Source organism: Passer montanus, unplaced genomic scaffold (assembly GCF_014805655.1).
Source record: "Passer montanus isolate IOZ18808 unplaced genomic scaffold, ASM1480565v1 scaffold156, whole genome shotgun sequence".
NCBI classification, from domain to species: domain Eukaryota; kingdom Metazoa; phylum Chordata; class Aves; order Passeriformes; family Passeridae; genus Passer; species Passer montanus.
Genome location: NW_024362716.1, coordinates 478,595 through 545,081, shown reverse-complemented (window position 1 = coordinate 545,081; position 66,487 = coordinate 478,595). Strand labels below are relative to the sequence as shown.

The following is a 66,487-nucleotide window of genomic DNA, read 5'->3' as shown; positions in this document are numbered from 1 at the left end:
ATTCCCATGACCCTGAGGATGTCAATGAGGGTTCCCCAGCCCAGGGCTGACCCCGAGGATGCAGATCAGGAATTCCCATGACCCCAGGGATGTCAATCAGGGTTCCCCAGCCCAGGGCTGACCCTGAGGATGGAGATCAGGATTTCCCAGCCCAGGGCTGACCCCAGGGATGCAGATCAGGAATTCCCATGACCCTGAGGATGTCAATGAGGGTTCCCCAGCCCAGGGCTGACCCCGAGGATGCAGATCAGGAATTCCCATGACCCCAGGGATGTCAATCAGGGTTCCCCAGCCCAGGGCTGACGTGGCTGCCGTGTCCTTGCAGGGTGGGGACAAGCTGCAGGACGCCTTCTACACGTTCCAGGAGCTGGCAGACAGGTACTGCCCGTCCCTGCTGCTGCTCAACGGGCAGGCTGCTGCTGCCATGGCCCAGGGCCGCTGGGACGAGGCCGAGGGGCTGCTCCAGGAGGCTCTGGACAAGGTACGGGGACGGGGACAGGGACAGGGGCAGGGGGACAGGGACAGGGGCAGGGGCAGGGACAGTCTGGGGGGACAGGGACAGCCCCAATTCACACGGGGACAGGGACAGCCCAGAGTCCCGACAGCCCAGGGGGACAGGGACAGGGACAGCCTGGGGGGACGGGGGCAGGGGCAGGGGGACAGGGACAAGGACAGCCCCAATTCCACAGGGACAGGGACAGCCCCAAATTCCCAGAGTTCTGCTCAAATCCACAGCAATTCATGGATCCAGCTCGCTGTGCTTGGGCTGGCAGAGTAGTTTGTTTTGGTTTATTTTATTTTATTTTGTTTTACTTAATAACATTTCATTTCAATTCAGTATTTGATCATGTTTTATATTTTCTTTCATCTTGAGTTGTATTTAATTTTATATTTTATTTATTGTAGTGTATTGTATTTTATTAAATTTTATTGGTTCTGTTTTATTGGTTATTTTATTTTACTTTGTTATTTTTTAATTTAATTTTTATTTTATTTTATAATATTTTATTTTATAATATTTCATTTTAGTATTTGATCTTATTTTATATTTTATTTCATCTTGAGTTGTATTTAATTTTATGTTTTATTTATTGTATTGTATTTTATTAAATTTTATTGGTTGTGTTTTATTGGTTATTATTTATTTATTTATTTTCTATTTTATCATTTATTTCCTCATGCCATGCCACCTCCCCAGCCCAGGTGGCTCCAGGCCAGCCTGGGGCAGGGAGGATTCCTGTGGGAATTCCCTCCCAGGTCCCAAACCCTGTCTGGGGTTTCTTTCCCCTTTCTGCCCCCCTTGCAGGACAGTGGGCACCCCGAGACCCTGCTGAACCTGGTGGTGCTGTCCCAGCACCTGGGCAAGGCCCCCGAGGTGAGGGGGCTGGGCCAGGGGGGATGGGGTCCTTTTGGGGTCATTTTGGGGTAAATGGGGTCATTGTGGGATGAATGGGGTCATTGTGGGGGAAATGGGGTCCTTTTGGGGATAAATGGGGTCATTGTGGGGGAAATGGGGTCCTTTTGGGGGAATGGGGTCATTTTGGGGATAAATGGGGTCCTTTTGGGGGAAATGGGGTCATTGTGGGATGAATGGGGTCATTGTGGGGGAAATGGGATCCTTTTGGGGATAAATGGGGTCATTTTGGGGATAAATGGGGTCATTGTGGGGGAAATGGGGTCCTTTTGGGGGAATGGGGTCATTTTGGGGATAAATGGGGTCCTTTTGGGGGAAATGGGGTCATTGTGGGATGAATGGGGTCATTGTGGGGGAAATGGGATCCTTTTGGGGATAAATGGGGTCATTTTGGGGATAAATGGGGTCATTGTGGGGGAAATGGGGTCCTTTTGGGGGAATGGGGTCATTTTGGGGATAAATGGGGTCCTTTTGGGGGAAATGGGGTCATTGTGGGATGAATGGGGTCATTGTGGGGGAAATGGGATCCTTTTGGGGATAAATGGGGTCATTTTGGGGATAAATGGGGTCATTGTGGGGGAAATGGGGTCCTTTTGGGGGAATGGGGTCATTTTGGGGATAAATGGGGTCCTTTTGGGGGAAATGGGGTCATTGTGGGATGAATGGGGTCATTGTGGGGGAAATGGGATCCTTTTGGGGATAAATGGGGTCATTTTGGGGATAAATGGGGTCATTGTGGGGGAAATGGGGTCCTTTTGGGGGAATGGGGTCATTTTGGGGATAAATGGGGTCCTTTTGGGGGAAATGGGGTCATTGTGGGATGAATGGGGTCATTTTGGGATCATTTGGGGGTAAATGGGGTCAGTGTGGAACTATTTTGGGGGTAATGGGGGAATTTTGAGACAATTTGGAGAATAAATGGGCTCGTTTTGGGGATAAATGGGCTCATTTTGGGACCATTTTGGGGTAAATGGGTAATTTTGGGATAAATTGTACCAGTGCCAGCAGGATTTGGGGTAAAGGGGTTCATTTTGGGGTAAAGGGGTTCATTTTGGGGTAAATGGGTTCCTTTTGGGGGTAAATGGGTTCATTTTGGGGGTAAATGGGGTCATTTTGGGGGTAAATGGGTTCATTTTGGGGGTAAATGGGGTCATTTTGGGGTAAAGGGGTTCATTTTGGGGGTAAATGGGGTCATTTTGGGACCATTTTGGGGACGGGGAGCTCACAGCCCCAGGGATCTGTTTGGGATTTGGGGGATTGGATTTTTCCCATGGAAGTCGTTGATCCTCGAGGTCCCTTCCAACCCAAACCATTCCAGAATTCAGATTATTGAGAAAAGAAAAACCCTGGGCAGAAAAAACCTTTGGAGTTCCAAGTTCAGCTCTTCCTGATTTTATTTTTTTGCTTGGAACCCCCTGGAAAGTTGATTTTGAAGAGTTTTATTTTTTATTTCAAGCGTGTGCATGGCTCCTACTGGGCTGAACTGGGGCAGTGAGAAAATCAGGATTTTAGGTGTAAAAACCCCACATTTAGGTGGGATTTGTTGCACTCTGCCATCTCAAAAGTGAATTTTTTTTGTTCCTCCAGGTCACCAATCGTTACCTGTCCCAGCTTAAGGATGCTCACAAAAACCATCCCTTCATCAAGGAGTACCAGGCCAAGGTAGGGAACGGCAGAAAACAGAAATGAGAATAGAAAGAAATGAAATAAATTGGATTTTCCCCCATCAGGGGGTTCTTTCCAAACAAATCCCAAGGGGGCAGCTCCATCTCGTTGAGTTTTTCCTTTTGGGAATCACAAGCCTGGAAGAAAAAAATGCAGATTTTTAATCCAGGTGGAAATTTTGTGCTCAAAATGGGAAAAAAATGGGAGAGGGGAAGGGAAAAGCAGCAAATGATAAAAATAATTAAAAAAAGGATAAATGGGATTTGCTGCTGGAATTAATTTAGTTTCAGGGAGCTGATTGTGGTGTGTTCAGGTAGAGGAGGGTGGTAAATGTAAATTGGAGGATGATTGATTGGTAATAATTAATTAATGATCAATTTAATCCATTTGTTTTTGGCTGTGGTTGCAGGAGAACGACTTTGACCGCCTGGCCCTGCAATATGCACCCAGTGCCTGAGCCTGGAAAATCCCTTTGGGGCCCAAAAAATCCCTTTGGGACCCCAAAAAATCCCTTTGGGACCCAAAAAATCCCTTTGGGGCTCAAAAAAATCCCTTTGGGGCCCAAAAAACCCCTTTGGGACCCCAAAAAATCCCTTTGGGACCCAAAAATGCCCTCTGGGATAGGGAAAATCCCCCCTGGAACCCAGGAAATGCCCTCTGCACCCCAGCTCCTGCGGGAGCCCCCAAATTTGGGGTGAAATTTTGGGTTTTGAGCCCCAGCTGAGCCCCGAACTCTGCTCCAAGGAGACCCCCAGAGCCCCTGAGCCTTTCCCAAGAAATGGAATTTATTCCTGGGTCTCTGTCCCTGGAATTTCTGGGGGGGGGGAGTGGGAAGGGGAAATTCCAAAATCCCCACGGATCCATCCCAAATCCTGCATCATCCTCCAGCCCTTCTGACAATTCCCTTGGGGATAAAAATCCCTGGGCTGGCTGCTGGCGAGAGGGAAAACCCCAAAATAATAAAGAAATTAATACAAATAAAATTAAAAATAATTCTCTGTAATAGGCTGAGTCTGATGTCTCTCCTGCTGTGTCCTTGTCACCAATCCCTGATGGGTCCAACCTGGAATTTTTAGGGATTATTGTGGCAGAAATCCCCCTGGAATTTCCCCAATCCCAGCCAGATCCAACCTGGATTTTTTAGGAATTCTGACCCCCCCCACTCCCCACGGAATTTCCTCAATCCCTGCTGGGTCCAACCTGATTTTTTTAGGAATTATTGTGGCAGAAATCCCCCTGGAATTTCCCCAGATCCAAACAGGATTTTTAGGAATTCTGACCCCCCCTCCCCACGGAATTTCCTCAATCCCTGCTGGGTCCAACCTGATTTTTTTAGGAATTATTGTGGCACAGATCCCCCTGGGAATTTCCCTGGATTTTTAGGAATTCTGGCCCCCTCCCCTTGGCGTTTCCCCCGAGGTTTGGGATTCTCCCTGGTGGCACTGAAAGGTCCCTTTGTGCCCGCCTGGCTCGGGCACGGCGTCCCCTCAATGTCCCCTCAATGTCCCTTTGTCCCTTTGTGCCGCTCTGAAAGGGCCCAGTGTGCTCAGGGGGGACACGGGGGGGACACGGGCGCTTAAAATGAGCTTAAAACTGTCTTTTATTGAGGTTTTTATTTCATGTTTGTATTGGGTTTATTTTATATCGGGTTTATTTTATGTTTATATTGTTTATATTGGCACCTGAGACCCCCAAATTTGCACTCAAATGCCCTCAACTGGCACCTAAAAGCCCAAAATTGGCACCTGAGACCCCAAAATTGACACTTGAGACCTCCAAAGTGGCATCTGAGACCCCAAAGTGGCACCAGAATCCCCCAAATTCGCACTTGAATCCCCTCAATTGGCACCTGAGACCCCCAAACTGGTACCCAGGACTCCCAAAGTGGCACCCGAGACCCCAAATTCGCACTCAAATCCCTTCAATTGGCACCTAAACCACCAAAACTGGCACCGGAGACCCCCCAGATCGGCATCTGACACCCCAAAATTGGCACTTGAGACCCCAAAATTGGCATCTAAGACCCTCCAACTGGCATCTGAGACCTCAAAATTGGCCCTCAAGACCCCAAAGCGGCCCCCGAGTCCCCGTAGCGGCGGCTCCGCGCTGTGCCATGGCCGTGCCATCACCGTGCCATCTCCGTGCCATGGCCGTGCCATCTCCGTGCCATGGCCGTGCTATCACTGTGCCATCTCCGTGCCATCTCCGTGCCATGGCCGTGCCCCTCCCAGCCGCCCCCCGCGCTTCCCCGGCTGCGCACAGCGCTCCCCCCTCTCCCAGCACCCCCGGTACCGAAATTCGGGATTTTTTCCCCCTCCCGCGGCGCCTCCATCGCGCTCCCCCCGCGCTCCTTGCCCTGGGCTGCCCGCGCCCCCTCCGGGAGCCCCGGCCGGGCCGAGGGGGCCGGGCCGTGCCAGGGGGCGGCCCCNGGGGGGACGGGGGGAGAACGCGGGGGAACGGGGGAAGAACGCGGGGAGAGCGCGGGGGAACGCGGGGGGAAGGCGTGGGGCAGCGGGCGCCCCCGCTGCGGGGTTGGGGATGCAGGGAAATGCGTTTGTGGGGCGAGGGATGCGCCCCAGTTCTGCCGCCGGAGCCGCATCCCCGAGCACCGAGCATCCCCGGGGAGCGGGAGAGCCCCCCCGCCGCCTTCCGCCGCCTCCCCCCGCCGCCTTCCCGGCGCTGCAGCCCCGCAAGGCTGAGCGGATTTTCTTCCAGGTTACTGGCAGGTTGTTCCGTGCCTCCCTGCGCCGCTGCATCCCTGAGGATGGAGCATCCCGGTGCGCCGGGAGAGCCCCCCCGCTCCGATTCCCCGTGCCCCTTCCCCCCGGATCCATCCCCCATCCCCTCAAGGCTGGGGTTATTTCTTCCCGGTTATTCCCGTGTTGTTCCGTGCCTTTTACCGGGAGCTGCATCCTGTAGGATCTGAGCATCCCTGAGCACCGGCAGGGCCCCCCTGCTCATCTTCCCCCTTATTCCCCCCACGTTTCCATCCCCACAAGGTTGAAGGTTATTTCTCCCCGGTTATTCCCGGATTTTTTGTGCCTTTCCCGGGGCCGCTTCCCGAAGGATTTGAGTCCCCCCTGCTCCTCCCCCGCTCCGTTCCCATCCCCGCATCCTCAGAAGGTCACGGATCTTTTCCTTCCCGTTCGCTCCCAGCTCTTCCCTTGCCCGGGGGGGGAAGAAGGGTGACACAGAGGTGACATGGAGGGGACACGGAGGGGACACGGAGGGGACACGGAGGGGACACGGAGGGGACACATTCCTGCGGGTTTGGAGCAGATCTCCGTGCCCGGCTCGCTGCTGCAGCGCGGGGATGCAGCGCTGCCGCCGGGCCCCGCAGCCGCGGAGCGCTGTCCCCACACTGTCCCCACACTGTCCCCTGCTGTCCCCCGCTGTCCCCACACTGTCCCCACCGCTGTCCCCCCACATCGAAGGGGCTGTGGGTGAGGAAATTGCTGGGAATTTGTGCCAGGATGGATTTCCCCCAGTCCCCGTCAGGTTCTGAGGGGTCAAAGAAGCTGTGGGTGAGCTGTGAGCGGAATTTACACCAGGCCTGATTTCCCCCATTCCCTGTCTGTCCATGAGGGGTTGAGGGGGCTGTGGGTGAGGAATCTGCTGGGAAATTTTGCCAGGATGGATTTCCCTCATCCCCTGTCTGGCTCTGAGGCATTGAAGGGGCTGTGGGTGAGGAAAGTGCTGGGATTTTGTGCCAGACTGAATTTCCCTCCTTCCTTGTCAGGTTCTGAGGGGTCAAAGGGGCTGTGGGTCAGGAAAGTGCTGGGAATTTGTGCCAGGCCTGATTCCCTCATCCCCTGTCTGTCCATGAGGGGTTGAAGGGACTGTGGGTGAGAACTGTGAGGGGAATTTGTGCCAGACTGAATGTCCCCCACGCCCTGTCTGGCTCTGAGGGGTCAAAGGGGCTGTGGGTGAAGTTTGTGAGGGGAATTTTTGCCAGGCTGGATTTTCCCTCATTCCCTGTCAGTTTCTGAGGGCTCAAAGGGTCTTTGGGTGAGAACTGTGGGGGGAATTTGTGCCAGACTGAATGTCCCTCACGCCCTGTCTGGCTCTGAGGGGTCAAAGAGGCTGGAGGTGAAGTTTGTGAGGGGGATTTGTGCCAGGCCTGATTTCCCCCATTCCCAGTCTGTCCATGAGGGCTTGAAGGGGCTGTGGGTGAAGTTTGTGAGGGGAATTTGTGCCAGGCTGGATTTTCTCCATCCCCTGTCAGGGGTTTAAGGGGCTGTGGGTGAGGAAAGTGCTGGGATTTTGTGCCAGACTGAATTTCCCTCCTTCCTTGTCAGGTTCTGAGGGGTCAAAGGGGCTGTGGGTCAGGAAAGTGCTGGGAATTTGTGCCAGGCCTGATTCCCCCCATTCCCATTCTGCCTCTGAGGGGTTGAAGGGGCTGGGGGTGAGGAAAGTGCTGGGAATTTGTGCCAGGCTGGATTTCCCTGGCAGCTCCTGGCAGGTCCTGGCAGCCCCGAGGTGCCGTTCCTGGGGAAATGGGTCACTGCTGTAACTGCAGAAGGGCCAGGGGGGCTGAGGGGTTCCTGTGGCTCCAGCTGCCCGTGCTGATGCTGATGAGATGCTGAGCAGGGCTCTGGTGGCATCAGCTTTCCCCCGGGAGGGAGGGACAGCTCCGTCTCCAGGGCTGTATTTTAAAAAGATTGGAACATTTCCTGGCTGGAATTGCTGTGGGCAGGGATGGGAGCTGTGGATTTTCTGGAAAAGCTGCCAGGTTTGGGTCTCAGAGCCCCTGGGAGGGCAGGGCTGGGTCAGGATGGTTCAAGGGGGGAAAAAAGTTGTTTGAGCCCGGGACCTTCTGCCCTGCTCAGGATTTTGCTTCTCGGGGCATCCTTCCTCACTTGGAGGCTGAAATGCGTCCTGAGAGCCTCCCTGCCTGCTCAGGAGCCAGGATTCTGGAAAAACAGGATGCTAGAAAGTCATGATTCTGGAAATTCAGGATGCTGGAAATTCAGGATCCTGGAAACTGAGGATTCTGGGAATTTAGAATTCTGGAAAATCAGGATACTGGAAATTCAGGTTTCTGGAAATTCAGGATCCAGGAATCCAGGATTCTGGGAATTCAGAATTCTGGAAAATCAGGCTTCTGGAAAAAGAGGATACTGGAAATGCACGATTCTGGAAATTCAGGATCCTGGAAAATCAGGATCCTGGGAATTCAGAATTCTGGAAATTTAGGATCCTGGAAATTCAGGATCCTGGGAATTGAGGATCCTGGGAATTCAGGATTCCTGGTGCCCTTGAAGCAGCTGTCCCCCCTGCAGCACTGCCAGGGTTTCGCTCCCAGTCCCAGCCTGGTGTGGGGGTGTCCCCGCAGTGTCCCCAGCCCCGTGTGGGAGCCGAGGACACCGAGCTGGGGCAGCTCTGCCTTCCCTGCTGCGGGCACCGGGCCGGAGCTGCAGGGGAGAGAAGCCACAAAGGGCCCTTTGTGCCCTCTGCTGTGCCAGCGCCGGGACAGCGACAGCGCTCCTGCTGCTGCCCGCGGGGAGGGGATCCGGGGCACCAAACCATGGCTTCTGCTCGGTGTCGGGGGGAACCGGCTTTGGGGGGGAACCGCCTTTTGGGGAGGGAAAATTGCCTTTTTTGGGGGGAAATTGCCTTTTTTGGGTGGAAAATTGCCTTTTGCCACTGGTGGAGCTGGGAAATGTTGGCCAGAGCTTGGCACAGTGTGGGGAAACTGAGGCACGGAGCTGCTGTGGGGACGGGGAGAGGGGAGTGGGGTGGGTGACAGTCACTGCCCCGGTGTCCCCGGGCTCCTCTGACCTCACAGATCAGGGATTTTTCCTGGATTTTCCTTTTTCAGGCTGTCAGGGCAGCGCTGGGTGGGATTTTGGGGAGGAATTGTTCCACTTGGGGCGGAATTCCCAAAGAAGCTGCAGCTGCCCTGTCCCTGGCAGTGCCCCAGGATGGGGGACAGAGGGGACAGGGGGACAGGGGGCACCGAGCCCCCTGGGCACCCCCGGCCCTGGGCAGGGGCAGGAGCCCCGGGCCGGGCCCGGGAGCTGTCCTGGCTCATCCCTCCCCGCTGGCACTGCCAGTTCCCGGGGATGCTCCGTGCCAGCCGCTCCTTTGTGTCCCTGGGGAACGTTCTGTGCCCGCGGCCAGCCCTGGCACCAGCCCTGGCACCGCCGGGCTCCTTCCAGCCCTGGCACCAGCCCTGGGGCATCCGGCTCCTCCGGACTGCCCTTCCCCCTGCCCGGCTCTGCTGGGCTCTGCTGATGGGGCTGGGGTGGGATTCAGGGGTTCCTGGAGCTGGGGGTGGATTTAGGGATGCAGGGATGGATTTAGCAATCCCCACTGAGGATTTAGGGGTCCCAGAGATGCATTTAGGGATCCCTGGCTGAGGATTTAGGGGTCCCTGGGATGGATTTAGGGATCCCTGGGGGTGGATTTAGGGATCCAGGGATGGATTTAGGGATCCCCAGGGATGGATTTAGGGATCCCCGGGGGTGGATTTAGGGATCTCCAGGGATGCATTTAGGGATCCCAGGGATGGGTTTAGGGGTCCTGGCTGTGCTGGAGGCTGGCAAAGGGAGCAGCTGCCTTCTCTCCTCTCCTGACCCCGGGGCAGCCCCAGCTCCTCGGGGCTCCTGTGCCAGCCCCTTCCCCCCGAGGAGGAGGAGGAAGGGGAGGGGGAGGAGGAGGGGAGGCAGGGGGACGCTGCCCTTCAAGCAGGGCCCCGTGGCTCACAGCCAGCAGCCCTGGCTCCTCCAGCCCAGCCGGATCCCGGCTCCTGGCGCGGCTCCGTCGCCCGTAGCAACAGGCATCTCTGCGCCGTCACCATGGCAACGGCAGCCGGGTGATGGGAGGACATCCCCCGCCCCCCTCCCCCCCCGGGGCAGAGCGGGCAGCCCCAGGGACACCCCGTGTCCCCCTGTCCCCCCTGTCCCCCTCTGGGGCCACCTCCCCTTCCTGGAGCCCCGGGATGGGGGGGGGCTGGGGCTCCCCAAACCTCCTGGGGTGAGCAGGGATTTGAGGCTGAGCTCGGATCCCAAATCCACCCTGGGACAGGGGAAGGGACCCCACAGATCCCTGAGGGCCCTCCCTCTCCAAACCTCCTGGGGTGAGCAGGGATTTGAGGCTCAGCATCCCAAATCCAGCCTGGGACAGGGGAAGGGATCCCACGGATCTTTGTGATCTCCCCCACCCCAAGCCCTTATGGGATGAGCGGGGATTTGAGGCCAAGCTCAGGTGCCAAATCCACGCTGGGATAGGGCAAGGACTGGAACTGGATGATCCCTGTGGTCCCTCTCCCCTCAGACCCTTGTGGGGTGAGCAGGGCTTTGAGGATCCCAAATCCCCTGGGCTGTCCCCGTGTCCCTGCCGTGTGGACACCCCAGGAACCGAAGCTCTCTGTGCATTATTGATCCCGCTCTGAGCCTGCTCCTCTTTTCCCCTGGAGAAGGCCTTGGGAGCAGCTCCCAGCGTGGGACGTGCCCAGAAACCCCAGAGCTTTTGGGATTGGAGCCCAGAAACCCCAGAGCTTTTGGGATTGGAGCCCAGAAACCCCAGAGCTTTTGGGATTGGAGTCCAGAAACCCCAGAGCTTTTGGGATTGGAGTCCAGAAACCCCAGAGCTTTTGGGATCGGAGCCCCTGGAGAAGGGGCCAAGCACCGGGGACAGCTGGGGCCTTAATTTAGGAGCAGAAAGTGCTGACCCAGGCAGGGTCCTGTTACTCTGCAGAGTTTTGTTTTCTCCTGGGGCTCATCCGGAGCTCCAGGGGCGGTTCTGGGGGGATTTGGGATTTCTCAGGGACCCCGGTGCTGGCACTGCCCTGATGGGAGGCAGGAATGGGGTCTGGAATGGCTCAGCTGCCAGCGGGGGCTGGAAACCCTCCCTGGGGCACCGGGGAGGGCAGAACCCCTGCTCCCTTTATTCCCAAAAACCTGGGGCTGTGCCTTGCTGGGTCAGTTTATTCCCCAAAAAATGAGGCTGGGTCCATTTATTCCCCCTAAAAAAATGAGGCTGTACCATGCTGGGTCAGTTTATTCCCAAAAACCCAGGGATGTGCCAGGCTGGATCAATTTATTCCCCCCAAAAATGAGGCTGGATACATTTATTCCCCCCAAAAAACGAGTCTGTGCCATGCTGGGTCAGTTTATTCCCAAAAACCCAGGGATGTGCCAGGCTGGATCCATTTATTCCTAAAAAAACGAGTCTGTGCCATGCCGGCTGCATTTATTCCCAAAAAAACGAGTCTGGGTGAGTTTATTCCCCCAAAACACGAGGCTGGATCCATTTATTCCCCCAAACCCGAGGCTGTTGCACGTTTCCCTGTGACTCCCAGCCTGTCCCTGTCCCCCCGGGGATCCAGGACGAGGAATTTCAGGAATTTCGTTGATGATCCCGCAGCAGAGCTGCCCGTCCTCCCTGCCCTGGTTTGGGGCAGCTTTGGGGAGGTTTGGTCTCTGAAATGCCGGCGGGATCGGGGCGGGAGTGCGGGGAGGGGCGGCACAGCACCGGCGCTGCTGGCACCTGCTGGCACCTGCTGGCAGTGCCCGGGCTGTGCCCAGCCTTTCCCTGCGCCTCCATTTCCCTTCGTCCCGGGATTCGCCGGCTCCGCCCGCCCGGATGATGCCCTTAGGGCTTCCTCTCGGGGCTTTCCTGCGCTTTAGTTGGATTTTCAGGGTTCCGGCCCCACCCTGCCCGCGCCAGCCGTGCCCGGGGTGCCCCGGGGAGGGGCAGGATGCTCCGGAGAGGGGCAGGATGCTCCGGGCTCCCCTTGCTCAGCCCCCGGAGGGTCTCCACCCCCCGATCTCCCCCTCCCCAGCCTCCCTCGGGCCCCGAGCGAGGCTGCACCGCCCTGGGGTGCAGTCCCGCTGCTGAATTCCCTGCCGCCCGCAGCCCTTCGGGGAGTGGTGCCAGCTGCAGCCCAAGGATGCTGCCAAGATGCCCGAGAGTGCCTGGAAGTTGCTTTTCTACTCCGTGTCGTGGTCCTACGGCGCCTACCTGCTCTTCTGCACCGACTACCCCTTCTTCCACGACCCCCCCTCCGTCTTCTACGGTGAGCCGGCACAGCCAGCCCCAAATCCCCTTTTTGTCCTGCTCGGGGTGCAAAAGGGCTCCGGGGGGTGAACGAGCCTTTCCTTCAGTCCCTCGGTGGCTGCTGGAGGGGTGAGTGAATCAGGAAACAATGAAATCGTGGATAATTAAATCACGGGCAATTAAATCATGGAATGGGCTGGGCTGGGAAGGATCTTGGAGATCAGCTCATGGCCATGGGCAGGGCAGCAAGTCAGGCTGAGAAACCTGCTCCTTCCAACCCTGCAGAAATCATGATTTAAAAATCTGCTCATTCCAACCCTGCACAAATCATGATTTAAAAACCTGCTCCTTCCAACCCTGCAGAAATCATGATTTAAAAATCTGCTCCTTCCAACCCTGCAGAAATCATGATTTAAAAACCTGCTCCTTCCAACCCTGCACTAAATCATGATTTAAAAATCTGCTCATTCCAACCCTGCACAAGTCAGGCTGAGAAACCTGCTCCTTCCAACCCTGCAGAAATCATAATTTAAAAATCTGCTCATTCCAACCCTGCACTAAATCATGATTTAAAAATCTGCTCATTCCAACCCTGCAGAAATCATAATTTAAAAACCTCCTCATTCCAACCCTGCACAAATCATAATTTAAAAATCTCCTCATTCCAACCCTGCACAAATCATAATTTAAAATCTCCTCATTCCCCCCAGTGCTGTGGACAGGGACACAAACCCAAACCCACACATGTATATCATATATAAAACCCAAACCCACATATATATATCATATATAAACCCATTGTGATTGATAACAACTGGCAAAAACTAATCTGTAATAACATTATTATTTAATAATAATCATCTATAATAATATAGGTTCTTCTTTTCTAATAATCTATAATAATATAGATGGGTTTAATTTTCCTGTAATAATGTAGACGATGATGATGATGATAGTTATTATTCTCATCATTATTATTATTATTACTACAAACATAAACCAACCCGGAGTGGTTCCTGCTCCCCCCAGCCTGGCAGCAGGGCATTATTATTATTATTACAATGATGAGGATGATGATGATTATTATTATTTAGAGTATTTTTATTTTTCTATAATAATATAGATGATGATGGGTATTATTATTGATATTAAATAATACATAATTGTAAAAGAAACAATAAATAAATAATAATAACAACAATAACTGCAATAATATGTTTTAATTTTAAATTTAATTTTAATTTCTATATTATTTCTATTTTTTATTTTTATTTTTATTTTTATTTTTATTTTTATTTTTTATTTTCATTTCTATTTCTATTATTTCAATTTTTATTTTTATTTATATTTTTTATTTCCATTTCCATTTCCATTTCTATTTCTATTTTCTATTTCTATTTTTATTTCTATTTCTATTTTAATTTAATTTTTTAATTTTTATTTCAATTTTTATTTTTATTTCTATTTTTTATTTCTATTTCTATTCCCACTCCCATTCCCATCCCCGTTCCCACCGTCCCCGTCCCCCAGGCTGGCAGCGGGGCATGCCGGTGCCCGGGGACATCGCGGTGGCGTACCTGCTGCAGGGCAGCTTCTACGGGCACTCGCTCTACGCCACGGCCTACATGGACACGTGGCGCAAGGACTCGCTGGTGATGCTGCTGCACCACCTGGTCACCCTCACCCTGCTGGCCTCGTCCTACGCCTTCAGGTGAGCCCGACCCTGCCTCCCCCCAGGTGAGCCCGACCCTCCCTCCTGCCTCCTCCTGCCCCCCAGGTGAGCCCGACCCTCCCTCCCTTCAGGCAATCCTGACCCTCCCTCCTGGCCTCTTCCTATGCCTTCGTTTCCCCCCCTTTTCCCCATTTCCCCATTTTTCCCCATTTCATTTTCCCATTTTTCCCTATTTCCCCGTGGTTTTCCCCGTTTCATTTCCCTGTTTTTCCCCATTGGTTTCCCCCATTGCCCTGTGGCTTTTCCCCATGGTTTTCCCCATTTCCCCTTGGTTTTCCCCATGTTTTTTCCCACTTCCCCATGGTTTTCCCAATTTCCCTGCAGTTTTTCCCCATTTCCCTGTGGTTTTCCCCCATTTTTCCCCATTTCCCTGTGGTTTTTCCCCATTTCCCCCATTTCCCCGCTGTTCCCCGCAGGTACCACAACGTGGGCGTGCTGGTGCTGTTCCTGCACGATGTCAACGACGTGCAGCTGGAGTTCACCAAGCTCAACGTGTACTTCAAGCACCGCGGCGGGGTCTACCACCGCCTCAACGACGTCGTCTCCAACATCGGCTGCCTGGCCTTCAGCGTCAGCTGGTGCGTCTGCCTGGGCCCTGACCCCGATCCTGACCTTCCTTCCTGCTGGGTCTGGGCCCTGATCCCAATCCTGACCTTCCCTGGTGCGTCTGCCTGGGCCCTGACCCCGATCCTGACCTTCCTTCCTGCTGGGTCTGGGCCCTGATCCCAATCCTGACCTTCCCTGGTGCGTCTGCCTGGGCCCTGACCCCGATCCTGACCTTCCTTCCTGCAGGATTTGTGACCCTGATCCCAATCCCGACCTTCCTTTCTGCAGGATTTGTGACCCTGACCCCAATCCCGGCCCTCCTTTCTGCAGGATTTGGGACCCTGATCCCAATCCCGACCTTCCTTTCTGCAGGATTTGTGACCCTGACCCCAATCCCGGCCCTCCTTTCTGCAGGATTTGGGACCCTGATCCCAATCCCGACCTTCCTTTCTGCAGGATTTGTGACCCTGATCCCAATCCCGACCTTCCCTGGTGCGTCTGCCCGGGCCCTGATCCCAATCCTGACCTTCCCTGGTGCGTCTGCCTGGGCCCTGACCCCAACCCCGGCCCTCCTTTCTGCAGGATTTGTGACCCTGATCCCAATCCCGGCCCTCCTTTCTGCAGGATTTGTGACCCTGATCCCAATCCCGACCTTCCTTTCTGCAGGATTTGTGACCCTGATCCCAATCCTGACCTTCCTCCCTGCAGGATTTGTGACCCTGATCCCAATCCCGACCCTCCTTTCTGCAGGATTTGTGACCCTGATCCCAATCCCGGCCCTCCTCCCTTCTGGATTTGTCCCTGATCCTAGTCCTGTCCCTCCCTGGCGGATTTTTCTCCCCCTGCTCCCAGTCCCCTCTCTCCTCCCGGTTTTTGGGACCCCCCACCATCTCCTGGGGGATTTTGGCTGGGAAGGGCCCGAGCTCCTGCTGGGCTCGGAATCCCTCTGGAATCCCTCTGTAGTGCCGGGTCTGGCACCAGCGAGTGCCTGTGAAATTCCTGTGGCAGCGCTGCGACAAACGGGCAGGGGGGAGGAGGAGGAGGAGGAGGAGGAGGAGGAGGAGGAATTTCCCGGCAGCAAGGAGTGCTCTTCCCGGCAGGAAAAGGGAGGCAGGGCTGTCCCAAAATCCAGCTAATCCTGGAAAACAAAGAGGTGGAGGATGGATGGATGGATGGATGGATGGATGGATGGATGGATGGATGGATGGATGGATGGATCAATGAATGGATGGACACAGGATGGATGATGGATGGATGATGGATAGGGATGGACACAGGATGGATGATGGATGGATGGACAGGCTGTGCTGGCTCTGTCCCTTTCCCAGGAGCAGGAATTGGGTCCCGGGGCCAGCAGGCTGTGCTGGCTCTGTCCTCTGCCGGGGGACCCTGACCCAGCTGTCCCCATCCCTGCAGGTTCTGGTTCCGTCTCTACTGGTTCCCCCTCAAGGTGCTCTACGCCACCTGCCACTCCAGCCTGCAGTCCGTCCCCAACATCCCCTTCTACTTCTTCTTCAACGCCCTGCTGCTCGTGCTCACCCTGATGAACATCTACTGGTTCCTGGTGGGTGACCCGGGAGCTGCCCTGCCCAGACTGGGCTGGGGACAGCAGGGACCTGTCCCCTCACCTCGGGACAGCACGGACCTGTCCCCTCACCTCGGGACAGCACGGACCTGTCCCCTCTCCTTGGGACAGCAGGGACCTGTCCCCTCTCCTTGGGACAGCACGGACCTGTCCCCTCTCCTTGGGACAGCAGGGACCTCTCCCCTCCCCTCGGGGACAGCAGGGACCTGTCCCCTCCCCTCGGGGACAGCAGGGACCTGTCCCCTCTCCTCGGGGACAGCAGGGACCTGTCCCCTCCCCTTGGGACAGCAGGGACATGTCCCCTCCCCTCGGGGACAGCAGGGACCTGACCCCTCCCCTTGGGACAGCAGGGACCTGTCCCCTCACCTCGGGGACAGCAGGGACCTGTCCCCTCACCTCGGGGACAGCAGGGACATGTCCCCTCTCCTTGGGACAGCAGGGACCTGTCCCCTCTCCTCGGGGACAGCCCTGTCCTCGCTGCTGCTGGCGTGGCAGCGATGGAGGAGGTTTGGGGGGTCAGGGGAGGGGGAGGGCTGGGGGGAATTCAGAGTGTCTGACACCCCGCGGGGAGTGATAACAGCAGGGAGAGGTGTGAACGCGCTGGGAATGCTCCTGCCCCAAAAAAAGGGGATTGGGGAGAGGTGTGAACGCGCTGGGAATGCTCCTGCCCCAAAAAAAGGGGATTGGGGAGAGGTGTGAACGCTCTGGGAATGCTCCTGCGTGCCCCAGGCTGCGGGAGGGCTGGAGAGGGGAGATCCGTGCTGATTCCCTCATCCCTGGGGTGAAAGCAGGAATTCTCCCAGAAGTTCTGCTCCCAGTCACAAACCCCATCCCGGGGCTGTGGCCGTCCCGGGGGGAGCTGCCCTGCCCGAAATGGGGAGGGGGCAGCAGGGAAAGGTCCCCCCGTGCCTGAGGGTCCCTGTCCCTGTGCCCCCAGTACATCGTGCTGTTCGTGGCCAAGGTGCTGCTGGGGCAGATGCAGGAGGTGAACGATGTCCGTGAGTACGACGTGGAGGAGAGCAGGAAACCCGGGAAGGAGGCTGGGATCCAGCTGCCCCGGGCTCTGAAGGAAGGGTACGTGCAATTCCAGACTGGTTTGGGTCAGAAAACCCTCAAGCACATCCAGCACACCTCCCATGGCCCCAGGGTCTGGCCTTGGCACTGCCAGGGATCCAGGGGCAGCCACAGCCGCTCTGGGAATTCCATCCCATTCCCTGCCCACCCTCCCAGCCAGGAATCCCTTCCCAGTATCCCACCCCAATCTCCCTTTTCCCAGTTTAAATCCACTCCCCGTGTCCTGTCCCTCCATCCTTGTCCCAGTCCCTCTCCAGCTCTCCTGGAGCCCCTCCAGGCCCTGCCAGGGCTCTGAGCTCTCCCTGGAGCTGCTCCCTCGTGCTGGGTCCATCAAAGTGCACAGCCCCGGGGACAGGAGTGTCCCCAGCCGGGCAGGGAGGGTTTGCTGTGGGCACGGGGCTGACCCGGGCTCTGCTCTTCCCCAGGCTGCACCTCAAGAACGGCCTCGTGAAGGACAAGAGGTTGTGAGGGCGGCGTGGCCACGGCTGCCAGGGCCTGGCACTGCCAGGACCCTGCTGGGGACCCTGCCAAGGACAGCCCCACGGAGAACTTCACCCCTGCCCCTGCCAGCCCTGCCCGCAGCCGGGAGGACACGCCACTGCCAGGACAGGGCCCCTGGGGGCTGGGCAGTGCCCTGTGCCCGGGCCGGGGGCTCCCTGTGGCCCCGGTGGGCTGTGCTGGCCCGGGGGGGGCTGGGGCTGCCTTTGTGTCCCTGGTGTTGCTCCACGTTCTCAGCCCCGCTGTGACACCCCCTGGACCCTCCCTCCGAGCCCCCTCAGCTGCTCCAGCTCCAGCCTGGGCAGGGAGCTCCTGTCCTGCCTGGGCAGGGGGCCCCGAGGCCAGCTGTGCTCCAGCTGTGCTCCAGCTGTGCTCCAGCTGCCACCCAGGGACTGCAGAGGTGGCCTTGGAGGAGTCACTGGCACCTGCAGCTCCCAGTGCAGGAAATCCAGCTCAGGAGCTGCAGCCCAGCCCTCTGGAGGAGGCCCAGGAGCTTCAGTTTCCTTGGGAAAAACCCGTGCAGGTTTTGGAGTGGCCTAAAAAGGGTCCTGCAGGTCCCTGCTGGGGGATTCCCCCCAGGGCTGTCCCCTCGCTGAAGGAAGAACAGAGAGTTCCTGCTCCTGGGATGGATTTCAAAAAAAACCCAGAGAATTCCTTCTCCCAGGGTTGGGATTTGGGGAAGAACAGACAATTCCTGCTCCTGGGCTGGGATTTTGGGAAGAACAGACAGTTCCTGCTCCTGGGCTGGGTTTTTGGGCAGCTCCAGCCCTGCAGGCTCCAGGTCCCTGCCCTGGGCAGCTCGGTGGGTTCGGGTCCCTCGCTGTCCCCTCGCTGTCCCCAGGCCAGGACCCTCAGCTCCCTCCCCCAGCAGCCAGAGGAGATCCAGGGTGTCAGTTCCAGGTGGGAATTTGTGGGATTTTTCCATGTTTGGTCTCTCACGGTGATTCCCCTCCAGGCTTGTTGTGTCTGAGCCTGAGTGGGGCTGGTGGGAATGTCCCCAAGCTGTGGCAGGACCTTGTCCCTCCCTGTGACTTCTGGGGTGTCAGAGGAGCACCCCATGCTGGAATTCCTTGGTTTTCCGTGGGATTTGTGGGGCAGGAAGGGCCCTGATCCCCCAGCATGGGCCGGAGCAGAGCAGGGGTGACCTGGGGGGATAAAATGAATTTTCCAGTGCTGGCACTGAGCTGGGTGGCTCCAGCTGGCCTTGGGGCTGTGACATCGAGGGGTGACTGGTGGCATCTCTGCTGTGATGGCCAGGAAGGGGCTGGGGGACCTGGGGGTGCCTGGCTGGGGCAGGACCGGCACTGGCGGGGGCCGCTGGTTTTGGGGCCGCTGGTTTTGGGGCCGCTGGTTTTTGGGGCCCTGTGGAGCAGGACTTTGATGGTTTGATGTGCCGGAGGCTGATGGCTTTAAGAGAGAAGCGTTGGACGCCGTGATTGAGTTTAAAAAGGGATTTTTGGGAGGAAGAAGAGCTGGCTCCGGGTCTGCCCCAGCTCCGGGCAGCGCCTTTGGGAGCAGCGCTGGATTCCCATCCCCACGCCGGAGCCCCGGCCCGTGCTGGAGCCCGAGCGGGCGCTCCGGAGATGCGGGACAGACGGCGGAGGCCCTGAAAGGGTTAAGGGGTGCCGGGGCTGCAGGATCCCACCCAGCCGGGAGTGCCGCGGTGCTGATTGAGCTCGGGGCCCATCAAAGGCGGCGATCAGGGCCCCAGCCCCGGGCCGGCTGCTCTCTGTCTGGGCGAGCGCAGCGGGATGTGGCTCCTCCGCAGCCTGGCCTGGGCGCTGCTGAGCGCCGTGCTGGGCTCCGGGCTGGGCTCCGGGCTGGGCTCCGGGCTGAGCCCCGGGCTGAGCCCCAGGCCGGGCCCCGGGCTGAGCCCGCCGGAGCGCTCCCTGCTGCGGGCGCTGGGGCTCAGCGCCCGGCCCAGCCCCAAGCGCCCCGCGCCGGTGCCGCCCGTGCTCTGGAGGATCTTCCACAAGAGCAGGGCGCTGCCCTGGCCCGGCGAGCCGGACTCCTGCCGGGTGGAGGAGTTCAATGTCCCCGGGAACATCGTCCGAGTCTTCGCCGACCAAGGTACAGCCTCTGGGCATCCCGGGCTCCAGCCCTGGCTCCGCTCCTTCCGTCCTTCCCCGTGTCCCGAGGCGGCAGCTGGATCCCAGGAGAAATCCCCGCGGGCTGGAGTCCCTGTGGATGCTGCCGGTGATGGTTTTTGGGTTTGGAACCCCGAGGAGGGGCGTGAGCGGGGCAGCTGTGCCAGGCTCTGTCCTGGAGCCCCTAAATCCCTCCCGAGGTGCTGGCTTGATCCCAGCCCCGATCCCAACCCTGATCCAGCCCCGATCCCAACCCTGATCCAGCCCCGATCCCAGCCCCGATCCAGCCCCGATCCCAACCCTGATTCAGCCCTGATCCCAGCCCCGATCCCAACCCTGATCCCAGCCCCGATCCCAGCCCTGATCCAGCCCCGATCCCAACCTTGATCCAGCCCCGATCCCAACCCTGATCCAGCTCTGATCCCAGCCCCGATCCCAGGTTTTGGGGTGCCCGGTGCTGGAGGTGAGCGGGATGTGGCTGCAGGAACGGGATCAGCAGCAGCTCGGGCAGGGATGGGATGCTCGACCCCCCCCCCCATTGTCCCAGGGCCTCTGGCTGACCCCAGGGCACATCTGGCTGACCCCAGGGCACATCTGGCTGCTCCGAGCCGTTCTCAGTCCCCTGGGGACTGTTTGATTGGTGCCCCTGAGGTCTGAAGGCACCCCAGAGCTCTTTTCTCTCCTGGTTCCAGTTTGGCTCGGGCTGGCTGAACCAGGCTCCCCAAATTCGCTGCTTTTTGCCCTCTTTTCCCCGATCCCCCTCACCCCCAGCCCATCCCATGAGCCGATCCTGCTCACGCAGGGATTCCCCATCCCGGGAGCCGATCCTGCCCAGCCCCAGGGATTCCCCATCCCGGGAGCCGATCCTGCCCAGCCCCAGGGATTCCCCATCCCGGGAGCCGATCCTGCCCAGCCCCAGGGATTCCCCAGCCCTGGAGCCGATCCTGCCCAGCCCCAGGGATTCCCCATCCCGGGAGCCGATCCTGCTCACCCCGGGGTTCCCCCAGCCCATCCCGGGAGCCGGCCCTGCCCAGCCCCGCGTTCAGCCACCCCCAGCCCGGTTTCTCCTTTGCCAGGCCGCTTCCTGCCCGCGGGGCAGCCCCAGGGCTGGCTGTGCCTGCGGAAGCTCCTGTTCTTCAACCTCTCGGCGCTGCAGGAGGGCGAGCGCCTGACCATGGCCCAGCTGGAGCTGCAGTTCCAGCACAACTCCTACCAGGGCCCGAGCCCGGGGCAGGTTCTGGAGCTGCGGCTGTACGCGGGGTCCCCCCGGGGGCAGCCCCGGCGCGGCCGGCGGCCGCTGCTGGAGCGCTCGCTGCTGCAGCTGCGCAAGTCCCTGGTGTTCGACCTGAGCGCGGCGCTGCGGGACGGGCGGCTGCCGGCGCGGGGTTTGTCCTTCGTGCTGGAGATGTCGCTGAGCGGCCCCGCCGGGAGCCCGCGGAGCGCCTGCGGCAGCGCCGCCGCCTTCGCGGCCACCTCGCTGCTGCTGGTGACGCTGGGCCCGCAGTGCGGGGCTGCCCGCCGCAGGAGGAGCGCCCCCGGGCCCGCGCTGACCCCCAGCCCCCTGTGCAAGCCCCGCCGGCTCTTCATCAGCTTCAGCGACGTGGGCTGGGAGAACTGGATCATCGCCCCGCAGGGCTACCTGGCCAACTACTGCCGCGGGGACTGCCCCTTCCCGCTGGCCGCCGAGCTGAACAGCACCAACCACGCCGTGCTGCAGACCATGGTGCACTCGCTGGACCCGCGCGGCACGCCGCAGCCCTGCTGCGTGCCCGTCAGGCTCTCCCCCATCTCCATCCTCTACTACGACAACAGCGACAACGTGGTGCTGCGGCACTACGAGGACATGGTGGTGGACGAGTGCGGCTGCAGGTAGCGGGAGGGAGCGACGGACAGAGGGAACGACGGACAGAGGGGGGAATGATGGATAAAGGGGGGAATGATGGATAAAGGGGGGAATTATGGATAACGGGGGAACGACGGACAGAGGGGGGAATAATGGACAGAGGGGGAATGATGGACAAAGAGGGGAACGATGGACAAAGAGGGGAATGATGGATAAAGGGGGGAATGATGGACAGAGGGGGGACCAAACCCCGCTGGGAAAGCCCCGCTGTGCTCAGGGCTGCCCTCTGGCACTAAGGGGTGCTGCTGGTTCAGGATTAGCTGCGAGGGGGCTGTGGGGTTATGACCAAGCCTGGCGCTGGCCCCTCCTCGGCAGGGGGTGCTGGCACCGCGCTGTGAATCCCACGTTCCCAACTTGCAGCTTTTTGGGGTTTTTGGCTGAACTCTGCAGATTTCTCAGGGCATAAATGACTTTTCTGGGTGGATCGGGGCTGGGGGTTGCCTGGGGTGGGGTCCAGCTGCAGGGACAGGGCTGGAGCGAGCAAATCCCTTGGCAGGGGAGGCAGAGGCAGGCAGGAGCTCTCTCTGTGCTGTTTGCAGGGTGTGGGTGGTGATGGGGTGGTTTGGGGACGGGGCTTCAGTTGGGTGCCCAAATGCAGTGGAGGTTTTGCCTAAAAAATTGTTTTCCCTAAAAAAATGGTGAATTAAAAAAAAAAGGAGATTTTATCTAAGAAATCCTCTGGGAGCTGCATCCAGGGGCAGGACCCTGCAGGGAACATGGCTGAGGGAACCCAGGCTGTGCTGGGTCAGTGGCTCTCCCCTCCCAGCCTGCTGTGAGTCAGTATTAATTTATTAATTTACCTCATTTGCAAACAGATGAGCCCAGGCTGTCCCCGAGTGTCCCAGGGCAGGAGCCAGCCGAGCCTGGGGCAAGGGCAGAGCTCAGAGCTCTGCACATTTTGCTTTTCCAGGCTGTTTTGGGTGCATTTGTTGGGTTTTGTGGCAGCTGGCAGCCCCGGGCCCTTTGTGGTGTCACTGAGGGGCAGCAGGGACCCGAATTTGGGCCTTTTCCCATCCCCGAGCTCTGCTCTGCCCTTCACTGCAGGGGCTGAGCCGAGCCCAGCTGAGCTGGACCCGAGTGTGGAACCACCAGAGCCAGGCTTTGGGATTTTCTGGAACCACCAGAGCCAGGCTTTGGGGATTTTGGGGACACCGAAAAGGAATCCCAGTTAGACTTGAATTTTTTTTCTCTTTATTTCTGAACTGTGAAGCCGTGGTGCAGCTTTGGGTTTTTTGCTGTTTCCTCCTTGGGCTCTGATGTTTTCTCACCTCCTCCCCCCAGGGGAAGCTCCGAGGGTTTCACCACTGGGGGTGCCTTGGGGTGTTTTTTTTTTTGTTTTCACACCCAAAATGTGGAGCTGCAGACCCAGCCTGGAGCAGCTTTAGCTGGGTTCCCATTCCCAAACCCACCCCGCCCTGCTCTGCTCCATTTCAGTGTTCAAAGGGCTCAACTCCAGCAGGAGCCATTTCATTCTGATTTTAGACGGGCAGAGCAAGAAAACCTTGAAGCATTCCTGGGTTTGTGGCCACGGGGGGGAGTGACAGCCAGGACAGGACCCGGGCTCAGCCTGGCCTGAGTCTGAGCCCAGGGTGGTGCCAAGGCCAGGCCTAAACCCCCAGAGCCAGCTCTGAGCCCCCAGCCCCGAGCCTGGCAGGGCAAAGCCATTTCTGTGTTTCCTCCAGGCTGGGAGCTCTTCCCAAACCCTGGGGCTGGAAGAGGGGGGGCCCTTCCCAGTATTCCCAGTTCTCCCAGTTGAGTTGCTCACCCCTCTGCTATGCACACCCCCACTTTTGTACTAGTCTTGTGTTTAAAAAAAGTAATAAACTTGAAGTTTATACAATCAGACTAAAGCTTTAATGAACGTTGCATGGTTTCCTCATTGAAACTTAAGGGCCACCTTGAATGCAAGAGCTGTTTATTCTTTTTTTTAATTGATGACAAACAGGTTTTAAAACAAAACTGAGACAAAAAAATTAATTAATTAAAAAAAAAGAGTTTTAACACCGTGCTAGCACTGATGTCTGGATTTGTAAAACTCAAAGAGTTTGAACTGCTACAAAGGAAAAAACCAGCACGAAGCAGAGGCAAGCATTCCCAGCAGTGAAAGAAAGGGTGAGGGGAGAGGAGGGGGCTACATTACTCATGGAAAGCTTTGCACAGAGGGGTTCAGCTTAAACCTACCCGAAAAGTCTACGCCACTACGCTGCCTACCAAGGAAAAAAAATTAAAAAGCCCTTCGGCAATGTTAATAAATAAAACAAGTCCATCTCACGAGGAAGGAAGGTGGCCTGTGTCTCCATTCTTTCACTGTTTTAGGATCTAAACTCTGGAGGCTTTGGATGAGAAAAGAATGGGTTTTGTGAGTTGAGATTTTTGTGGTTTTGCAGTTTCTGCAGCTCCCCCCCGGGGCTGGGGGAGCAGGTCCCTCCGGGCTGGGGGTCCCACGCCAGGGCTGCTCTGGGGCAAATCCTGCAAATCCAGGGCAGGCATCTCCAGGAAGGACAGGAATGAAAGGGTTTCCCCTCCCCGGGTACAAAATGGGGTCTGAGCTGTTTGAAGTACATTCAGATGAGAGGTATTTTGAGTTTTTCCCCCCAAAAAAGGACTAGAAACACTTGGAGCCCTTTGAGTGTAAAGCTTAACTCCAGGCCGAGGAACTGCCAGGCTCTGGCTCAGTCTCTGCTGCTGCTGCCAGGGGGAGGCAGAGGTTACTCTAATTCAGGGTCTAGAACGGGCTGGAGGAATCAATTCTCCCTCAGTTCCTAGAAAAGGTTTGGACAGAAATGAAAAGCTCCAAGTGCTCCCTGTGAGTGTTCCAGACGTGGCTCCACCTCAGCGTGGCTGGCACCTCCCAGGCTGACCCCAGCTGGGCTGAGCCCTCTGCTGCCGAGCAGAGCTTCCAGCTCCTCACCCTGCCCCTCTCCTGCCACGAAGCCACCCCAAAGCCTGACCCACTGTCCCAAATCAAACCCAGCTCTGTCTCTCAGAGGCCACCACCTTCCACCACCTGCCTGCCTTGTCCGTCTGTCCATCCTGCTCCTGCAATGGCGTGGAGTCTTCCCTTCCATCCAAAATAATCCCCAATTTCCACTACTCCTCCCCAAGAGCTGTGGGGACCAGAGCAGGCCTGGCTGCACCTTCTCTCCAGGGCCGAAGGGCACAGGAACCCGGCCCCCTTCAAGCAGAAAGTTCATCTTACAGAAAGGCTGTTTTTCACAGAGTAGAGTCCAGACAGTTGCCAATTAAAGCATACAGAAAACACTTTGAAACCCTCCTGCTCGAGCACGCAGGCTCCTCTCACTCTAAACCTATCCCATGTAGGAAGAAGAGGCTGATTGCTGCAACTTGAAATCACACTGAAAGTTCTCAAGGATGGTGCTCTAATTTTTGTTTGAAACAATTTTTTTTGGTTTTTTTTTTAAAGTTTTTTTTTTGTAATATAAGCTTCTCAGAACAAGGATCTAAATCTCCCAGGTCCACCACTAAGAATTCAGAGACAAAACTTCTTAAAAAATTCAGTGCTCTTTTTGAAAGAATCTCTTTAAAACCACCTCGTTCAGAATGTGGGCGACACGATGACAACAAATTTCAGAGCCAGTGTTGGACAACAAAACCTGCACCTCAGAGTTGAGCAGCAGCTGGATTCTGCTTGGCTGGCTGTCACCCAGGCAGGGACTTTCTCTCTCTCTCTTTTTTTCCCCCTTCTCTCAGATACTCTGCTTCTAAAATGTAAACAAGTTCCTGCTAAAATATTCTTAGGCCCCCTCACAAAACGAGCCCAACTCTGAGATGAGGGTTTTCCTCTCCCCATCTGCTCTGAAAAGTTCCTGCCCTGCTCGCACAGAGAAGTATGGAATGAAGTGAAACCTGCTTTGTTAAGGCCCTTCTCCGGAGCTGGGTGACTGGGGGAGCAGGGGCCCAGCTGAGCACTCCTGGCTGAGCTCCGTGCCGTGAGCCAGTCCTCCAGGGCTCTGTCTCCTCTCCTTGTCAGTCTCCTTGTCCCAGTGAGCTCCAGCAGTGGCTCTCTCGCGTGCTCCTCTCTCTCTCTCTCCTCTCGGTTGGTTGCTTTCTTTCTCCTGTTGCTCTCACACAGTGGTGCTTCAGTTTTAGCAGTGGAAAACAGGTATCCATTTTATTTTATTTTTTTTATTACCCAGAATAAAATGCTGATGAACTAAGCTCCACACAAGCTTAGCTCTTCTTCCTCAACCTGGGGGCAGAAGGAGAGCTCAGTTAGGGGAGGGGCTGGGCCAGGCAGGCTGAAACCAGGCAGGGGACAGCTTAAATGGGGGGGGACAACTTAAATCAGGGAGGGGACAGCTCAAAACAGGGAGGGGACAGCTTAAATGGGGGGGGGACAATTTAAATCAGGGAGGGGACAGCTCCAACCAGGCAGGGGACAGCTTAAATGGGGGGGGACAACTTAAATCAGGGAGGGGACAGCTCAAAACAGGGGGAGGGGACAGCTCCAACCAGGGAGGGGACAGCTTAAATGAGGAGGAGGGGATAGTTTAAATTAGGGAGGGGGCAGTTTCAATCAGGGGGAGGGGGCAGTTTGAATCAGAGGGAAGGGACAGGGGTCTTACACTCTAATACTGTGACAGTCCCGTCACTCCACCATGTTGATATGCTCGTTCCCCCTGGTAAGTTGAGTCCTGTGACAGCGCCACGTCAATCTGGGATTTAAACTCATCACCAAGGTAACTGTCCTGCAAGGGGAGAGGTGAGGGAAGCCTCAACGTCAGTGTCCAGCTCAAGTGCAAGGCAGAACCAGGTTCATCATAAAGCTGAGAGCGTTTGGGTTTTTAAAATCTGCTTTTTTTGGTGCAGAATGTCCCTAAATCAAGGGGTTTTGAGCTGTTTATCAGCTGAAGCAACATTTCACTTTCATGGCCCCACCAGTGCAGGCTGTAAATGCTGCAGCTGAGTCACTGAGAGCAGTTTCAGTTTCGTTTCCCTCAGGAGGGAGGAGGTGCAGGCACAGATCACAACACAAATCCCAGGAAAAGCTCCCAAAAGCCACACTCACCTGGGATAATTCCGGCTGGGAGAGCCCAGGCTGACTCATCTGGGAGGGCTGGCTCATGGAGATGTAGCCCTGGGTCAGGGGGCCCTGGGAGAAGGGCTGGGACACCACGTCCTGGCTGGCCTGGCTGTTGGGGAGGTTGGACTGGCTGCTGCCAGGAATCCCAAAGCGGTTTTTCTGGCGCCCGCCTCGGCCCGTCTTCCCTTTGGGAGCCCCACGGCCTGCAAGGAGCCCACAGTGAGACCTGACAGCCAGGCACACCTGGCAGGGCACGGGGTCCCTCCTTTGTGCCCCTCACCTGCAGCGGGGCCGTTGGCCTGGCCGAAGTAGCCCGGGGGGGGCATGGGGGGCATGACGAGGTTGAAGGGGATGGGAATGTTCATGGCAGTGACGTGGCTGGGGCCAGCACTGATCATCCCAATCTGGTCGTGGGTCTGGAAGTACATGTTGGATGGGCGCCCTGGGAGAGAGAGGGGAAGCACAGGGGCTGCAGATCTGGCTGCTCCAGCATCAATCCCAGCCCTGGGGAAGGACGAGCCCCCCCTGTGCCTCGCTGCTCATCCCACACCTGGAGATCCCATCACTCCATCTAGCACAGGCTCAACCTCAGCTCCTCCTCACAGCACCCCCTGAGATCCCTGAAATGCTTCTCACACCCCTTCCCCCTCATTCTGCACTTGCTCTGCACATGTCAGGCTGGGACTCTGTATATTTACAGAGAGCAAAATCCAGGCTCGACACTTTCAGCCCTCAAATTCATCCTCAACATTTTCAGTTGTTCAATTAAATCCCAAACATTTCAGCCTCAAATTCATCCTGAACATCTTCAGCCTCAAATTCACCCACAGCATTTTCACTCCTTAAATTAATTCCATTTTCAACCCTTAAACTCATCCCAAACATTTCAGTCTCAAATTCATCCCAGACACTTCAGTCTCCAATTTACCCCAAGTATTTCAGGCTCAACTTCATCCCAAACATTTTCAGCCCTCAAATTTGTCCCAAACATTTTCAGTCCTTAAATTCATTCCATTTTCAGCCCTTACACTCATCCCAAACACTTTCAGTCTTCCAACTCCATCAATTCCGTTCTCTAATTCCATTTGTGTAGTCTGAAGTTTAGATCTTTAAGAAATTTTAAATTTGCACAAGTATAAAAGCTTTTAAGGAGTTTCAAAGTTTGAAGTGTGTAAGATGTGAGCCCTCAGGGGCTGGTCAGGGAAAAAGCAAGGCCTGAAAGTGAATTTTGGGGATGTGCTTTACCTTGGCTGCTGCGGTCGTAGACAGAGCCAGGGATGATGGCCTCCCGTGCATCATACATGGCAGTGGTCATGAAACGGGCTCCCTGCAGAGATTTGGGCAATCAGGCATTCATCCTCATTTCCTCCCCCCCAGAAAACCTTGCACTGCAGCCTCAGTGGAAGCTATTTTGGGTAAAAATCCATAAAATTCCACAGATGGCACAAATGTTGTGGAAATTAATTCTAACACATAGAAAACTTTTAATTATTATTTCAGCCACATCCTGAACACCAAAAATAAGATTTTCCAGCAGCCTGTCCCAAACTGTGAGAGGTTTGATGAGTTTTCAGTCTATTCTGAGGCCCTGGCAATTCCCTTGCTCCATTCACTGTCCTGTGGTGGCTGCCAGGCTCCCCCAGTAACAATTGATGTTCAAAATCAAGTCTAAAACCTGCAGCTTGAGGGTTAAAACTGACTTTGCCCTTTCTACACAAACCACTTCCTTCATTTCATTCACCTCAAGGTTTACCCCTAATAAAACCCTGCAATTAAAAAGAAATAATGAAGTTTGCTCAGCCCTGGGACATGCTGCACCAGAAATGGAAACTCCTCAAAAATGGGAACTCGTGGGGGTGTGAGGCTGCGTGGGTGGCTCATTCCACCCCTTCAGCATTAATGAAGCCAGCAGGGGCTAACTGGCTGCTGTCAGAGCAGGGGTCACTCACAGGGTTGATGGTGTTGACCAGCTTGCGGGGCTTGCTGAACTGCATGAGGCTCTCGCGCAGGTTGTTCAGGGGCCCCTCCACCAGCACCTTCTGCTCCTTGTAGTAATTGAGGAGGTGATTCCAGAGGGGCTGCTTGGACAGGGCCTTGGGGTTCCCCACGATGATCACCCCGTACCTGGGAGCACAGAGGAACCAAGCTGGTGATGCTAAAGGCAGGTTGGTGTCACCACAGCCCCTGGAGCTCTCTGGGAGCTGCAGGAGGAGCCTGAGGCAGCTGAACTGTTCACAGCAGCCATTCCAGATGTGGCTCAGCAGCTGGAAGGAGATTGCTGCAGGCAGCAGCACAGACTTGCTCCTTCAGGCTCGCTCTGTGTCCCACCAAACCCCCTGTGCTGGATTCCACCCCAGCCTTTGGAGTCAAAGCCATTAAAAAAAGCCAAATGGGCACAAAATGTTTGCTGGAAGTGAAAGCAGCAGATGAAGGGAAGGGATCTGTGCTGAAAATGGGAGGGACACGGTGACTTCCCAAATTTACTGATGCCAAATGGTGCCAGGGGCTGAGATGAGCAGATAAAAATGGCACAGAATGGTTTGGGCTGGAGAGACCTTAAAGCTCATGCAGTGCCAGCCCTGCCAGGGACAGGGACACCTTCCAGCTGCTCCAGCCTGGCCGTGGGCACCTCCAGGGATGGAGCAGCCACAGCTGCTGGGGAATGGCACCCCAGCCCCTCGCCACCCCCAGAGGGAAGAATCCTTTCCCCATCTCCCACCCAGCCCCGAGTCCTGTCCCTCCATCCTCTGCTTTTCCTGCAGCCCCCCACGGCCACACTCCTCACCTGGCTCTTGTCAGGGCCACGTTGAGCCTCCTGGGGTCGTTGAGGAAGCCAATGCCCTGGTGCTCGTTGGCCCTCACACAGGACAGGATGATGAAATCCTTCTCCCTGCCCTGGAAGGCGTCCACGCTCGCAATTTCCACTTCCTGGGACACAGGACAACACCTCAGGCAGGGCAGAGAACAGCTCTGCCAGCAGCAGGCACTGCCAGAGGCTGGCCAGCACTGAGCCTCCCATCAGCTGGCAAAAATGTTGGTTTTGGGGGCAGGAATGATTTGGTAATTCCTCTGAGCACTGAGCAGCTTCCCCAGGGGGAACAGGGAGTCTCAGCTTAGCAGAAATCCCTCTCATGTTCAGTTTTATGGTTCTCCTGTTTCCCCAAAACTGTGCAAAGCAGCTCTCTGCTTGAGGAGGTTGCCAAAAAGTTCTGACTGTTCCAAAATTTTGTAGGATGAGAGGTCCAAATTAGCTCTGAGAAACCTCAGTGAGAGGGACACATCATTCCTGGCACAGGGAAAAATATTTCCACCAAGTTTCCCTGCAGTGAAAACACTGCTCAAGTTCTCAATCTTGCAAAACAAGAGCACATTAAACACAGAGCTGTCCTGTTTGCAGCAGCCCATTTTTCTGTTTGGTGGAGGAGTTTCACTGGTGGCAGGATGTGTTCCCAGGCACATAAATTGTGTGGCCACCAGGATTTATTTGCTTGGTTTCCTGCACGTCCCCTGGCACGGAGGGCTGATGGAGCTCCAAGGTTTTCCACAGTGACCTTTCCCTTCTGTGTCTCACAGGATTTGTTGCAGCCTCTTCCCACACAGATTTTAGCAGGCCTTCCTCCCTTCCCCGTTCCCACTGGTACCTCCTAACTCTTCTCCTTGATTTTAACCAAAACCAACTGAAAAACTCAAACCACTGAGCCTGAAGATGGAATAAGCATTCAAAAGCCTTGAGGATTTCCGAGCCTGTGGGTTTGTGTGTGCAGCAGTACCTGGTAGAGCTTGGTGTGCAGGGAGCCACTGAACTGCATGTACTGCACCAGGTAGGAGCGCTGGCCCTCGTAGGGGGTGATGATGCCAATCTGGTCAGGCTTGGCCCCAGCCTTGAGCAGCTTGGTGGTGATCTTCTCCACGTTGGCAGCCTCCGTCCTGCAGAGCACACTGGGTCAGCCAAGGAGGCTCAGGCCACCAGGGCTCAGTTTTCAGCAAGTTAATGGGATTTAAAAGCCTCCCATGTGAGGGTGCTTCAATGGAAAGATCAATTGTGCTCGAGCACTGCAATTAATTCAGCTGGAGCTCCTCACTCTGGACATGCAGAGAGGAATTTGGGCCAAAACCAACATCCCAAAGGCCTGGGAACCACACAAATGGCACCCCCACCTTCTCAGAGCTGCACAACAAACAGCAAAACCTCCTCAACGCCAAATGGGATTTCTTGCTGGAGTTAAACGTACACGTGGAACTTTTAAAATCAACATCATTCCAAACATCCCCCAGATCCTTCAGCTGCTTTATCTTCAAGCTTTAAATTTAGAATGTTTTGAATGTCAATGCCCCCTATCAGCCAAGCATTGTGCTGTTTGTTTGTGCACAATCTGCTCCACTGTATCCAGTCTTGCACATGCTGCTCAGGAAACAGACTGAGATTAAAAATATCTCAGCTGATATTTTTTTCACAAGTTGGGCTGGTTTCCCTGCCAGGCACGTGAACAACCAAGACCCAAGAGGAGCAGATTTTACATTTATTTGTTGAATAAAAGTTTGAATGTGCATAAAAGGGATAGGAAAAAAAAAGTTCATCTCAATCCCTTTTGAAGTAAATCTGAGATTTAGGAGTCTGCTTGAGGAGTTACTGGAATTCAAAATGTGACTTGATCAGCAATTCCTGCTGGCCCAAATTCATCCACAGCAGGCATTCCATCATGCCCTGCTCCTTCTGCACCCAGTGAGGGAGAGCTGCTCCACACAGCAGCCCAGCCCAGCCTGAGCTGCCCTGGTGCCTTTTCCTCCTGCTCTGCAGTGAGAGCAGCCCAGGGCAGAGCAGCTCTGAGAGGCAGCTCAGGCTGCAGCCCCGATGGAGGCTGTGAGGGAGGCACAAAGGATTTACCACGAGAGGCAGCAGCCCTGCCCTGCCCTGCCCTGCCCGCCGAGCCACAGCTGTGCTCACCTGCTCAGGTAAGGGAGAGGTGCCCGAGCTGTGCTCACCTGTTCAGGTGAGAGGTGCCCGAGCTGTGCTCACCTGCTCAGGTGAGAGGTGCCCGAGCTGTGCTCACCTGTTCAGGTAAGAGGTGCCCGAGCTGTGCTCACCTGTTCAGGTAAGTGAGAGGTGCCCGAGCTGTGCTCACCTGCTCAGGTGAGAGGTGCCCGAGCTGTGCTCACCTGTTCAGGTAAGAGGTGCCCGAGCTGGCAATCTCCTCCTGCCCCTGGGTCACGTAGAAGAACATGGGCTTGTCAGGCTGGGGCCACTGGAAATCAAAGCCTTTCTTCACCCTGTCAGCTGAGGAGCACAGCAACAGGAGCAGAGCAAATCAGCAACACCACTTGGCAATTTCCATATCAAAGAGCCTCAAAATGAGGCGTGATGCAAATTTTTTTATTAAAAAACCAAACCCAGATGAGAGAATGCCTGCTTTGATCCCTGCTCAAGATTTGCAGCTCTCCCCAAAGGCTCAGAAACCTTTAGTGTCACTCTCTTTTCAGAGGATCATTTCAATATAAAATATTATTCACTCTCCAGGTTGTTCCAACAGCACCAACACCTTCCAGGCCATGGAAACAGAAACTAGCAGGGCTGACCCCAAAATGAACAGGACTAACCCCAAACTGAACAGGACTAACCCCACATTGAACAGGACTAACTAACCCCAAACTGAACAGGGCTAACCCCAATGAACACGACTAACCCCAATGAACAGGACTATCACAGAATGAAGCCAGCCAGGTTTCCATGATGGAAGGGGAACATTTGGTGTCCCTCCCCCGGGAAGGTGGCTGCTCAGCACTGCTCCCTGCTGTGTCCCCAGGCTCCACTTCCGAGGCGATGCCAGGCCCCGCTCTGTGCCCAGGGCTGGCAGCAGCCCCTCACCTGCCGTGACGCCGTTCTGCAGCGAGCCCTCGTAGAAGATGTTGGAGGGGAAGGCGCTGAGCGCGGGGTGCATGCGGTACTGCACCTGCAGCCGGATGGGCCGGATGCCCAGCACCACCAGCCGCTCGAACAGCGACTGCGACAGCCCCGCCTTGGCTGCCTTCTTGCACATCACCACGGGCCCCAGCTGGCAGTGGTCACCCACCAGGATCAGCTGCGGGAACAGTTTGGGGACAGGTGGGTTTGGGTGCTGGAGCTTTGTTTGGAGTAACAGAAATATCTACGGGGGATGGAGATGTGGGGATCTTCAATCCCACCCCGTGCCACTTCCCACCATCCCAGGCTGCTCCAGCCTGGCCTTGGGCACTGCCAGGGATGCAGGGGCAGCCACAGCTGCTCTGGGAACTCCATCCCATTCCCTCCCAGCCAGGAATCCCTCCCCAGTATCCCACCCCAATCTCCCTTTGCCCAGTTTAAATCCATTCCCTTTGTCCTGTCCCTCCATCCTTGTCCCAGTCCCTCTCCAGCTCTCTTGGAGCCCCTTTAGGTCCTGGAAGGGCTCTGAGCTCTCCCGGGAACTTCTCTTTTCCAACCTGGCCTTGGACAATCCCAGGCACAAAGCAGCCACAGCTTCTCTGGGAATTCCATCCCAGTCCCTCCCCTCCCTCACAGAAACGATTTCCCCTAAATATAAAATCCAAACCCACTCTCTGTCAGTTTAAACCAGTCCCTGACATATCAGGAATTAATCATTCTAACTTGTGATAGGCTTCAGCTCTCCCCAAAGGCTCAGAAACCTTTAGTGTCACTCTTTTCAGATGATCATTTTATATGAAAATCTTGGTAGTGTTCCAGGTTGTTCCAACAGCACCAACACCTTCCAGGCCACGGAAACAGAAACTAGCAGGGCTGACCCTAAATGGACAGGGCTGACCCCAAATGAACAGGGCTGACCCCAAATGAACAGGGCTGATCCCAAAATGGACAGGGCTGACCCCAAACGGACAGGGCTGACCCCAAACGGACAGGGCTGACCCCAAACGGACAGGGCTGACCCCAAATAAAGTCAGGTGAGTTTATGTTACAGAAAAGGAAAATGCTGTGTGCCCGCACTGGGAACGTGGCTGCTCCCTGCTGTGTTCCCAGACTCCCTTCAGGGAACCTGGGGGGGTTACCTGCTTTGCCCCCAGCACCACGGGCACCATGCACTCGGGCTCGGTGGCCTGCGTGCTCTCGTCGATGAGGATGGAGCGGAACTGCATCTTGGCCAGCCGGGGGTCCCCAGCTCCCACACACGTGCAGCAGATCACATCAGCGTTCTGGGGGGGACAGGGGTCAGCAAGCATGGATTTGGTGTAGCAGCGAGGATCTGGGGTGGCAGCAGGGGCTTGAGGGGGCAGCAAGGATTTGGGGGGGCGGCCCCAGGAATTTGGGGGGAACAGCCCCGGGGATTTGGGGGGAACAGCCCCAGGGATTTAGGGGGGCAGCCCCAGGGATTTGGGGGCACAGGGATCTAGGGGGGCAGCCCCGGGGATTTGGGGGCAGCCCTGGCCCTCACCATGAGCAGCTCCCGCTCTGCCGTGCGCTTCAGCGCCCGGTAACGCTTCTCATCAGCAGAGGAAAGTTCTCCAGTCTCATCCTTGAGCTGCTGCAGCTTCTGAAGCTCTGGCATGCTGAAAAACCCAGGAAATTCTGCCTTACAGCCCAAGCAGCTTTGGAGGATTGCGGTGAAAGCCATTTTTAACTAAAGCAAAACAACCCCACCAAGCAAACAACGGCGCTGCGGTGCCAACACCCCCAGCTCTTCAGGGACACCAGGAGTGGAGGTTTTCCCTCCTGCTCACCTGTCCATGTTCCTGATCTGGTTGTGCAGGGCCAGGAAGGACACGGGCGAGTCGATGGCCTCGCGGCTCTTGGCACACAGGCGAACCACCTTGAGGCCAGTCTGGTGGATCTTCTCGGTCAGCTGGTCCACAGCGATGTTGCTGGGGGCACACACCAGCACAGGCCTGGGGAAACCAGCCACAAATCAGCCACAAATCTCAATTAACTGGAATTCCTTTCCACTAGACTTGAAATAATATATAACTAGTAACACATCCCCTCAGAATGTGCTGGGAAAGAGAATTTTGTGCAAGGAGCCCAAGTCTCCCCAGAAAATCCAGTTCAATGACACAAAGTATTTTTGCTTTTTAAATCAAGGTGATTCTTTGCATGAATCCACCTCACGCATAAAGGCCCAGAGAGAGCAGCTCTCACCCATTGCCCTGCCTGGCCAGGTGATACACGATGGTGGCTGATGTCACTGTTTTCCCAGTGCCAGGGGGACCCTGGATAAGGCTCAGAGGACGCTGCAGGACGGTCTTGACAGCATAAACCTAAAAAAAAATTCAATAAAAAAAAAGGTTGATTGTTATTTAACATTCCCAGCACAGGATTTGAGCTGTTTAACCTCTATTTATAAATCCTCTCTGTCATCCCTGGCAGTGAGAGGAGATGAGGTTACCTGAGAGTGGTTGAGATCAGGGAGCCCCTGGGCTGTGAAGCGTTTTGGCAGCTGGCATTTGATGATGACATCTTCCACCTCGTGGCCCAGCAGTTTGTGGTAAATGTACCCAGACACTGAGGTCTCATCCACTGCAAATGTTTTCAGGGCACTCTGCATCCTGAAATGAAGGAAAAGCAGGGAAATTACTCCTAAAGATCAGTGTGAAGCACCCCAGGTGTCCTACAGCAGGTATCAGACACAAATGGGAAAGAACAACAGCCAACACTTATTAACAGAGTTAGAATCACAGAAATTGCACTCTGAGAACACTGATTTTGCTTTTTCCCCGTGTGAACATTACAAGGCACTCCCAGAGAAATGTGGAGAGGAACACCAGCTTTGGTGACAGAATCTGGGTCAGTAATTTGAGGTGCAAGAACCCGAGACAGGAATTTAGGTGCAAGATTTGAAGAAAATTTGCAGCCATAATGAATAAAATAATAGGATAAGAGCAGATAATAATAATAGGATGTATTACTAATAGGAAATTCTAATAACAGGGTAAGAAGCCAACTCCTGTCTTACCAAACACAGTCTTGGCTGAAGCCTGTGGGCCCCACAGCCAAATTCTGATATTTTAACAGTTTAAAGCAATTTCAGGAAGCTCAATTATAAGATTGTTTTTCTTCTTCTGTTTCAAGTATTATTAAACAGAAGGTAAATGTCTCCCTTTGATGTCTTTGCAACAAACCCTTCAAAATGAGAAAAACTGGCCATTTTGTGCCACTAATTCCATTTCTGAACCAGGTACCAGGCACTGAGATCTCTGATGGGTGCTGCCAAACCAAGACCAATTTTTTGGTTGAAAAACACTCAGTGAAGGCAAAGAACAAAAGCTCTACAGAGAGTGAGTGCAGCGAGTACCTGTCAAAGGAAGTGGATTTCCAGACAAAATCCACCTGGAAGTTGTGAGTGACCTCCACGGGAGCTCCCACGCTGCTCCTCAGCTCGATGGCTATCTCATCACCATAATCTGTAGAACCTCGTTAAGTAGTAATTTTGAGCAAAAATTGGAATTTTATTCTCCCCAATTTTGGTGATTTTCTTCAGCAGATCCCCTGCCCACCCCGAATTTGAAATTAGCAGAGAATTATTTTTGGGCATAATGAATAACTTGTTAATGATGCAGCTGCGGGCTGGCCCTGCCGAGGCTCTCAAGCAAAGGATACTGTCAGGAACTTTGATCACGTGCCCAATTCCCTTCCAGAGGGGGGCCAGGTCTCCCTTGTACCTCAGGCAGATCTCATCTCCTTGCATGAGGCGCATGTCTGCAAAGGAAGGGGGAAAAAGCTCTGAGCAACCACAAAAGCCTTGCAGGGCCTCCCCAGGCCAGCCCTCAGAGCTGGTTTTAGTCAGAAGGTACAAAAAAACCCTGGCAAAGAGACAGTGCAGGTGTCCTCACCTGAATCAGTCTTTGGCAAAGTGAAATAAGCAATTCTCTTCTTGTTCAAGCCCAGGTCCCACCTGACTGTGATGTTATCTTGGGTCTGAGGGTACAAAAAGAGCATCTATTATTTTCTTGAAGAATTGTTTGCCAAGCACCACAGTCCTGTGTTTCAGAAGGGTGCAGAAATGACAAAACTTGCTGTTCCCATGTCACAAGAATCTGTATTCATTGCTGTGGCTGAGTTCACAGCACCTGCAGAAGGTGAGTTCTGTTCTGAGAGCTAATGGTGAGAAACAAAGTCCTGCTCACCAGCTGTGCAATTCTGCCCCTCTTCAAACACCCATTAAATGTTTCCAGGAGCTCTCCGAACTCCCTTTCCCTGCCAGCTTCTGAGGGTAACAAACAGCTGCACTTGTGGGACAGAAGGTGGTTTTTGGAAAGAAAAGCTTGAACACAGGAAAGGTGAGAAGTTCCCAAGTGTTTCAAGCTCTCAAACCCCCTCACTGTGAGGGTTCTGGCTCTGCTCTCACAGCACCATCTCTGCTGATATCCCAGTGCTGCTACAGCACAGCAACTCAAACATTTATTTACTGCACTCGAGGTTTCATTTGGGGCTGTAATTCCATGTTTGACCCCAGCACTGGTCAGGAGTCCCTCAAAATGCACATTTCACATATTTTACCTGAGATTCCTTGAGTTTCTTGTCATAATCTGCCTCAAGCTTGACCAGAGGACCAAATATATTTTGGTATTGATAAGCATCTTCATATCTAAGCAGGACATGCTGGGGTTCCTCATCAACACCAGGTTTTTCCAAGTCCTCGAGGGTTGCAGATGGATTTTCCTGGAAATAAAAGCAGAGATGTTTTGTTTCACAGTTTGAAACATGAAAATTGACATCAGGACTGGTAAAACTGTGTTTTACTGATACAGGGAGTGATACCAAGGTGGAACCACCCTTAAAGCTACACCAGGGCATTACAGATCACATTAAACCCAGTTTAAATTTTAAAGGATGCACAAAAAACCTCTCAAAAGCTCCATAAGGGAATGAGCAACAATTCCCTGCTCTGCTGGGCACCACTTAAAGCAGAAATACTTGGAAGTCTTGATATGAGCAAGGAAAGTTGATTTTCAGCTTGGTGAAGCTTTCAACAATTTCCTGAATGCTCTGCCCACTGTGGCACTGCAGGATTTAAACCTCGTGTGACTTCTGCCTTCCAGAGCTCCTAAAAGCCTTGTCCTCCTTTTAAAAACCCCTCAGAAGTGGTAAGACAAGGGCAGAAAGCCCAGGCTGTACCTTCCAGAGCTCCTCCAGTTTGTTGATCTGCTGGGCTGTGATCTGGCGGGCGCGGAGCTGCTCCTGCTCCGAGGGGATCTTCACCAGCCACGAGAGGAAGCAGCGGTCCTGGATCAGGGGCTGCCACTGGGAGCTGTCCCAGTTGATGTCCTTCAGGCTGCTCTGGCTGGCACACGGCTGCCTGCAGGACCAAAGCACAGCCAGGATTGGGACACCACACAAAGCCAGGCAGAGTCTGGTGTGGAGGGGGCAAACTGGGCTGGTGTGCTCCTGAAACTGCTCAAAACCAGGGAAACTCCAAGCAAAACAACCCCAGCCTGCTGGGGAAACTCACTTCTCAGTTCTTATTTCAGTACTGTGAGAAGTGTTGTTTGGGTGTTTCCAGGACTGAAAATGCATTTAAAATATTAAATATGACACCTTTGGAGGTGGTTAGAACCCATGAAGAGTGTGCACACACAGACCAGATAAAGAGGTTGTTTCCCAAACAGAACTCCCTCCACAGAAATACAACTTCTACTGGCAACCACACAGTGACAGCACCGAATTAAAACACACACAATTATAAATTTTCTGTTCTGACTTAGCCTGTCAGAACAATTTCTCATTTATTGTGGCCTCAAATGACTCTGTGAGCTGAGAGAAAAACACCCTGAGAGAGAGTCACTGTTCCATGGCTGCAGTCACTTCCTGAAGGGAGCTGTGGCTCTCCCAAAGCTCAAAAAAGAGGGGAAAACACCTTTCTGAAATAAAGGAATGCAGAATTTAGGAAAAAAAAAACCCTTTTCTACAGAACTGAGATGTTTGCCCACCATAACAGAACTCCCTTTGCTGCATTATCCGTCTGCATCCCTGAACTTTGCATGACCACTGAAGGAAAAACGGTGGCAAACCAGAACACTGGGCCAAAACAAAAGCAAGGGCTGCTTTTCACAAAACCAGACAGAGGAGAGAGCTGGGAGCAGAGCCTTGCCTCACCTGCACAGCAGGACCACCACGGAGTCAGCCTTGGCTGGGATGAAGCCCAGCAGGAAGACGTTGCGGCAGCCGCAGTTGTAGCACTCCAGCACGGTCTCTCCCAGGGGCCCGTCCTTGTGCAGGGTCACCTCCTTGCACTTGGCTCTCACCAGGTGGTTCACAATGTGGCTGCAAGCAAGCAGCACAGGTTTACAGCAGACTGCCAGCACCTTCATACCACAAACACCTCTGGTAGCAATTAGGGACACGTGAATAAATCTATTTATCGTGGCACATTGGGAGGATGTGGCTCTCTCCATCCCAGCTGGGAACATTTCTCAGTGCATGGGTGCTCTGAGAGAAAAATAAATGGGTATAAAGTTGTGTTTGGTTCTCTCCATCCATGCAGAGAACATTCCTCAGTGCACGGGTGCTCTGAGAGTGAAAAGAAGAAGAACTGGGCACAAAGCTGACTTTGTCATTTCATGATTTCCTCCTTTACCTGCCAGAGGTGTTCCCACGGCCGTTGCAGAACCATTTCTTGCTGGTGTTGCAGTAAACCACACAGGCAGGGTCGTGGATCCCACAGTAGCTGCAATTGCAAAGGGAAAGCAGCGAGTGATTGGTTATTGCTGAGAGGAAACCCCAAACCCAAGCTCCAACTGGATTCACAGGGCACCAAAATTAGGGGAAGTGGAAACTGGGGAACATCAGGGCTGGGAGAAGCATCAAACAGGAGCCAAACTTCTGCTGTGAGTCACAAATATTTTAATATTTGATATTTTAAATATTAATCTTAAAAATTCTTGATATTTAATGTTCTCATCACTGGGGTGGCTGAGCCTGGGGTTCCTCCCCTAGGGAGCTCTGAGCTGGCCAGAAGGGGACGTGGCAGCTCCAAATCTGTTCCAGAGATCCCAGAGCAGCCCAGGGAGGGTTCCCAAAGCCCCTTTCCCCCGTGCCCCTGGAGCCCCACCTGCAGGCGTGCACGGGGAGGTCCTTGGTGTAGTAAGTGTCCTCCTCATCCTCCTCGAAGTTGAGCTCTGCCAGGAGCTGGCTGGTCTTGGCCACGCTCTCATCCACAGCTCCGTTCTGCAGGATCCCATCAGGGCCGTTCACCTGGCATGGGGGGCACACCAAAATCAGCCCCAAAATCCCCTGTGGCACCAAAACCCCCCAGCCAAGAGCCCAGAGCACTGCACACACCCACTGTGCAAGCAGGATCTGCTCCATCAGCTCCTGTTTTCCAGCATTATTTCAACTCCAACTGCTAAGTTGGAATCAAGTTTCCAGGAGGAGATTGCTTTCCTGCAGATTGTACTTTTCCATCCAATCCCACAATCAATACTTGCTCCATCACCTCCTGTTCCACAGGATTATTTAAACTCCAACTGATAAGCAGCAAAACAAGAGACTGCTTTTCTGCAGTTACATTTTTCCACAGCCTTACATAACAAAATTCCATCTCAACAATTCCAGCAGCTCTTTTCTCCCCCTGTTTTTTATTCCAGAGATCCACCTGGGAACAGGAATTTTCCCCCCCTATTCCTGCATCCACCATGGACTGCCAGAACCACAGAATTCTGCAACATTTGGTGCTGTCTCAGCAACTTTCCCACCCCCAGCCTTTCTCCTGACCAAAATAACTCCATTTTTTGGCACTTTTAGCACCAGGAGGTGGGGATGTCACGCTGGGATTTTGGCATGGCCACTGCAGGTGTTGCCCCCTGGGCTTCCCAGGTGTCCCGGTTTAATTCCTGCAGCCCTGAGGGGCTTTAGCACCTCAACACTGAGCTGGGAAAGACCCCAACATTTGGTTTATTCTCTGCCTTCTTCAGCCAAGATCCCACCAAAAGCTGAACAGGGATAAGTTTATCTTAATCCCTGTTTCTTTTGAGTGGAAAATGTGGGAAAGGGGCCACCAAAGTGACTGGAATATTCACAACACATCTGAGGGGAGTGCTGGGGTCATTTCCCTATCAAAGGGGTAATTAACACCCCCCAATGTTTGTAAAGTAAAGACTGATTTATAATTTTTAAGCAGCCAAACAGGACAAAAGTCACTCAAGGCCTTTGTTTCTGAATAGAATATTTTAACAACTTAGGTTTAATGCAATTTCTCTGGGAGGTGCAACTTAATTCTGACAGAAAGCTGAGAACACAAAACCTTTTGTGAAAGACATCAAAAAGAAATTAAAAAGTTGCCCTCTTCAAGCTGTAGTGAAACAAACTCAGCTTATTCCTCATTTAGAGATGCCCATTAAAAATGCAACAGCCACTTGCAAGAGTCAAAGTGCAAAGCCAACTTCCCACTTGCCCTGAGCCATCAGGCCCTGCCCTCAAAGCCACCAGCTGTTCCAGCCCTGCAAATGAAATGAGGAGCATTTAAACAAAGCAAAACAAATAAATGGGCTGGCTTTTATTGGTGTTATCTCCAAGCTCTGCCTTTTAATAGCAACAATCGGCCCAAAGGAACTGAAAGTGCAAGAGGGAAGATGGGAAAAGGAACCAAAGGAGCAGCAGCACAAGCCCACAGTGGGTGAGGGCAGACCCAGGAGCTGCTGTGAACACTCTGCACAGTGTCACAGACAAACAGCCACCTCAAATCCCACTGCCACCTGATGGAGCCACCCCAGAAAAGACAAATAAAGCCTGATCTGGCCCAGGTGCATCCCAGAGCCTGGAGCTGCACTCCTTACAGCATTCCCAGGCATTTCTACCACAATTAGTTATTTTAAGGTTGGCTGATTTTAATACATTTTTGGGTGCTCATAAAAAACTGCCTTTGTGGGTTTTTTTATAAAAAAAGCAGTAAAGTTTGGGCTTGGTTTGGGATTTTTGAAGGCAGAAAAGGAAGAGTGGCTGTGCTGCCCCAGCCCCGGGGAGGCAGCAGTGATGTCACTGTGCCCTCGGGTGGCAGCAGTGACGTCACTGTTGCCACCCGAGGGCACAGTGACATCACTGCTGCTGCACCGAGGGCGCAGTGACGTCACTGTTGCCACCCGAGGGCACAGTGAGATCACTGCTGCCTCCCGCGGGCACAGTGACATCACTGCTGCTGCACCGAGGGCGCAGTGACGTCACTGTTGCCACCCGAGGGCACAGTGAGATCACTGCTGCCTCCCGCGGGCACAGTGACATCACTGCTGCTGCACCGAGGGCGCAGTGACGTCACTGTTGCCACCCGAGGGCACAGTGAGATCACTGCTGCCTCCCGCGGGCACAGTGACATCACTGCTGCTGCACCGAGGGCGCAGTGACGTCACTGTTGCCACCCGAGGGCACAGTGAGATCACTGCTGCCTCCCGCGGGCACAGTGACATCACTGCTGCTGCACCGAGGGCGCAGTGACGTCACTGTTGCCACCCGAGGGCACAGTGACGTCACTGCGCCCTCGGTGCAGCAGCAGTGATGTCACTGTGCCCTCGGGAGGCAGCAGTGATGTCACTGTGCCCTCGGGAGGCAGCAGTGATGTCACTGTGCCCTCGGGTGGCAGCAGTGATGTCACTGTGCCCTCGGGTGGCAGCAGTGATGTCACTGTGCCCGAGGTGCTGCCCCAGCCCTTGGCAGGCTCTGCACGAGGAAGTGGCTGCTCCCAACCCTCCTGTGATGTCAGCCCTGTGTGCACTGGATTAAAACCTGGCACGGGCAGCTGTGGTGGCAGGGGGGCCACTGCTCTGCCTGGAAAAATGTTGGCTGCAACTTCTGGCACGGCGAGTTCGGCAGCTCTGTGCTGCTGAGCCACAAAAACTGCTCCCAAAAACTGCCGGGCCTGCCTCGCTCCCCTGCTGCCCCAAACACTCCCTGGGAGACAAACCCCGGGCCAGAGAGAGCTGGGGGACAGAGACCAGCGGGGACAGGGAGCTGGGGCTGCTCCCCCCCTGGAAGGGCCCCAGGGTGGGCCGGATGGGGCTGGGGCAGCCTGGGACAGTGGGATGGGATGGGACAGTGGGATGGGATGGGACAGTGGGATGGGACAGGGGGATGGGGCTGGAGCAGCCTGGCACAGTGGGAGGTGTCCCTGCCTCTGGGACTTTAGAGATTTAAGGTTTTCCAACCCAAATCACGCCGGGATCTGGGATCCTGGGAGTCCTGGATCAGAGCTAACAGAACACTGCAGCTCCCACACCTGCCCCGGCCAGGAGCAGAGCCCCAGGTGAGCACACCTGCAGCCTCCTCACCAGCTCTGCTTTCAGCAGCTGCATTTCAAGCTGCAACAAGAACTGCAACTGCACTTGAACTCCAGCAGCTGTTCTGCCAGGAAATTCCTGCCACGAGGCTCCAGCACCATCCTGCTGATGGGTTTTCACCACCAAACCCCACCCTGTGGGGTCGGGAGGCAAAGGCAGCTGCTCGTGGGTGATTTTCCCTGCTGGGATCCCCAGTGAGGGCGATTTGCTTTCCCTTTCCCGAGGAGGAAGTTGGGAAAGCCTCGCCCCTGGGAGGAGCAGCTTCCACATGGGACCTGAGCACCAAGGACCCGTCTGGCCCGCACAAAACAGCCTTTGTCAGCACTGGGAATTAAACCCAGCCTGGCCAGGCCGCAGCGCCAGCCCAGGAGCTGGGCCAGGCCCGCCGGGGCTGAGCTCAGCCGCACCAGGGCCGAAATCCCACCCACAGCAGGGAACCTCAGGAGGGAAACTGCAGAGAATGCGGGAGGGGCTGGGGTGGGAAGGGCCCTAGAGCTCATCTGGGGCACCCCCAGGATCCCGGGGGGCTCCTTGGGCACTGCAGGGATGGTTTGGGGTGGGAAGGGCCCTAAATCCCAGCCAGGGGCACCCCCAGGATCCCGGGGGGCTCCTTGGGCACTGCAGAGAATCCCAGGATGGTCTGGGGTGGGAAGGGCCCTAGAGCTCATCTGGGGCACCCCCAGGATCCCGGGGGGCTCCTTGGGCACTGCAGAGAATCCCAGGATGGTCTGGGGTGGGAAGGGCCCTAAATCCCAGCCAGGGGCACCCCCAGGATCCCGGGGGGCTCCTTGGGCACTGCAGGGATCCAGGAGCAGCCACAGCTGTTCTGAGGATTTTCAATTCCTCTAAAAACACTTCAGAAAATGGATTGTTTATTTAATTCTGGGAAACAATGGCAATAGAGTTTTCTGCAGAAAATGTTTGTGCTCTACACCTACTTTTGGCAATTGACCACTTATCACTTGTAACACTATGAAACTATTAAATATATTGGGAAAGGACATTTTTTAAACAAAACACATCAGATTTTCCTAAAACATGAGGTGCCCTGCATTGCTCAACTCATCTTTTTAAAAAGACCCCAGAAACAGCAGAGCAGAAATTTCCACCTCCAATATTCCTCAGCTCCAATTTTTTTAAAATGTAATGAGCTTTAATTATAATCACAGGGCTAATATTTCATTAAGCAAAACCTGATCAATTGCAGAAGTCATTATTTAAGAAGCCTCCTGCCAAAAAGAACAACAAACTTCAATTATCTGGTGAGGGCAGCAAAACTTTTGCCCAGAACGTTTTAAAAAGCCCAGATTTGGTGATTTAATCAGCCCTGAGCCCTGAGAGGGGCAGGTCTGAGCAGGTCCTGGCTTTGTTTTACTTCACTCAGGAGCAAACGGGGCCTGTTCCACCTCTGAGACTCCCTCCCCAAAAATGGCATTTCTAACCTCAAAATGAGCACCAGGACGACCACAAAAGTTTGCAGAAACTCGAAACCACACTGATTTTTTTAAAAAATCAACACAAAATCTCTCTCTTTTAGCCAGGAGACAAAACCAGTACCTGAAGGTGCTCTCTACAGCTTCTATTATTTTTTTTTTACTTTGAGTTCAAAGGTTTTTCAAACATGTTTAGACAAAAAAAAAAAGCCAATTAATAATCCTCTTGTCTGGACTTTCAGCTTATGAGGCTGATTTTGGGGTGGTTTTTCTTCTCCTTGGCCACAAATTCCCTCCTGGGAGCTCTGGAGTGATCACAACCCATTAAAGGTTTAAAATTAAATGTGATTAGAATTCTCTTTTAAAGTGTAGTCACAGAGATTTTACTGCTGGTAGAAAAGAATTCTCATCTCTCAGTGCCCAAACTGGATCCATTCTACCAAATCCAAAAGCTGCAAATGAACAGAAAAGAACCCAGCAGCTCTGAGAGTCACAAACACAGGACCTGCTGCCACCGAGCACTCCCAGGCACAAAAAGGGATTGAGTCTGTGCTGGGCTAACCCGGGACAGAACCCTCCCGCACCCTGCCCTGCCCACCCGCGGAGCTGGGTGTGCTCCCTGCTCCCCGCCCAGGCCCAGCCGGGGCAGCTTTGGCAAAGGAAAGGACAAAAACCAGCTCCAGGACGTCTGGTTTGGGATGAAAACTCACCTGCAGCTCCCAGCTCCTCTCTAAACTCATCCCTCAACACGAGCATTTCGTGGTTAATAATGGGATTTCTGAGAGGAACCTGAACATCCCACCATCTTAAACTGGAGAAAAGTGTGTTTTTTTTAAAAATAAGGGAGAGCTCCCCGCTGTTTCTGTTGTTTACTACGGGCACAGTGAGATTGTTATCTTCATCTGCAGCACTTCTTGCGAGCTGTAATCCTAATTCCTCCCCTGCCTACGAGCTGTGAATTGCTAAACAAATACAATTTCACTGTCTTTAGGTACTAACTATCAGCTGGAATGATAAAAAAAAAAAAACAAAAAAAAAAAAAAAAAAAAAAAAAAAAACAACAAAAAAAAAAAAAAAAAAAAAAAAAAAAACAACAAAAAAAAAAAAAAAAAAAAAAAAAAAAACAAAAAAAAACCACCTAAAACCTGTTTTTAAGGCACGAGGCATCAAGGAGTACAAGAACTTTGGTGGAGTAAAAAAAAAAAAAAAAAAAAAAAAAAAAAAAAAAAAAAAAAAAAAAAAAAAAAAAAAAAAAAAAAAACTAAAACCTGTTTTTAAGACACGAGGAACCAGAGCTCAGAACTTGTCTCGGGCCTGTCCCTGCCACACACCCCCCAAACAAACCGGCAAAGAAAGTGGAAACTGAAATTAAAAAAATTAACATCCACAGTAATAACAAGAAGGAATTAAAGCGCATTTCAGCGAAGGGGAAGTAAAAAAAAAAAAAAAAAAAGCCGAATTTCCTCAGCAGCCAACTTTCGATAAGCAAACACCACCCAAAGCCCGCGTCTGTTTTCAGGAGAAAGAACCCGAAGCGAGCTGGTTTTTTTCCCACCTCCCTATCGCAACGCCACCACTATCGCGACTCGGGCAGCCGCCGCAGGTTTCCCCCGAACCCCTCGCTCCGAGCCGGCCTCGCGGGGCTGCTCCACACGCGGCCCGCGGGGCCCGAGCGCCGCCCCGCCCGCCCCTCCGCTCCGCTCCGGCCCCGCCTGGCCGGGCCCGGGCGGGGTCTGCGTCTGGCTGGGGAGGGTGAAGTCGGTGAACTCGAACTCGGAGCCCTGCGTGTCGGCGCCGAGCAGCTCGGCCTCCTCGGTGTCCAGGAAGGTGAGGGTCTGCGAGCTGGGGCCGTACGCCTCCACGCTCATGGCGGCGGCGCGTCCTCGGGCCGGGAGCCTTGGCCGCGCCCCCCCCGCCCCGCAGCACCCCTCAGCGAGGCCGGGCGGCCGCGCTACGCGAGCGGCGGGCTCCGCCGCGGGGGGGGGGTGACGCACACGCAGCACGCACGGGCGTACGGCGCGGCCGCCAGGGGGCGCGCCGCGCGCCCCGCCGCCCTGGCGGGGAAGGGCGGGGCCTGGGTGTGAGTGACGGCTGCGGCAGCCAATGGGTTGTTGAGGTGGTGGGGAGGGCGCGCCGCGCCCGCCCGGTGCGCGCGGGGGGAAGGGGCGGGGTTGGGCGCTGAGTGATGGGTGTGGCGGCCAATGGGCCATCGAGATAAGGGTTAGGGGCGGGGCTGGCAGCGACCGGAGCCGCCTGGCGGGAAGGGGTGCGCTCCCACGCACGCGGGGAGGGGCGGGGTTGATTCTGAGTGACAGGCGTGGCAGCCAATGAGGGCGAGAGTGCGCGCTCCACCCACCATCGCGCGCGCTGATGGGCGGGTCTTAGCTCTGAGTGACGGCCTTGACAGCCAATGGGTTATTGAGATTATGTGTGGGCGGTGCATAGCGCTGAGTGACGGCTGTGGCAGCCAATGGGACATCGAGATGAGGGGCGGGGACTGAGGTGGTGGAGAGGTCACTCTGAGGTGGCGCTGGACCCTCGTGAGGGGATGGGGGGCTGAGGTGGGGACAGGTCACTCTGAGGTGGCACTGACCCTCGTGAGGGGCTGAGGTGGGGACAGGTCACTCTGAGGTGGCACTGACCCTCGTGAGGGGATGGGGGCTGAGGCGGGTGACCCTGTGGTGGCCCTGGAGTCCCCTGTGGCCACCACGAGCTGCCAGCTCTGCCTGTTCCCGTTGGACCTGTTGGGGCTCCAGCGGGAATGCAGGGTGGGGAGTTGCAGGAATTCCTGCTCCAGCTGTAATTCCTGTCACCTGCAATAGCCCCCAGCCCCGAGTGAAAGCTGCTCTGGGCTGGACTGGGGGCTCTCTCAGGTCAGAGAAGGGAGCACCTCGTTTCTGCCTTTAAATACAAAAACCTTTGGATTTACCCTCATTCCATTCGATCAGCACACAATAAATCCATTTTAAGAGAAAACTTCTGCGTGTTGGGAAAGGCTGGATATTCAGTTCCTCTGCCATGTTAAGATGCAAATATGCATCTTCACTTATAAATAACTTGGATTTTATATTCTTGCTTTGGTGTAGGACAAAGCCTGGCCTGAATCAACGTGTTCCAGATCTGCAGCTGCCGGGCTGAAAAGATGAGGCTGGAAAACATCCTTGTCCTGGGAGTATTGGGCAGCAAAAGGAGGGGAAAAACCAAATCCAGGGAACACAGCAGCCACCACTTCTGCAGAGACTGAATTCATCTTGTTCTTGAGCAGAATCAACTGTTCAGAGCAAAGAGTAACGGGGAGGAAGCGTGAAATAACATTTGAGGATGAAAGTGGAACCAGAGGGGAGGGGAAAAAAAAGAAAACACTACAAAGCCAGGTGGCTGCTTGCTGCAAACACTTTTATTTATCAATGAACACAACACTCTCCAAACCTTTGGCTGCCCGACAGACTCCTCAGAAGTCTTGGGAAGGGATGAGAGTTGTGCTGCTGGGAGGGTTCCGCTGGCTGTGCCCGCCGCAGCTCGGGCAGCGGGGCTGTGGAACGGCCCTGCTGTGCCAGCAGCGCTGCATGTGCCCCCTCGGGTGGCCCTGGGGACACTCTGGGGCTGCTGTCTGAGGTGCTGGAGCTGCAGAGCCCCCGGCACGGCCTGCGCGGGGCTGCAGAAGGGCTGGGGCAGCTGCAGTGGGGGTTCTTTGTGGATTTGGGGTAATTCCCAGCGCAGCGCTGGGAGCCCTCGGGAGCCCGAGGACACCGTGCATGCCAGGCAGGCTGCAGAGCTCCCGGGCTGCGGTTTGCTGTGCTCTGTGTGAGTTTGCTCCCTTCTCCTGCTGCAGAGGGGAGGCTGTGACTCACCGGGCTCGCCTGCCGTGGGCTTGGAGCTGGCACAGGCTGGCACAGCTCCCTGCCAGCGGTGCTGACGCCTGTGCCCTGCAGAGAGGAGCTGGCACTCACCAGGAGAGCAGAAACGTGAGTGCATCAAGGCTTCAAAGACACTCCTGCTGCAGGTGATCATCCCCAGCTGCTCTGAGGGGTGGCAAACCCCAGTGCTGGGCAGGAGTGCCAGCCTGGCAGGAAGGAGAGGCCTTTCCCTGAGGCTGGTTTGGATGCCAGGCAGCTCGGGGTTTGCTGGCGTGCTGCTCCATGGGGCTGGCACGGATTGCTCTCCAGGAATTCCCAGCCTTGGAGATAAGGCTGGGCTGGCTCCTGACGTGAGGGGCACAGCCAATGCAGCCCGGGCTGGCCACAGCGGGGAAATGGGACATTTTTATCCTGGGGTGGATCAAAACCGGCTCGGGGGGTGAGGGTGGGCAGGGGGGCTCCCACCCAGAGCCACAAATGCACCCAGGGGTTCCTGAAGGACAAGAAATGAAGCAAATTAAGCACTTTATTTCCCCCTGCTCTGGCCACATCTTTTTATTTAGAGCTCAGGGGGTTAAAAAATGGCAGAATGCCAGGATGGAATTCTGAATTCCAGAATCCCATCCATCCCACTGTCCCAGGCTGTTCCAAGCTGTCCTCAGGCACTCCCAGGGGTGGGGAATCCACACCAGTCTCTTCCAGTGCCTTTCGTAATAAAGAATTTCATCCAAATTCTCCCTTTTCCTCATTTTCTCTCTCTGTTTATTGCTTTTTTCTTTCCTTTTTCCTTAAAACTAATCCTAAATGAAAATGCCTTAAAATTTTACTCATTTCACCACACCTGAATATCAATAAATGAAAGAACAACAACAACAACAAAAAAATCTGTTTTTTAAAAAATAAAAATATTCTCTACGCTGACTTTTTTTTTTTTTTTTTTTTTTTAGGGCTAAATCCATAGGGGAAAAAAAAATTGGGAATTAATTTTTCCAGTGCAGCTGGGCCATTTCTCCTGAGTCACCACGAGAGGGACACAGAAGGAAAGGAAAAATCCAAGGAGCAGCTCGAGGTGGGATCACAGCAACAATTTCCCTTTTGGCTGGGAATTTCTGGGATCACACATTCCTACAGCATCCCTAAAATCCTAAAAAAATCCCTAAAATCCCAATTTCATCCCATAAAATCATAAAAAATCTTCACAGGTAATGGGCTAAGAAATGTGAAGCATTAAAATAATTGGGGTTTTTTGTTTTTTGTTCTTTTTTTTCCCAGATTTTCCCCCTTTTTCCCTCAGCTTTTTCCCTTTAGAATGTCAGGGCAGGGAGAGGTTGGGCTGGCTGGGATTTTTTTCCATCCTGAGCTCCTGGAGCAGCAAATCCCACAGGATTTTGTGGGTTTGGGGAGGTATTTCTGTTTATTCCCAGGAAATTCTTGTGTATGGAGGTTGGGGAGGTATTTCTGTTTATTCCCAGGAAATTCTTGTGTATGGAGGTTGGGGAGGTATTTCTGTTTATTCCCAGGGAATTTTCACTAATTACCAGCTGATGATGCAAATGCCAGGAAATCCCAGATCCCATAAAATTCCTGCACGGAACAAAGGCCCCATAAAAGCCCCTGAAGTAAATCTTGAGGGTTTCCTGGGCTCCTGTGGAATTAACAGTCCCAGCCCTGACTTGGCCTGGCTTGGAGTGGATGCAGAGTGGAGTTTTAGGGGTCTGCAGCTGATCCATCCTCAGTGTCAGCAGAGCCCTGCTGGCCAGGCTGGGACTGGGGTGCAAATGCTGAGAAAAGGGAAAATGGGAGGGAAAAACTCCTCATTTTAAACAATTGTAACTTTCTGGGCCTCACATTTCTGTGACAACATTTAACATCACAGTGAAAGGTGCAGGGAGTGCTGGGACACTGAGTGGTCATTTCAATATATTTATGTATTTTATAGTTCTATATTTATGTAACTATTTCTATTTTATATTTCTGTTATATACTATTGCATTTCTATGTATTTATATTGCTGTGTATTCCTAATTTTATATTTATTTATACAATTTCATATATTTATATTTATTTTTTGTGTTTTTACCAAGCCCTTTAATGCCCAGAATGTTTTCACAAACTAAGAACATCTCCAAAAAGTGTTTTTAAATTAATATAAGGATTTCTTTAATTTGCCAGACATTTTAGTGCAACAGGAAATGCAAATCCAGCTCTGATTTCAGTGGAGAAAATCCACAGAAAAGGGGTTTTCCTCATGATTTTTTTTGCTTTTATCCCTCAGCAGATTGTGATAAATCTGATTAATTTTGATTTACCTGCAGGTTTAACTGGGGATAAATATTCCCAGAACAAGTCATGGGGATGTAACTCCCTGAAGGAAAAGGAGGAGAAGATTTGGGCCAAAATCCAGGGATTTTGAATGAAGAAAGTTCTCAGAAATGAGTGGTGAGTGACATTAAAAGATAGCAGATAAGAGAAGATAGCAGATAATAAAAGATAAATAATAAAAACTAATAAAAGATAACAGCAGGAGATGAAAAGGAAATGAAACTTGGTGCTCTAAACCAGCTCCAAATGGATACTAAAAATAAATATATATATAAATTCCAATACATTGGGGTTGAATATTAAAATAAGAATTAAAAACTGAGTTTCAGCAGGAAACTTGAAATCCTTCCCTCCAAAAATTGTGTTAAAATTCCCTTTCCTTGAAAAGAGCTGAAACAACAGGACAGGACCTGGATCCAAGGAATTAATGCAGAGAAAAAAGCTTTTTATGGCCAGCACTTGTGCCTTTGCAGGTTCAGAATCACCACGTGAAGTTACAACTCACTAAGAACCAGCCAAGGGTTCCTAAAATCCAAGGAAAACTGCTGGAATTCCTGAATGGGTCCGAGGAGATCTTTGGGAGGATCTGCCCCTGTTCAAGCTGCCTCTGAGGGAGCAGAGCTGCTCAAACCCCCCATGTCCAACGGGGCATGGACAGCTCTGGGGAAAAAATAAAATAAAAAAAGGGATTTCTCCAAAGCAGATGTTGCTGGAGCTGAGCTTAAAAACAAACTGTGGAGCTCCTGCTGGGCTCCAAAATGTCCCTTTTTGCTGGGATTGCTGGCAGCTGGCCTGGGCAGATGGGGGGTGGTGGAGTAATGGAAAACGCAGCCTCCCTCAGGGCTGGGCTGCTGGTCCTCCCCAGAGGGAGGAAATGGGGTGCCAGGTCACCCCCAGGAACTCCTGCAGCTTTTGTGCTCATGCAGGTGTTTCATTTTGGGGCGAGGCAGAGGGCTCAGGGTTAAACCTGACGTTGGGTTTGTGTCTTCAAAGAGAAAAAAAATCGCTTCAAAATCAGGAATTTTGGAGTCCCACCCTGGCTTTTGGTGGAAGGGGATAACATGTTTACATTCTCTGCATAGAAAAGAAATCCTCCCAAGGAAATCCTTCTTTCCTCTGTGGAGAAATGTTAATTTGGCTCTTACTGATGAAATGATGCAAGGAATCAATACCTGGGGTTTGCCTGAGTGTCCCAACGTGTCCAAGGTGTGTTTGGCCACACCAGGACTTCCAGGAGGGCTCCAGGGCCAAACAGCCTCACCCAGAAATGGCCTGAAACAGGAACATTTCATTTTCTGGCCTCCATCCCTGAAGAATTTTCCTTTTCAGTCCCTTTTGATGTTAAATTTGCCCAGCTTGGCTTTACCTTTACCTTGCAAATACTCCAAGTTTGGAAAACAAGGAGCGTAAAGTCATTTATGCTTCCACAGCTATAGGAAGAGCTGGTGATGTTTCATCAAGTTGAAGTTTCTTTTTCATGTTTTGCTGAATAAAAAGCAAAGAGAATGGAGGGAACCCAGCAGTGTTGGGTGCTGCAGTTGTTTTGCCATCGTGCAGGGCCTTCCAAGGAGCTGTGTTTGTGTCTGGGGGATGGCTTTAGGAAGGGCCAGGAATGTTTTCCTTGCAGAATTCTGTGGATTTCAGGAGGAATCCAGCCAGGGCTGCCCTCACAGGCCATGAATGGTCCCAGTGTAGTTTTGTGAGGCCTTCCCAGAAATGAGGAGCTCCTTGGGAAGGAACCCAGGAATGCCTGGGCCAGGATCAAGGGGCTGTGGGCTCGCAGGCTGTCCCACATCCCCAGAGGGGAGCACTCCCATCCCACCGTGGCAAACAGGGACCCCTGAGCTCTGCCCCTGCGTGCTGGGAGGGCTCCCCCTCTCCCCGTGTCCAGGACTCCTCCAGCTGCTCCCCTTGCCAGGGATGATCCCTTTTCCTTTTCCAAGGGAAGGGAGGGATGCTCCCCCAGCCTGGGGCTGCTGGCTCCTGCCCCACCCCAGGCCTGTGGGATTCCCAGGGGGGTTCATGATGCATCTGAGTCCATCTCAGCAGAAGGCCAATTAATGACTTGATTAATCTGTATTATTCTATACTGCATTGCATTGTATCTAAACTGAACCTGCCAAGCTCCCAACCCTGCACACACTGCCCAGAATCTCGTGACAGTCCTGACACACACACCCCCCAAAACACCCTCACTGTGGGTGAACAATCCCAGTTTCATTCTGTTTGGCACAAACACAGGCACAGCAAACGAGATAAGAATTGTGTTTTTCCTTTCTCTGAGGTTCAGAGAATGTGAAACCCAGAAATATTCTTGGGAAGAACTGTGCTTTGCTTTTCTCTGTGAAGGGAAATGTGGGGCTCCACACCGGGCCTGACAGGCCAAGGAACCAAAACACCCTGACTGTGGGTGAACAATCTCCATACTGCATTCTGCTTTGGCACAAACACAGGCACAGAAAACGAGATAAGAATTGTTTTGATCATTCTCTGAGGTTCTTGGGAAGAACTGTGCCTTGCTGTTCTCTGTGAAGGGGAATGTGGGGCTCCACACCGGGCCTGACAGGCCAAGGAACCAAAACACCCTGACTGTGGGTGAACAATCCCAATTGCATTCTGCTTTGGCACAAACACAGGCACAGCACACAGTGAGAACTGGGGAATGTGAAAGCCAGAGATATTCCTGGGAAGAGCTGTGCCTTGCTCTGCCCTGTGCAGGGAAGTGTGGCAGCGAGGATCGTGATGGAAACACCTCAGCACCTCCCTGGCCCCAGCCCAGCCCCTGCAGAGCCACCAGGGCCTGCTGGCTGCTGCAGGGGCTGTGGAGGAGGCAGAGCTCCCTGGGGAGGGGGCTGCCACAGCTGCTGGGGTGGAAGTGGAGCCTGCTGGGACTGCTGCATCCTGAGCAGGGCCTGTGGCAGCACAGCAAAGCCTGGAGGAGGCTGGAAACTCTGAACTGGGGCTGTTTTTGCTAAAAACGGCACCGCTGGCCTTGATTTATGAGCAAACAGAAGTTTTAAAACGGCCTCGGGAGCCTGGCCCAGAAATCCATGAGCCTGATGTCATGTGGAGAGGGCCCAGAACACAGAATTATTTTTATGGGGTTGTTAGCAAGTGTTATTAAAAAATTGAGATGTTCAATTGGAATTTTTTATTTTGGCTATAGGATGAGGACAGAGCAAATGTCCTGGAATGGATGTGGACAAGACATCCCAGTTCTAGGCCACCCTTCCTCGCTCCAGATGAGAGCAGGGCTTTGCTGGGAGAGGGGATTGCAAAAGGGGACGTGAGGGAGGTCTGGAGAGCAGTAATTTTAAACAGCACTTCAGCCATGATGTCATTTCAGCTGAAAAATAATGTTCAAGTTTGGGCAAGCAGAGCCCGGGGCCAGCAGCCAGGGTGGGGAGGAACTGCAGCAAAATGGAAAGGCCAAAGTGTGGAAGGTCATGGTGGAAAACCAAATCAGGACAACCCCCAAAAAGGTGGATGGAAACCCTGGAATCTTCTGTGAGCATGAGGATTCCAAGGAAATGGAGGGGAGGAAGATGTCCAAACCCTGGACAGGGTTTTCACTCTGTCTGGAAGTCAGAAGGCAAGTGCTGGAGCACAGGAACAGCCTGAAGGATTGGTGTGACCCCAGACTGTGATCCCAGGGGGAGCCCGAGCCTTCTCCTGGCATTTAACCCAAATCCAGCCAGAAGCTGCATCCACCTCCTTGCCTGAGGAGGCCAGAAGGCTGAAACGACCAAGGGACGTTGTTGCACTGGGTTTGGGCATCAAAAATACCTAAAATCTGCTTCGTGGGGCTTCTCCCTCATGGGCTGAAGTGGAGGATCCCCCTCAGGCCAGGCTGGAGGATCAGCCCTTCCCATGGGGTTTTAAATGGATTCCCACTAACCCAGCCTTAGAAAGCTGAGCCCTGCTCAGCCTTGGATAAAGCCTCGCACATTTTGTCCTTTTTTCATTCCCTGTTCCACCACAAACCTCAGCTGGGGAAAAAAAAACCCAACAAAGCAAGCAAAGGAAGGGGCACCTGCAGCTGGAAAGGACAGAAAGCTCCTGTTTTAAGAGGAGATTTAGGACTTGGAGCTCCCCAGGAACAAGTTCTCTTCCCGCTGTGCTGGGAGCCAGGAATGAGCTCAGGCTGTGAGATCAGATTTTGCTGAGTCTACAGGGTTAGGCTTGTTCTTTCCTCTTTTCCAGAAGTTCCCCTCTCCAAGCCATGCCTGGATATTTGATTTCCTTGGGAAAGCTGGGCCCTCTGAGCAGCTTTTGCTGCTGGGACACTCAGCTCTGCCAGCAGGAAAGTTGCTTTTGTCATTGCCATTTCTCCACCTGAGGCTTGGGGTTCCTGGAACTGGGGAGCTTCTCCTGGAAGAAGTGCTGCAGGCAGGAATGGCTTGTGCAGAAAGCTCTCCAAGGCTGCAGAGGTGTCCAGGAGGCAGCTGGGATCTGGAATTCTCTCTCCTGGTGGGTATTTCTTGATGAGCACCCAACGTGCCCTGGCTCCAGGGGATGTTCAGGGAAGAGCCTGAGCCTGTGCTGGCCAAAAGGAGTTGGAATTTCATGGAGGCAACGCTGCAAAAATGCACAGGACTGATGTGGCTTCCATCTGGAATTCAAATTAAAGGCATTTGGGACCATCACAGTCAGGCCAGACCTGTGCCCTGGCAGTTTTTGGGTGGGAAGAGCAGTTCAGATGAAGCAAGGCTGACTCTGGATCTCTCCACAGCCCATGATCCTGAAAATTATTATGGAAAAAGCAGCTTTGCCCTTGAGGCTGTTTTGCAGCTCTGGGTGGGGTCAGCAGAAGGCACTGCCAGCTCTCTCCAGGGCCAGTTCATTCCTGGGAGATTTCTGGGGCTGAGATTTTCTGGAAAACTCCAGAGGTTTGGGTCAGTCTCCATCCTGCTTCTTTCTGGAGAGCTTCCCACCCCTTGTGAGCCTGCACACGCCGTTTTTCCATTTCTCTGGAAGTGACCAAAAACCCCAAAACAAGCCCAGAGCCTGGATGATGCTGAATTTTCCTCTGAGCTCATCGAGGATGTCCAAAGCAGCACCATTTGCAGATGGGGCCAAGAATCTGTAATGTCTCAAAGCTGAGCAAAATAAAACGTGTGCGAGAGGAGAGATGGGTGATAAGGGGAGCTGAGGGGGTGGGAGCCAGGGGAAGATGGGTTTGGGAGCCAGTGGTTGTCCCAGAAGCCATGAGGGGGTGAAATGAGCATTTCCACAGTGCAGCTGTTGGTTTGAGCCTCTTTAATCAATTATTTTGCTATATATTTGTTAATTACCTTCAGGAAGGAGCTGCAGCTCCAGACTGGGAAGATTCTCCTGCATGGAAGTGTTTCCCACTGGTCCCCAACTGCTGCAGGGTTTTATTGCTGGAATTTCCTCTCCTTCTTATTTGGAAATTCATCTTTTTATTGGAGGAAATCTTTCTTTGGAGAGAGACAAAGGCCAGGGTGAGGAATCCTGAGGTGTCCCTGTCCTTCCCCACGCCCTGGGCATCTCTGTGCCTTCATCCTGCTCCCAGCCAGGACCCTCCTTGCTGGAAAACCCCTGGAATGCCTCAGGAAATCCTGGGAGGGGGACACGGGTGAGGGAGTGACACCCCAGGGCTGTCCTGGGACTGTCCCTCTGCTCAGCCCCCAGGAGCTGCAGTTCTGGGAGCAGTTCCCAAAGGAATTTCAAGCAGATTTTGGGGAAGAAAGGATCGAGACAAAGCTCTGCTCCACCACCCAGGAGAGGAAGAATTTGATAATAAATCCATTTTCTTATTCAAGATCCTCAATTTCCTGAAGGACAATGAGACCACTTCAAAGAACAACATGGAGAATTTGCCTGTGCTTCCTCTGCCCCTCTTTTCTTTGTGTTCTTCACAAATGTCCCCATTCCACAGCAAAAAAACCCAAACCACCTATCCTGGAGAGTTCTCATTGTAACTCAGAAAGGTTTTCTCCCCCATTTTCCTATCTAAGAAAAGCCCTTTTTCCTCACACAAGTGTTCAATGACTCCTATTAAAACCAAATTTAAGTGAATTTAAGTGAACTGAATCTCTTCCTGAGACAAGACAGAGAACATTACATTCAATAATCAATTTATTCCCCCCTTTTCTGTGTCCCACTCAGTACTTCCAGTTGGGAGAGGGGAATTAACACACAGTGATCGATCCTTTCTTCCTCTCCTTACAACTCAAATCTCATTTCCAGCAGGGAAAAGGTTTCTGTCTCCTGCCAAGAGCTGGCTGCAAAATCATTTGTACAGAGCTCCTCTTTGATCCCTGGTGTCCTGAAAAGACCTGATTGCTGCGTTTGCCTTTTTCCAGCTGTTCAATTACCCCAGATATCTTCCTGCTGGATTTGTTGAGGGGTTTTTTTAATGGAAAAAGGGAAAATATGGAGGGGAAAGCCAGCCCTGTTGCAGTCAGCGAGAGGAAGAGGCAAGAGAAGTGGCATTCATTTGGAATTAATTCATTAAAAGTTGCTTTTCGCTGTGTATTCAGGAGATTTGGGCAGGTTTCCTTGAGCAAAGCCCTGGCATGGAAATCTCTGGGGTTCCCTCGGGATGCCCATGGAGAGGGCAGCTCTGGGGGCAGCGTGGCCACAATTCCTGGGAATTCCCAACTTCTCATCCCTGTGGGGCAGGACAGGCTGAGAAATGCCCACTTTCCCTGGGGATGTGCCCAGCTCCATCTCCAGGGGATCCATTCCTCACCTCCCTGGGAAAAACAAGATTTTCCCTGGAGTTCCACCCCGAGTACTTCCCTTTGCCCTGGATTTGCCTGTGCTCCCTGTCCCTGTTTTCAGGGTGAACGTTGTCGGGTTCTTTGGGATCCTCCCCGTGGAAAGGAGTGATGGAAGCTCTGTCCTGCATGTCCCAGCTGTGCCAGGAGCCAGCAACCTTGAGGACACCAAATCCTCACCTGAGCCACCCTCGAGGTCACAAAAATGCCTTTTTCCTCCCCAGAATGTGATTTTTTGTGCAGCTCCAGAGCCCAGGCTGCTCCAGCAGCGAGGACATCCCCAGATCCCCGAGCTGCAGCGTTCTGCCTGTCCAGGGCTCAGTGCCAGGCGTTCCTTTGGAGCTGGGCATTTTTGGGATGCGTTCAAGGGCAGCTCAGAGCTCCCTCAGAGAGGTCCCAGAGCTGTTAAAGCGTGGACGTGCTGGCTGCCCACCCCCGAGCCCTGAGCACTTGCAGTCCTGCCCGCAGGAGCCAGTTCCTGTTTGCTCCTGCTTGCTCCTGCCTGAGACCCCTGGCTCCCAAAGCCCAGGAGCTCTGACCTGGCAGCGGGGATGCCTCATGTAGGGGAAAAGGGAAAGCCTCTGCCTCGAAGAGCTTTGGGTTTTGGGCTCTGCCGTCCCAAGGAGTTTTGGGAACACGGAGCAGCAAATCTGTGTTATTGTCATTATGACTGGGAAGTGTTTTCCAGGAGACAATCCCAAAAAAAGAAAAGAAAAAAGAAAAGGGGGAGAGATCACAGCCAAAGGACTTTTAGTGGGAAAAGCTGAAGGCTCAGAGCGTGAAAGTCCCAACAATTCCCGGCAAGCAGCGATGCCTTTGCTCTCTCATCACTCTGCAGCTCTCAGCCAGAGCAGCCCCGAGCCCTGCCCGATGTCCCAGCGCGATCCCGGTGCGCGATTCCCGCTGTCCCCGGCGTGCCGCAGCTCCCGCTGCCTGCCGGAGGCAGAGCAGCTCAGTGGCACAGCCCCCAGCCCGGCGCTGCAAATCCTGTATTGTCCCTGCTGGGAAAGGCCGTGAATAGTGAAGGAAAAAATGCGGGACGTTTCCTGCGGGGCTGCGGGGCCGGGATTGCGCCACGGCCGGGATGGATCCCCGGAGGAGCGGGGCGGCCCCGGCCCGGGGCTCCCGGGGGACGTGGGACACGGCTCCCGCTGCCAGCCCCCGGCACCGGTCACCCCTGTCCCGGCCGGGGCGTCCGGGGACCTGCCTGGGCCCCCTGGCCTCGCCTTGGCCAAGCCCGGCTGGATTCCAGGTGTTCTCCTGGGGCAGGGTCCTGCTGAGGAATTCCAGGTGTTCTCCTGGGGCAGGGTCCTGCTGACACAGGAATTCCAGGTGTTCTGGGACAGGATCCTGCTGACACAGGAATTCCAGGTGTTCTTTTGGGACAGGGTCCTGCTGACAGGAATTCCAGGTGTTCTCCTGGGGCAGGATCCTGCTGACACAGGAATTCCAGGTGTTCTTTTGGGACAGGGTCCTGCTGACACAGGAATTCCAGGTGTTCTCCTGGGGCAGGATCCTGCTGACACAGGAATTCCAGGTGTTCTTTTGGGACAGGGTCCTGCTGACACAGGAATTCCAGGTGCTCTCAGGGTCCTGCTGACAGGAATTCCAGGTGTTCTGGGACAGGGTCCTGCTGACAGGAATTCCAGGTGTTCTCCTGGAATCCGGGATTATCTGGGATCCCTGGGTCTGGACACACCTGGGAGCTGGGACTTGTCCCTGCTGTCCCTCCTGTCCTGAGCAGATTCCCAGCATGTGCTGCAGGTGCCCCCAGCCCACCTGAGGGTCTCCATGAGATTTGGGGTCCTTCCCACCCAGACCAGCCTGGAGTTCTGTGATCTGGTGGAGCCTGAGCCACCTCACCAGGAGCCATCAGAAACCCCGTGAAGAGCCCAGAGCTTCCCACTCTGGATGCTCCCCCTGCCAGTCCCCAAATCCCCCATGGAAGCAGCTGGAGGCAGGACCCTCCTCCCTGCCCACCTTTGTGCCCAGACCCAACAAAACCCTGCTTTGCAAAGCCTGCACCACGAGGATTTTGAAAATTCAAGATTGTCCAGCTTGATGGTGTTCTAACCCAGTTCCACCGTTGCTAAAACAGCCCCAAAAACAGATCCCAAAAGGATCCCCTCAGAGCTGCTGGCAGCGCCCAGCTAACGACCCGGAGACACTCATTAATTAACCATGTGAGATAAACACCCGGAGTGATGCAGACCTTAGAAATAATCCCAAATCCCTGGGAAGGGCAGCCCATCCATGGAACCCACCCTGAGCACTCCCAGCCTGCTGCAGCCGGCTCCAGCTCCAGCTCTGAATTCCTCAGGAAATCAAGGATTAAAGACCTTTGTTAAATCATTTTAATGCTCTTTTTTTTCCATTTAATCAGTGGCAGAGTGAATTAAACCTGGAGACAGCTCCATTGTGCAATTTAGCCTCATTTTTTTAACATTAGCCTTAATGTTTTCACTTTATCCCCAATTTTTTAAATGTTATCCTTAACTTTTTCACTTTATCCTTAAGTTTTTAACCTCACCCCTAATTGTTTAACTTCACCCCTCATTTTTTCTCTCTGTCCTTTATTTCTCCAGCCCTTTTCTTCCCCCCGATGGAAGTTGAGCCATGGCAAGGCTGGGTCACAGCAGAGGAAGGCAGGGCCTGGCACCCTGGGGCCAGGATGGTTCATGCCAGCAAGGTTGGGCTTCCAAGCATCATTTTATTGGGATTTATTAAATTTATTGGGAATTATTGGCGTTTATTGGGGTTTGTTGGGATTTATTGGGATTTATTGGGGTTTTATTGGGATTTATTTGTGTTTATTGGGGTTTATTTGTGCTCATTGGGTTTTTTGGGGGTTTATTTGTGTTTATTGGGGTTTTTTAGGATTCCAGGATCCTCGCAAAGCATGGAATTGCCCTGCAAGTTTTCCAAACCAGGGTGAAGGGACAAATCTTCTCCTGGAGTTCATGAGGAATGAAAAAAGGAGGAATGAGCTGAAAATTCCCTTAAAACAGAATTTCACTGCCTGGATGCCCCTGACTGGAAGGGAAACCTTTGGAACCCAGAGTGGGAGGAAAACGAGGAGTTTTTCAGGGCTTTCCTTGTCTCTCCTCTAGAATTTGGGTTTTACCCCAGAAATGCCTCAGAGCCCCTCCTCACCCCAGCTCCAGGCCGGAGATGTTTTCCACTTATTTTTAGACCCTGACCTTCCAAGGCTGAAAAATAACATTTTCCTCCTTCTGACTTTTGTCCTTGTCTTGGCAGGGCCCGTTCAAAACAGAGAAATGGAAAATATTTCAGCTTGCAGGCAGCAGGAGCTCCTCTTCTCGCTGTTTGTTTGTGAGCTCCTCTCATTTGTGATGTCCAGGCCAGGCAAGAAAAAAAGGTGCAACAAACCTGGCAGTGCCCAGCCCCAAAAACCCAAACAAACATTTTCTGCTGCATATTTTGGGGTTTTTTCAATCAGCAGAGCTTCAGTAACCATCCTGCTCCAAGCTGGGAGATGTTTCCCCATCAGCTCCTTCTGAATTTGGGGGGGATTTGCTGCACAAAAAGGGGAAAAATCCATAAATTCCAACATTCCTGGCACGCCAGACTGGGAATATTTATTATCTACTCTAATCATTAATCATTAATCATTAATCATTAATTATTAATTATTTATATTATGTATTTTTAATTTGTGTATTTTTATTTATAGTATTTAAGTTTTGTTTTTATATATTTATATTTATAGTATTTAAGTTTTGTTTTTATATATTTATATTTATCTTTTTAATTCTTTCTTCTTTCTCTCAGGCCTGGCTGGGCCAGCAGCGCCCTCAGGGACCTGAGCTTGGGAGGTCTGAGGTAAAAGCAATAAAAAATCCCATTTGCTGTAAATGTCCCAAATTCCTGCTGCTCCCACTTTCTAAAGACTGAGCCTCTGTTTCCTGGGCTTTCCCTGAGCCTCTCCGGGTTTTCTGTATTTCTGGAATGTTCCAGGCCTCCTCCAGCTCCCTCCTGGAATTTTTGGGGAAATTCTTGGAAATTTTTCCGGTTTTCCCTCAGCTGCCCCAGGGCTGATTTCTCACTCCTGATGGGGAGAAAAAACTGCAAAATTTCCTTTTTCCCCCTCATTTTTGCATTTCACCCTCCCTTCAGGAATGGAATAAAAGGATTTGGGGGTGAAGGGCACGGAAATGGAAATGGCTCCAGTTTCAGGGTGGGGAATTTCCCCCCGGGGGAGTTTGAAGAGAATTTCTGTGCAGTTCTGGAGCTCTGAGATGTCTCAGATGTTCAGTGGGAAATGCAGCCTGAGTCATCGTCTGCCCGGCCTGGGGAGGAAATGAACCCCCCAGGAAAGAATAATTGGCATTTTGGAATCTGGAATTTTCTTCCCTGTTTTAACACCAAAAAAAAAAAAAAAAAGAAATCTGGATTTTTTTTTTTTGCTTATTTTAGCACAAGAAAAAAAATCTTGAATTTTTCCCTATTTTAGCACCAAATTTTAAAAAAGGAATTTTTCTTCCTATTTTAGCACAAAATAATAATAATAAAAAATCTAAAATTCTCTTTCCTATTTTAGTACAAAAACACCAAAACAAACAAAAAACCCCAAGGAAACAGAACAAAACAAGAATGGAATTTTCTTCCAGTTTTTTCTTCCTTTTTTTTTTCTAACTATTATACCTCCAAAAAAAAAAAATTAAAAAAAAAGAAAGAAAGAAAAAAATCCTGGAATTTTCTTCCAGTTTTTAATTCCAGGTCTTTTTATTCCTGCCTGTTTTAACACTAAAAAAAAAAGTTTAAAAACCCACAAAAACCTGGAATTCTCTTCCCTATTTTAGCAAACCCACCCCCCCAAAAAAAAAAAAACCCAACAAAACAAAAACCAGGAATTTTCTTCCTTTTTTTTTTTTTTTCCTGCCTATTTTAGCACCAAAGAAAAGGCAAAAATCCAGTGGCGTTTCTGTGATTTCTGTGCCGCGGGGCCGTGGCGCTGTTCGCTCTCGCAGCCGCGGCCAGCGGTGACGGCAGCGCGGGGCCGGCCCGGGACGGACAGACGGACAGACGGACGGACAGACAGACGGACGGACAGAGGCTCATAAATAGCGGCTCCCGCATGGGCAGCGCCGGCAGCTCCTGAGCCCCTGCAGCCCCTGCAGCTCCTGGGGTTCTGAAGTTCCTGCACTCCTGAGCTGCTGCACTCTTGCAGTTCCTGCACCCCTGCAGCCCCTGCAGCTCCTGGGGTTCTGAAGTTCCCGCAGTTCCTGCACTCCTGCAGCCCCTGCAGCCCCCGCACTCCTGCAGCTCCCGCAGCTCCCGCAGCTGCTCCCCGAGCCGGGATGGTCCCAGCGCTGCTGCTGCTGCTGCTCCTGGCCTGTCCCCGCTCCTGGTGCCAGCAGAGGAGGATCGGTAAGGGTTAATGCCGGGTTAATGCGGGGTTAATGACGGGTTAAAACTCCGGTTCAGCTCCGGTTTAACTCTGGCTGAGCTCTGCTGGAACTCTGGCTTGATGCTGGTTAAACTCTGCTTTGACTCTGCTTCGACTCTGCTTTAACTCTCATTTCATTCTGATTTAACTCTGCCTTAGCTCTGATTTCATTCGGATTTAACTCTGATTTAATCCTGATTTAACCCTGCTTTAACTCTTTAATTCTGATTTAACTCGGATTTAACTCAGATTTAACTCTGCTTTGACTCTGCTTTGACTCTCCTTTCATTCTGATTTAACTCTGATTTCATTCGGATTTAACTCTGCTTTAACTCGGATTTAACTCTTTAACACTGATTTAACTCTGATCTAACTCTCATTTCATTCTGATTTAACCCTGCCTTAGCTCTGATTTCATTCTCATTTAACTCTGCTTTAACTCTTCTTTAACTCTGCCTTAACTCTGATTTCATTCAGGTTTAACTCTGGTTTAATGCTGATTTAATCCTGCTTTAACTCTGATTTAACTCTCATTTCATTCTGATTTAACTCTGCCTTAGCTCTGATTTCATTCGGATTTAACTCTGATTTAATCCTGATTTAACCCTGCTTTAACTCTTTAATTCTGACTTAACTCTTCTTTAACTCGGATTTAACTCTGATTTCATTCTGCTTTAATCCTGATTTAACTCTGATTTAATGCTGATTTCATTCTGCTTTAACTCTGCTTTAATTCTGATCTAACTCCACTTTAATTCTGATTTAACTCCGCTTGAACTCCGCTTGAACTCCAATTTTACTCTGATTTTACTCTGATTTGATGTTGATTTCATTCTGATTTAACTCTGCCTTAACTCCACTTTAATCCTGACTCAATTCTGATTTTTTGAGGGTTTTTTAGGCCGCTCTGAAAATGCTGAGGGGTGGAAGGTGATAAAGAGGAGGATTTTTCCTGAAAATGTTGAGGGGGATTTTGTAGGAAAACTGTAAATGCTCCGTGGGATTTTTTCACTCATTTTCCTCCTGAAACTTTATTGAAGGAAAATCAAGGAAATAAATAATAAGGAAAGTTTTATTGAAGGAAAATCAAGGAAATAAATAAGATTATCCCCCAGAAGGTCCCAGCACATCCTTGGATTTCCTGCCCTCCAGGAATGTTCAAATTCCACTTCTCCAAATCTGCTTTTGGGGAATTCCCAGCTCCAGGAGGATTTCTGGCAATCCAGATTATCCCCAATCCAAAATTTACTGCACAGCTCACAAATATTCACCATTTATTTTTATTTTTTGGGGAAGATCCACGAGGTTTTGGGTTTGTTTGTGCTGTGGAAATGAGGAATTTTTATGAGATCAGTGCTGGGAAATTCTCCCTGCTCAGGGGTGCAGGGCCCAAATTCCTGATGATTTTTCTCTGACCCTGCAGAATTCCTGATTTCCACTGGAGCTGCTCCTGACCCCAGAATTCCTGAATTCCCTGGGGCTGCTCCTGACCCCGGAATTCCCGAATTCCCTGGGGCTCATCCTGACCCCAGAATTCCCGAATTCCCTGGGGCTCATCCTGACCCCAGAATTCCCGAATCCCCTGGGGCTGCTCCTGACCCCAGAATTCCCGAATTCCCTGGGGCTGCTCCTGACCCCAGAATTCCCGAATCCCCTGGGGCTCATCCTGACCCCAGAATTCCTGAATTCCCTGGGGCTCATCCTGACCCCGGAATTCCCGAATTCCCTGGGGCTCATCCTGACCCCAGAATTCCCGAATCCCCTGGGGCTGCTCCTGACCCCAGAATTCCCGGTGTTCCCGGAGCTCACCCCCAGCATTCCCGGTTCATTCCCGTTTTTTTGCCAGTTCATTCCCGGTTCGTTCCGGTTCATTCCCGGTTCATCCCGGTTCATTCCCGGTTTTTCCCGGTTCGTTCCGGTTCATTCCCGGTTCATTCCCGGTTCATTCCCGGTTCATTCCCGGTTCATCCCGGTTCATTCCCGGTTCATTCCCGGTTCATCCCGGTTCATTCCCGGTTTTTCCCGGTTCGTTCCGGTTCATTCCCGGTTCATTCCCGGTTCATTCCGGTCATTCCCGGTTCATTCCCGGTTCATTCCCGGTTCATTCCCGGTTCATCTCGGTTCATCCCGGTCATTCCCGGTTTTCCCGCTGAGCCCCTCTCCTTTGTGTCCCCAAGATCCCAGCCGGCCGCTCCCAAGCGCCGCCCGCAGGGACCCCGCCTCCAGCCGCGGTACCGGGAGTGCCGCGGGAGCAGGTGAGAGAGGGCACGGGAGAGAGGGCACGGGGAGAGGGAACGGGGAGAGAGAGGGCACGGGGGAGAGGGGAGAGGGCACGGGGAGAGAGGGAACAGGTAAGAGGGCACGGGGAGAGGGCACGGGGAGAGGGGAGCAGGTGAGAGAAGGGCACGGGGAGAGGGGAGAGGGCACAGGGGAGAGGGCACAGAGGGCACAGGTGAGAGGGGAGCAGGTGAGAGAGAGGGCACGGGGAGAGAGAGGGCATGGGGAGAGGTGAGAGGGCATGGGGGAGAGAGGGCACAGGTGAGAGGGGCACGGGGGAGAGAGAGGGCACAGGTGAGAGGGCACAGGTGAGAGGCACAGCTCCCGGGTGGAGCTGCCCCGCCCCGGGCCCCGCTTTTGCCGCTTTTGGCCCCAAATCCCCCGAGTGCGGCTCAGGGCCGGGGCCCAGGAGCTGCTCCACACCCCTGCAGCCCCACATTCCAGCAGGGAATCATGTGGAATTATTGATACAGTAACAGATGAATGTTCCCAAACCCCACTCCAGCCCCACATTCCAGCAGAACTCCTCGGGATGAAGCTGAGTCCTGATCATGTTAAATCATTGATACAATAAAATCTGAATGTTCCCAAATCCCACTCCAGCCAGGAACTCCTCGGGATGGAGCTGAACCCTCAGTGTTAAATTGATACAATAACAGATGAATGTTCCTAAACCCCGTTCCAGCAGAACTCCTCGGGATGGAGCTGAGTCCTAAATGTTAAATTATTGATACAATAACAGATCAATGTTCCTAAACCCCGTTCCAGCCAGGAACTCCTCGGGATGGAGCTGAATCCTGAATGCTAAAGTATTGATATAATAATGTATGAATGTTATCCATATAATTATTATATTCATATAATTATTGTTCATATAATAGAAAAGAGTATATGAATAATAATGAAAGTATTATTGATATTATTATAATTGATATATGAATATATATTATTATAAAGTATTATTAATATTATTATCATCAATATATGAATATATATGATTACAAAGTATCATTAATATGATTCTTATTCATATATGAATATATATTATCTGTTCTTATATATTCATATAAATATTTAAATATATAAATATATTCTAATAGATCCATATAATAATATATTTCATATAAATAGATATGCTCATATAGTAATTAAAGTATTAATCATATTAATACATAAATATATTAATATGCATTGTATATTAATATATTAATATGAGTGTTTAAACATATACATATATTATATTCATATTTTCATATATATTCATATATACATTAATATAATAGATATGAATAGAAACCTTCCCAGGTTTATAACCACCTAGATGATAAACTTTCCCAGGTTTATAATCAGCTGGATTATAAACCTGGGATCTTGTGGGATTTCCCCAACACTTTTGGGTTTTTAGGAGGAGAAGTCGGGCCGGAAATGCTGCAGGAAATGAGGGAGACCAAGCAGGTGCTGCTGGAGGTCCGGGACTTGCTGAAGCAGCAGGTGGGTGAGGATTCCTGATCCCGGATTTCCCGGCTCTGGGAATTCTGTGCTGCCTGCGCCGTGAGCAGATCCTGCTGCAACCTGAGCCGGGGGCTGGGGAAACTGCCAGGCTGGGAGCAACGGCAGGGTGGGGAAAGCCACGTTGGGAAGGAATT

The 66,487-nt window shown here is 52.9% G+C and overlaps 5 protein-coding genes and 1 long non-coding RNA gene across 15 annotated transcripts in view; 5 read left to right on the top strand and 1 right to left on the bottom strand.

Annotated features, from left to right (window-relative positions):
* COPE (COPI coat complex subunit epsilon) overlaps nt 1-4,077 on the top strand; it is a 9,088-nt gene extending 5,011 nt beyond the window's left edge. For both annotated transcript variants that reach the window (XM_039702484.1, XM_039702485.1), the window contains 4 exons: nt 326-481; nt 1,307-1,375; nt 3,002-3,076; nt 3,489-4,077. In XM_039702484.1, coding sequence (XP_039558418.1) covers nt 326-481; nt 1,307-1,375; nt 3,002-3,076; nt 3,489-3,536 — 348 coding nt within the window. In that variant the 3' untranslated portion in view covers nt 3,537-4,077. The remainder of the gene's footprint in view (nt 1-325; nt 482-1,306; nt 1,376-3,001; nt 3,077-3,488) is intronic.
* A 7,759-nt stretch (nt 4,078-11,836) lies between these two features.
* Nucleotides 11,837-18,189, top strand: CERS1 (ceramide synthase 1). 2 transcript variants are annotated; one of them, XM_039702478.1, is made up of 6 exons: nt 11,837-12,101; nt 13,613-13,793; nt 14,231-14,392; nt 15,777-15,924; nt 16,907-17,019; nt 17,445-18,189. In XM_039702478.1, the coding sequence occupies exons 1-6, from the start codon at nt 11,987-11,989 to the stop codon at nt 17,485-17,487; spliced, it is 762 nt and encodes a 253-aa protein (XP_039558412.1). In that variant the 5' UTR covers nt 11,837-11,986; the 3' UTR covers nt 17,488-18,189. The 2 variants fall into 2 exon arrangements, with proteins under 2 accessions (XP_039558412.1, XP_039558411.1); XM_039702477.1 differs by having other exon boundaries at nt 11,846-12,101; nt 16,883-17,019.
* An 82-nt stretch (nt 18,190-18,271) lies between these two features.
* On the top strand, nt 18,272-23,206 carry GDF1 (growth differentiation factor 1). Its single transcript, XM_039702456.1, has 2 exons — nt 18,272-19,587; nt 20,681-23,206. Exons 1-2 carry the CDS (start codon nt 19,269-19,271, stop codon nt 21,475-21,477), a joined length of 1,116 nt encoding a protein of 371 aa, XP_039558390.1. The 5' UTR covers nt 18,272-19,268; the 3' UTR covers nt 21,478-23,206.
* A 199-nt stretch (nt 23,207-23,405) lies between these two features.
* UPF1 (UPF1 RNA helicase and ATPase) lies at nt 23,406-46,203 on the bottom strand. 3 transcript variants are annotated; one of them, XM_039702389.1, is made up of 25 exons: nt 45,889-46,203; nt 43,735-43,750; nt 39,583-39,725; nt 39,109-39,198; nt 38,628-38,795; nt 37,650-37,830; nt 37,032-37,193; nt 36,365-36,449; nt 36,132-36,230; nt 35,827-35,935; nt 34,921-35,080; nt 34,674-34,792; nt 34,259-34,423; nt 33,973-34,087; nt 33,590-33,733; nt 32,415-32,628; nt 31,709-31,826; nt 30,322-30,478; nt 29,337-29,479; nt 28,501-28,675; nt 27,797-27,878; nt 26,832-26,993; nt 26,537-26,754; nt 26,094-26,216; nt 23,406-25,717 (listed from the first exon to the last, which is right to left on the bottom strand). In XM_039702389.1, the coding sequence occupies exons 1-24, from the start codon at nt 46,095-46,097 to the stop codon at nt 26,097-26,099; spliced, it is 3,354 nt and encodes a 1,117-aa protein (XP_039558323.1). In that variant the 5' UTR covers nt 46,098-46,203; the 3' UTR covers nt 23,406-25,717; nt 26,094-26,096. The 3 variants fall into 3 exon arrangements, with proteins under 3 accessions (XP_039558323.1, XP_039558321.1, XP_039558322.1); XM_039702387.1 differs by lacking the exons at nt 43,735-43,750; nt 45,889-46,203 and adding an exon at nt 39,813-39,854 and having other exon boundaries at nt 35,827-35,944; XM_039702388.1 differs by lacking the exons at nt 43,735-43,750; nt 45,889-46,203 and adding an exon at nt 39,813-39,854.
* On the top strand, nt 45,933-56,896 carry LOC120499056. Of its 5 annotated transcripts, XR_005626794.1 has the most exons (6): nt 45,933-46,056; nt 47,316-48,232; nt 49,034-49,155; nt 50,402-50,525; nt 54,612-54,878; nt 55,709-56,450. It is a non-coding gene; the product is annotated as an uncharacterized LOC120499056 (long non-coding RNA). The 5 variants fall into 5 exon arrangements; XR_005626796.1 differs by lacking the exons at nt 54,612-54,878; nt 55,709-56,450 and adding an exon at nt 56,622-56,896; XR_005626795.1 differs by lacking the exon at nt 54,612-54,878.
* A 5,232-nt stretch (nt 56,897-62,128) lies between these two features.
* Nucleotides 62,129-66,487, top strand: part of LOC120499021 (cartilage oligomeric matrix protein) — a 15,065-nt gene continuing 10,706 nt past the window's right edge. Inside the window, exons 1-3 of one of the 2 annotated variants that reach the window (XM_039702400.1) lie at nt 62,129-62,545; nt 64,742-64,819; nt 66,247-66,332. In XM_039702400.1, coding sequence (XP_039558334.1) covers nt 62,476-62,545; nt 64,742-64,819; nt 66,247-66,332 — 234 coding nt within the window. In that variant the 5' untranslated portion in view covers nt 62,129-62,475. The remainder of the gene's footprint in view (nt 62,546-64,741; nt 64,820-66,246; nt 66,333-66,487) is intronic. The other variant, XM_039702401.1, reaches the window with a different exon arrangement.

What these genes read in the sequence shown, in the direction of transcription:
- CERS1 (XM_039702477.1), top strand. Translation starts at nt 11,987, where the DNA reads ATGCCCGAGAGTGCCTGGAAGTTGCTTTTCTACTCCGTGTCGTGGTCC. An exon ending in GCCTCGTCCTACGCCTTCAG is followed by an intron (nt 13,794 to 14,230) that starts GTGAGCCCGACC and finishes TGTTCCCCGCAG; the next exon opens with GTACCACAACGTGGGCGTGC. An exon ending in CTGGCCTTCAGCGTCAGCTG is followed by an intron (nt 14,393 to 15,776) that starts GTGCGTCTGCCT and finishes CCATCCCTGCAG; the next exon opens with GTTCTGGTTCCGTCTCTACT.
- GDF1 (XM_039702456.1), top strand. Translation starts at nt 19,269, where the DNA reads ATGTGGCTCCTCCGCAGCCTGGCCTGGGCGCTGCTGAGCGCCGTGCTG. An exon ending in CCGAGTCTTCGCCGACCAAG is followed by an intron (nt 19,588 to 20,680) that starts GTACAGCCTCTG and finishes CTCCTTTGCCAG; the next exon opens with GCCGCTTCCTGCCCGCGGGG.
- UPF1 (XM_039702389.1), bottom strand. Translation starts at nt 46,097, where the DNA reads ATGAGCGTGGAGGCGTACGGCCCCAGCTCGCAGACCCTCACCTTCCTG. An exon ending in CAGAGCGGGAGCTGCTCATG is followed by an intron (nt 33,734 to 33,972) that starts GTGAGGGCCAGG and finishes TGTCCCCCCCAG; the next exon opens with AACGCTGATGTGATCTGCTG. An exon ending in CCCAGCCGGAATTATCCCAG is followed by an intron (nt 26,217 to 26,536) that starts GTGAGTGTGGCT and finishes CTCCCCTTGCAG; the next exon opens with GACAGTTACCTTGGTGATGA.